The 72,089-nt window shown below is 35.8% G+C and overlaps 1 protein-coding gene across 1 annotated transcript; it reads right to left on the bottom strand.

Annotated features, from left to right (window-relative positions):
* Positions 1 to 60,486: 60,486 nt before the first annotated feature.
* PLA2-ALPHA (Phospholipase A2 family protein) lies at positions 60,487 to 69,566 on the bottom strand. The gene is made up of 4 exons (XM_079009012.1): positions 69,337 to 69,566; positions 69,192 to 69,234; positions 68,988 to 69,113; positions 60,487 to 60,864 (listed from the first exon to the last, which is right to left on the bottom strand). The coding sequence occupies exons 1-4, from the start codon at positions 69,481 to 69,483 to the stop codon at positions 60,689 to 60,691; spliced, it is 492 nt and encodes a 163-aa protein (XP_078865138.1). The 5' UTR covers positions 69,484 to 69,566; the 3' UTR covers positions 60,487 to 60,688.
* Positions 69,567 to 72,089: the final 2,523 nt, after the last annotated feature.

The raw sequence follows: 72,089 nt of genomic DNA, 5'->3' as shown, positions 1-72,089 counted from the left end.
GACTTTCAGGCTGCCTCTGAGGGCAGCAAAGACAAAAAAAACAAAGAGAAACAGAAAAATTGTTCACTGAGATTACATCACAACAAATCAAGCAAGTAGCACTACTTGGGGAAAGGGGTGTTACCATCACTAGGGGAAGAGCTTGGGCCAGGGACCAATCCATCGCTCTCAGCATCTTGGCAAAGGTCACAAAGCCAGGCTATGTCCAGATTACCAAGGAGAATGTAGTCTTCTACCAAGACTCGGTTGTTCTGTATGTTTGTTCTTTTGTAAAAGTGAATGCTTTTCCCAGGTATGACTATCATTACCAAAATATAATTTACATTACCGTTTGTGTGAGAAGATCACAATGTGAATGCAATGGGAAAATAAAGATGTACTATAGTATTGTATATAAGTAACTACCAATGTACTAACTACCTTAAACCAATTTGTTTAATTAAGGTAAAATGTGATGAGTTTGTAACCATACTTGATTGACTAGTAAAACACGACGATCAAAGACGTCAAAAATGGTATGACATTCGTCACCCGTAGACCTACAGGTCCCACTGTAGCTAGTAGCAAGGTGTAGGCTGGGCAATCCTGTATAGATCTATACACAAATTCACGCTCTCCTTCCAGGAGACTCTGGTTGCAAAACGTGACACATCAGTAAATTGCCATGCCATGAAGTAGTGGTGTCACACCCCAAAACCGGAACGGCGGAAACGTTCTGGGGTGGATGACGTCATGTCAAGTATCACAACATATGCAGTATATTAATCAAAGTACAACAACCATTGCATTAATAGTAATAATTTTACCTAGGTTACATTTCATAGCAACATTCAAGTAATACAGAACATAACATAGGTGCAGCTCGGTTCTAGGCTGACTTCGCAAAAGCTCCCGGGATGTACTTGTCTATTGATGACCTGAGAATACAAGTTATTTGAAAACAAGTATCAGCATTTTTATAATGCTGGTGGGTTCATAAGTATTTAATGACATTAGTATAAATACATGTTTTATTCAAAATAACCTCATGAAAGGTGATGGGTTAGAATCTACGGAATATTAGAATCCTTTCCTGAAAATCCTATATTTTCTAAATAAAAGCAACCTTCTACCAAGCCCCAATTGTTTTATGTTCAAGGAGTAATTTCCCAAAAGAACTATCATTATCAAAATATAGTTTTTACTTTTAAAGGTGTTATGTGAAAAGCCCCAAGTAAAATAAAAAGTGAAATCATATTTTTCCTCAGCAGAAAACATTGTTGTCTAAAAGTATATAAAATCTAGACTCCGGCCGAAATGCCTCGCAAAGCTTAAAGGTAAATAAATCATAGACTTCAGGTCGGATGCCTTGCAAAGTCTAAAAATAAGTAAAACATAGACTCCAGGAAGGTATCGAATGAACAATACGCCTGGCTTAGTCTGGAACAAGGAAACACAGACCCCAGATGGTATCATATGAACGATATGGCTAGCAAGGTCTAGAACAAAGAAAAACACAGACCCCAGACAGTATCCAATGAACGATACAGCTAGCAAGGTCTAAAACAAGAAACATAGACCCCAGACAGTAACAAATGAACGATACAGCTAGCAAGGTCTAAAATACCTGGTAATCCTAAGTGGGGTGGGTTTAAAGGTTTATAACATGACCTAGTATATAACTAGGAAATTAGGTTAATATGGTTTCAAAAATACTGTGATAATTCTTGTTACCTTAAAGCCATGAATTATAAGGTAAACATAGAGATACTCGTAACCATACTGATTGACAATCGAATACTTGACGTCGTGCTGGCGTCGGAATGAATGTGACGTTTGTCACCCCTTGGCTTGGTCGGTCGGGGACTGTAGCTAGCAGTCAGGGTGTGGGAGTGTCTGTCCCGTATAGATCTATACACACAATGCCCGCTCTCCCTCCAGGAGACTCTGGTTACCAACTTGACAACGGTGGAATCTGTGTCCCAAGGATGTATCTCGTATTTCAAATTCTATTATAAGTATTGGAATAAAGATATAGACTCATGAATGAACTGACTCCATTGGAATTTTCCGAGCTGGAAATAGTAAATAGAAATCACCTAACTATTCCTATAATAGTTATAATGTTTCAGGTATATGATTGGTGAATGGAAGGATGCCCTTGCTACCCAAGGGAAATAAACTGGCTGATGGAAACCTTTATGTCTATACATGTACACATGATATATAACTAATATTTAAACGACCTTCGGACGGATAACCGATACCCACCAGACCACATCCCAACGAGGAAAAGGAAATAGGGCGAACTAGCCGTTCTAAGTCCTTTAAACATTATTAATATAACTATACAAATATAGGCATGCATTTAACGAAATAAAAGCATAGAAGGAAACTCTGGTAAAAGCCTTTGGAAAATCTTTACAAATAACAATTTACAACTTGATGTCATTTTATTAAACAAGCTTTGAAAACGATTTGATAAAACAGTTTAACTGAAGAAAAAACTTTGTTTGAAACACTGCTATAATAGGTTTTGAAGGAAACCATTCAACATGAAAGATAGTTTGATAAAGATTTAAGCAAGTAACAATGTTTTGAAAGAAAAAACCATTTGAAGTAACATACTCGGTAAAACCGATGAAAGTGTAGTAAATCCTTTTGCATGCGGGTTATAAATCACATATGATTGATATGATAACTAGCATGTTTCAACTTGTATTCCCGCCATAAAATCATTTAAAAACATTTAAAAGGTTAATTCGGTGGTATGAACTCACCTGACGTAGGCGATTCGGATGAATGGACGGTATAGGACGCTAGGTGTCAAGTGCAGACTTGAATATACACTCGGATCCTATTTAACATGTAATGATACATTTAAGTATCTAATTAGTCATTTAATAACTAATTAAGCAAGTAAGGATGTCCAACTACATGAAAACACTTTGCTACAAGTGTTAGGAGTACTAAGGGTTGCATATAAGGAGAGCATGGACTCCCATTGGAGTTTACTCCTCAAATGGTAATACCTAGGGGTGTTTATGGTTTTCATACCACTTCCCCCATGAGTTTACAGCCGTAAACTCATGGAAGTGGTGTCATTGAGTGTTGAAGGTCTTATATCACTCAAGGAATTATGTTGGACTCGAATTAAGGGCTATGGAAGTGATTGGGGATTTAAATGGACACTTTATGGAGTTTACGGTCCTGGGACCAATCCCTTAGGAGTTTATGGCCATAAACACATGAGTTTATAGTCGTAAACTCATGTTAGTCCATTTCTCTTGTTGTTTGGGGGTTCTAACTCATGCATGCAAGGTTCTAGTCACTTATATGAGCATAGGAAGGTGTTAAAGCTACTTAAACACCTTGGAAAGGTGTTTACGGTTTTGGGAGATGTTCTAAAACCGTAAACTCATGTTTGTCCCTTCATTTCATGTTCTTTTGATTCCTAGTTAATGCAAGTGAGGTTCTACCCCATTACACAACCATTAGAAGGCATTAGGGGCATCTAAAAACCTCTAGGAGGTGTTTACGGTTTTTGGGATGATCTCCCCAAACCGTAAACCCATGTGTTAGAGTTGATATGTTGTAATGAGTCGAAGTTTGTCTTTAGTGTCTTCGAACATTTTTGTAATGTATTTTACTAGGGCATAATATTCGAAGCATCATGTTTAGTCCTTAGTATATTTTTTGTACTATTTCCTCTCAGATAAATAGGAGTTGTTACTAGTGTCTTGAAAACAAAGTCTTTTACAGAATATTATTTGTACTCTGTAAAACTGCAAAAGCGTAATAGAGCCAAACAGATCATATTTACATCGGTGTTCAAATCTTTCAATTCTACTTTGAATTTACACTCTAGTTCATTCAATACTTGATTCTTTGTCTCATCAGTTGGTATCAGAGCAGGAATCATATCTCTGATCTGATTTTCACATTGTTCAAAAGGTTTCTGAATCAACTTTTTGATTCAAAAGTTTCCACACTTTTTGAGAGTGAAAAATTGTTTAGATCTGAGTATGTGATTCGATTATGCACTTAAGTCATTGAATCGAGTGTTCTAAGAGTGATTTTGATTTGAATCATACTGTTTGTTGTCAAATTCTCTATGTTTCTTCAAAAATTCTCTAGGATTTATTTGGTACATCAATGGCGTCTTTCAATCTGAATTCCATGACTTCATTTTCTCATCTTCTAGGATCATCCACCAAAATTCTTATGCTCATCCCTGAGTATTACGATCAGTGGGCTGATCGTATGCAGGATTATCTCAACGGATTGGATGAAGAACTGTGGAATTGCATCACTGGCTATCTGAATCCACCGTCGAATGTTCAACCAATTGGTTCTTCCTCTGGTAATTCTGAAGTTGAAAATCAATCTGATCGACTGAAAAAGCTGGAGAACAGGTATGTAAGAGAGCTAAGAGGAGCTTTGCCTCCCGTTGTTTACAACTACGTGAGGAGTTGTACAACTGCAAAGGAAATTTGGAACAAGCTAAAGGAAAATTTTCAGGGAAGTGAGAAGACAAAAGTTAATTCTGTGAAGCAATGATTAGTGGAGCTGAAGGACTTCAGACAGAAAGATGGTGAAACAATTGAAGTCTATTATGATCGTCTTAATGAATTGATCTATCGATGCAATCGATATGGTATCACCAGATCAGCCATGGAATTCAATCTGATATTTGTTATGGGACTTCGAAAGGAATGGCATAGTGTGAGCATGATGGTAAATAATCAACAGAGCTTTGATACGTCAACATTGAATGACTTGTACAACCAACTTAAGACTCATGAAAGCGAGGTGAACGAAATGGCTGAAGAATCGAAGGCTATGTTGGGAGGTCCACTAGCTTTGGTTTCAAATATCTCTGAGAAAGATGCTGAGAAAGACGCTTCGGATGAAGATGAAGGGTTCATCATGAACTCAGATGATGAGGCAATTGCTTTTTATTCAAACAACCGAGTGAAAAGTTCTTCAAAAAGCCTTTCAATCCGAAGGCAAAGTTGTCTGAGACAAAAGGAAACTTTCTAAGTAAAAGTGTCGGGGAAGAGAAAAAGAAGGAAGAGATGAAAGATACGAAGCCTGTTGAGGGAAAGACTGAGAAAAAGCTAAAGGGGGATGTTGGGATTGATTGTCATTATTGCAATGGTGCCAATCACCTTGCAAATGACTGCATGCTTCGAAAGAAGGATGAAAGAAAGAATAAGGTTAAGGATGAGGCGTACTATGCTGATAAGTTGGAGGTGGTCCATGCGAAAGCCAAAAATTTGTCTCTGGTTGCTAAGGGTGCAAATGATGATGAAGATGGTACTTATCAAATCTGGTCATCTGGATCAGATGATGAGGAAATGCGAAATCCAACTCATGGAGCAATGTTTGCAAAAATGGAGGAAGAATCAGAGGAGGAGACATACAAAGTGCGTGGAAGATGCTTCGTATCAAAAGCTGCTGACAAATCACCAATGACTACAAAGGTACGAAACATTCTTGAATCTTTTAATATTCCAGTACATGCTTATAATTCTGAATTAGTATCTTTTAATGAAACTGTTACTTATTTTGATTCGATTGTGGTATCTGCTAGCAATGAAGCTAAGAAGCTGTCAATGCAATTACTAGAGACACAGAAGAAATTAGATTCGAAAATCACTAGGATAGATTGTTTAGAACTACAAATAACTAATATCATGGTTGATAGGGACAATTTATCTAGTGATAATAAACTGTTGTTAGCACAAAGAAATATTTACTGTAATGCTGCTAAAAGATTGTATGGGAAAATAACTAAACTTCATCATTCGTGCGAAATCAGTAAAGAACAACATAGAAAATTGTTGCCATTTTTAGCTTATGAAAGGGCTAAGGTAGACAACATTTCGTATGATTGTGAAAAAGAAATAGCTGATTTTGACAAAGTTCCGAATTGCAAGTATAGATATGGAATTGTCAAAGTTGATGAATTTCTTGATTCTAATGATTTAGTTAACATTGTAAATAATACTTTGACTAAATCTGAACAAATTCACATTTTGAAAAAGACTGAGAATTCAACATCTGATTCTCAATCTAATTTTGCTGATATTGAAGATAACTCTGACAATATTAGTGAAATGAGTGAGCTTGAAGATGTTGATTGTTCTCAGTTGAATATTGTTAATGTTGCTTCGAATTCTAAAGGGAAAGAAAAAGTTAAGGATTTGATAGTTGAAAATGAAACTGATATACCCTCAACTTCGAAAGTTGGTGAAATGAACTTCGTGGATCTCAAAGATTACCAAACTGATGATAGTGATGATGAAGATGTTGAGAAAGTTTCGAAAGAAAAAGTACCCTCAAAGGAAGAAGTAATTCCACGAATAGTTGTTGACCAAGTGTATGGAGATACACAAAAGTTCGAAGAAGTGATGAATGAAAAAGGTCCACATTATCTTGAAACGAACACGATGGTTTTTCCAAATTTCAAATGCACAGATGATGTCATTTTTCCAAATCAAGTCTTCGTAACTACAGGAAATGTTGAGAATATCAAACCAGAGTTAAAAAAGATGGTTGAGGAAGATAATTCAAAAACAACTGAGGAAGGTTTTTTCGTAAATCAAAACACAGTTGAAAACACCTTAACAAAGAATTCGTATATTTTTCAATGACAAAAACCACAAAAACAATGAATTGAAAAATCAAAAGTTGAAAAAGAGAAAATAATACGTGTTGAAAAAGAGAAAGAAAAAGTTGTCAAATTAAACTCTAAGGAATTCAAAGATCAAATTGACAAATTTTCGAAGGAAAAACAACATTTCAAAACGACAAGCAAGAAAGAAAATATTTTGGCAAAATGTTGAGTCTCAAAAGATGTCTGAATCACAATCAGCTACAAATGTTTTCAAAGCTAAAAATGCTTCTTTTTCAAAAACTCAACAATCATCTCAATCAGATCAAACAAGGTCTGAAGTACATAAGCAACCAAAGTTTTCGAAAGTATCTGAAATTAACAAAACAAGAGATTTTTCAAAAAGATCTAATCCAAATCAAAAAGCTTTTCAACGTCAACATTTTAAATCAAAAATTGATACATCCTATGCTTACTCTTATGTTACAAAACCCAAAGTTGATTTTGTACCTCAAAAGCCAAATTTTCCTAATAACACAAAGAAAGAAACTATGAGGACGTCTCGAGAAAAAGGAATGACTTCAAGAAAAAACATTGATTATTGGCTTGAAGGAAAAGGAAAAATGTATCAATCGAGTAAATATTCAAAAGAGCAAAATCAATAAGCATACGAAAAGTATGTCAATACTTCTTCGAATGGCAGCTCATCATCTAAGGATTCAAATATCTCGGTCAAAGCTTGGAGACCAGTCACAAAAGCGAAGACATTTTAATCACTAACTCAAGATGCGAAGGGTAATGTCAGTGAACATTCAAAACTATCAAACACTTATGTTTCAGTTCCTTTAGATGATGAAGTAAACTTAATTGATAGCCTCAAAACTAAAGTTTGTGATTGGGTTAAAAGTTCTTCATTACATTCGAAGTTGAAATCTTATTTCCAAGGACCGAAAAAGCCTTGGGTACCAAAAAATTTCCATTCATTGCAAGTATTGTGTGACGAGCAATATGATAACCAGTGGTACATTGATAGTGGTTGCTCTCGTCACATGACTGGGAAGAAGGAGAATTTAAGAGATTTTCGAAGTCTCAAAAATGCTGGAGTAGTAAAGTTTGGGAATAATCAGAAGTGTCAAGTCATGGGATATGGAAAAATCACAAATGGACAATTCACAATAAATCGTGTTGCATATGTTGAAGGTCTTCAACATAACTTGATTAGTGTTTCTCAACTTGTTGTGGGCACTGGCAATCAAGTTCTTTTCAACGAAGAAGGAAGTGTTATTTCGAATGTTAAAACAAACGAAATATTACTGAAATCTAAAAGGAAAGGTGACATGTTCACTCTGGACATCAATCCTATTGTAGGAAAACCAGCAGTATGTCTTCTTTCGAAAGCTACATCTGATTTAAGCTAGTTATGCAATCGAAGACTTTCACATCTCAACTTTCAAAACATCAATAAACTTGTGGTACAAGATCTGGTAAGAGGTTTACCTGTACTTAAATTTGACAATGATTCTTTATTTGCAGCTTGTGAAGTTGGCAAGCAACATAAACAAGGTCATCCAATCACAATTGATTCGAAAATTGTTACACATATGGAGTTGTTACATATTGATTTGTGTGGTCCATCGACTGTTTCAACTCTCAACAATAAACGATACATTTTAGTTATTGTTGATGATTTTTCCAGATTCACGTGGGTTTATTTTCTCAGGCTCAAATCTGAAGTTGCACAAATCATGATTGACTTTATCAAAAAGATGGAAATCACGTTGAAGAAGACTGTTCGAAAAATCAAGAGTGATCATGGAACTAAATTTAAGAGAAATGTGCTTGATTCATTTTTAGTGGATAAAGGAACTTCGCATAATTTTTCATCTCCATACACACCACAACAAAATGGTGTTGTAGAACGAAGGAATCGCTCACTATGCGAAGCAGCTAGAACCATGTTGGCATATGTGAATTTACCTTAATATCTTTGGGCTTTCAACTACATGTCTCACTCAAAATCGATCGTTCATTCATCATCGTTTTAATATTACACCATACGAAATTTTGAATAATCGTAAACCTAATGTGAAGTTCTTTCATGTTTTCGGACGTAGGTGCTTTATTATGAATCTCAAGGATCATCTTTCGAAATTTCAAGCAAAAGCTGATGAAGGGATTTTTCTTGGATATTCGCACAATTCTGTTGCATATCGAGTGTTAAACAAGCGAACACGAAAAGTGGAAGAAACTTTCAATCTCACATTTGATGATTACTATGTTAAATCAAATAAGCATAAATTTTCGAATCATCCAATTTTACAAGAAACACAAGTTGAAACTGAATCTATACAAATGGATGATATTGATTATGATTTGATTTTTGGAATTTCAGATCATGCGGTTGAAGCTGAAGTTCATGCTCCTGATAATCACATACCAGAATTTGCAAAGTTAACTGATGAATCAACATCAACTCCACAAGAAAGCGAAAGTATGCAAAACAGTCCAGTGGAGGGGGAGCACTTGGATTTGAATATATTAGATGATGACGAGCATTCTTTCGAGGGGGAGAAAGAAAAGTCAAACGATACTGTTGAGGGGGAGCATGTTGTTGAGGGGGAGCACAATGTTGAAGATGCTTGTTCAATAGTAGGCTCAGACAATGATGAAATGTACGAAGATGCACCTTTGGAATTTGATCCAGCTTATCCACCCATGGAAAAATGGACAAAAGATCATCTGAAGGATCAAGTTATTGGGAATCCACAAGAGGGAGTTATGACAAGAGCTCAAATTCGTGCAAAGAATGAGGTACTGATTACTCATCAAGAATTTTCCATGTTTAATGTTTTCATCTCTAAGATTGAACCAAAAAAGCAAATTAATAATGCAATGGAACACTCAGATTGGGTTGTTGCAATGTAATACGAATTGTCTGAATTTGAACGAAACAAGGTTTGGAGATTAATTCCTAAACCTGCAAATGTTTCGATTGTAGGATTAAAATGGATTTTCAAAAATAAAACTGACAAAGATGGAAACATTGTTCGAAACAAAGCCAGACTTGTTGTAAAAGGATATTCACAACAAGAAGGAATCGACTATGAAGAAACTTTTTCCCCTGTCCCAAGACTCGAGGCGGTTCGAATATTTCTGGCTTATGCAGCTCACAAAGATTTTGATGTTTATCAAATGGACGTGAAGTGTGCGTTTTTAAATGGAGATAAGCGCCCCCAATGGCTCCATCGAAGAATTGGAGAGATATTCAACATCTCAATATACGAAGGATAAAGCTGGAAAGGATAGTTTTTGCTGGAAAGGATAAAGCTGGAAAAGCGAAGCAGTTTTTGTTCCAAGCTAGCGAAGTGGAGAGATATTCAACATCTCAATATACGAACTTGATCGTTCGTATGAATCACTGCAGAAAGAACAATGAAGGAGACAAGAAGGAGTTGAAGAAAATTATTTCTTGGTATACAGAGGTTCGAAGAGTTTTGCTGTACTCCATTACACTTCTCACAAACTGAAGACTTCGACTTTGATTACAAAGGGGTAGATTGTTAGAGTTGATATGTTGTAATGAGTCGAAGTTTGTCTTTAGTGTCTTCGAACCTTTTTGTAATGTATTTTACTAGGGCATAATATTCGAAGCATCATGTTTAGTCCTTAGTATTTTTTTGTACGCTTTCCTCTCCTATAAATAGGAGTTGTTACTAGTGTCTTGAAAACAAAGTCTTTACAGAATATTCTTTGTACTCTGTAAAACTGCAAAAGCATAATAGAGCCAAACAGATCATATTTACATCGGTGTTCAAATCTTTCAATTCTACTTTGAATTTACACTCTAATTCATTCAATACTTGATTCTTTGTCTCATCAAACCCAAAAAAAGATATTTAATTTTTGTTTATAATCTGCATACAAAAAGAAAATAAAAAAATATATAGAAAAGGTTACATGAGATAATGACATTCTTTTCATTCGATAGGTCTATAAAGATGGAAAATGAAAGTCTGAAGCGACTGAATCAATAATGGTAAGTTCAGTAATAGTTCTCGTAACTAGGGATCATAAAACATCATGAACCAAGATGCTAACTATAAAAAAAATAAAAAGAATTATATACTGAAACGTTATGTGAGCGAGGATAAAACAATTTCATAGCTAATTGATTTGGAATGTTTAACAGGAACCTTGATTGACAAGTCTGGACCCAAAAAACACATGCCTATTTGTTGGTACGTGTTACCCTCACGGTAATAGAGAGTCCTACATCATTCTCATATTTGTAACACCCCAAAAATTACAATAAATTTTAACTTTTCAAAAACAACCCATTAGCCATAGAGTGTCAACAAGAAAACCCATTATTTTAAAAGTATTAATCAAAATCATAGTATCCCAAGATCCAATGTTATAAAAAAGGAAGATGTGCACGATCAACCCTTCCCTTTCCCATGATCCTCTGAAGTACCTGAATAAATAAACTAAAACCATAAGACAAAGCTTAGCGAGTTCCCCTAAAGTACCATCACACAACATAACAAACAATAGCATGCAAATATGAGCCTTCAACCTAACTTGATCGCCTCGTAAGGCCTACAGTCTATCTCGACCGCACTACAGGCCTTCGGTATGACATGACCACCTTGCAGGGCCTACGGCCTATACATACCGCCCCAAGTATGTTGGCATTCAGCTCAAAGCTGCACCACCTCAACCCAACCACAATATGTCGACATACATAACAGATAAACATAAACACATAACCAGAAAATACAGATAATCATACAGATCTACTAATCAGTCATATACTAGCATAACACCATCCTATAACAAGGATACGTAACCTAGTGGGACAACATTGGTGCCTTCGACCCACGAGTATAATGAGGGAAACTCAACTCTCAGTCTGAAGAAATAGCTAAACAGATCATTGCTCCAAATGTTGACTCTACTGGCCACATTTACAAATACAATTACTTAAGCTCAACTACTAATCAAAATACCCAAAACGCCCCTAAGTCAAACTTGGGCCAAAGTCAACGGTCAAAGTCAACCTACAGCTGACCACCACGTCGTAGCCATCCATGGTCACGCCATAGTCGCAATACGACAAAACAGGCGTGCTCAGCCCAACCACCGCATCGTGGTGAGTCTCCACCATGCTGTGGGGATCAGTCAGAATGACTTAATTCCTTAAGCTAATTTCTAGTCCATTCCAGGAGTTCCCAAGCTCCAACTAGGTCCAAACCATAATCTAGATGGATAAAGTTTCCAACTTTATCCTTTAAACCTTGCCAATAAGTCAATTTCTAACATTAAGCACTAAATCCTTAGAGTTACTTCTCCAAAGTTTCCAGAAGGGATTCCAACACCTTCTAGACCATAAAAATCATAGCTTTAGGGACATGTATGTCTAATGCATTCCCTTTCCATTTTTAGGGGAAAACAAGGGAAAAACAAGCCAGGATTCCATGCATGGTGTCAAAAATCAAGTCTACTTCATATCCAAAGAGTTAAATGCTCTAACTGGCCTATAGATTCATAAAGTTGCAAGCTTTATGGGATCTCACCTTCCAACACCCACCAAACATGAACAAAAGGAGCCAAATCTGTAATCTAACAACCTAGCAAAGAAAAGATTGAGTTTTGAACACCCACCCAGTCCAAAAGAGAAGCTAGAAGATGAATATGTTGCTTGCAAGATGATAATCCTCACCAAGGGTTTCCATCTCCTTCAAAATTGCCATTAAAGTATGAAGAATGAACTTTCAAGAGTGATGGAGGCTAGGGTTGGGGTCTTAGTGCTTAAGATGGTGATGGAGGTTGAATGACCTCGAAACCATAGCCACAATGAGCTTTAAATATGGCTCAAATCCCAAAGGATTAGGGTTAGCTGCCACGTCGTGGCACCCCATGATCACATCGTGGTGGTTCATGAAAACCCATGGTTCTTAAGTATTTAGTAATAAGGACATGAAATTCTGAAACATGTTATTTTTGTGAATAAGGTTAATTAAGGTATAAAGTTTAAATAAAAGTTATAGTTGGTTTATTGGTTCACACCGTCAAGCTTCTTCCTAAATTTGGGAGTCTGAGAAAGATGGAAGGTATTGTGATTATCGTCTAGGTAGTGATTATATTGGAGCTTCCTTGGTGTAGAGTCTAATCACATTAAAAAAAAGGTGAAATGTTTTAGTTTCCTTTATTTTATTTTAGTTCCTTTTTAGGTCATCTATATATTTCCTTTATGATTATAATGTTTAATCTTTTTATTACTTGAGGGAAAATAAGGTTTAAGCTTGGAGATATTTGATAGGTGTCATTTTATGCATGAACGGCCACGTTAAACGTAACGATGCCATGAACGGCCACGTTAAAAGTAACAGAAAGCATAAACGAGACGTTATCTCGTTAGGACCTTAGCCGAGGCTCGGTCTTGGCCCAAGCAGTCCAGCATCGGGGTGGCATTTCGTTTCCCTCCACGATGGACGAATATCCCCCGTGATCTTCTCATTCACCCACGACCAATCAGGATGTTAAAAGAGGCTTAGGTGACACCCTCAACTGACGTCACCTGGCAGTTAGTTAACGTGGGTGTGATCCTCCCAATCATAGGAGGCTACGTCTCGCACTCATCGGACAAGATCACCACGATCCTTTAGAAACAAGTATAAAAGGATATATTTCACCTCAAGGAAGGGATCCATATTCTCTTTCACAAATATTACCCTAGAGTTCTCTCTCTCATAAAACTAACTTGATCGTCGGAGTGGCGTCCCGGGAGAACACCCGGACATCCTTTAACGATTCTTTTGTGTTGTATTCTCAGGAAAGCTTCCAGGATAGATCCATCATCCGGCATCCAAACGCATGTAGAGCTTGTCACAACATTTGGCGCCATCTGGATGTATCCTTAGAGTGATAAAGTCAAAGGACGATGATGGTTCCCTGCAAAAGGGTGATCTAAACCCAACATCATTTGGGACGACAGTAGAAGATCTGTTCAGAATACCGGTGACGTTAAGCAACAACAACCACCGCGAGTGAAGAATACAGGCCCCAATCTAGGTGCTAACGGCACAGATCCCGCCGATTACAGCAGAAATAGCAAATCAAATACTCCAGAGCAATTTCTGGCAACTGTCGTCGGATGTTTCACTGCCTCAAACGGCGATATCGCATCTCGATCTGTTGCGGAAAACTCTGTATGACGACACAAAGGAACTCACTATCTGTAACTCTTGTAAAAGGAACGCACCTCACTATGCAGAAGACTAGATAGAGGCACTCTCAAGAAACCTACTCAACATTAGTTTCTCGAGCAGCGATCCCAGACCATCAAACTGGGATCCCCAAGACCAAATCCCTATATCTGGATTCATTCTTAACATGAAATTCCATCGATTATACATTGACAATTGTAGTTGCTCCGATATACTCTATGAGCATTGCTTCCGGAAACTATCAGATGCGTGGAAGGAGGGGCAATAGCCCCCAACCGGTGGACCTTTGGTAGGACTCACTGGCATAGCTTGTGGCCATTGGGCACTATTCAGCTACCCTTAACATTGGTCATTCATAATGAGAGGGACCAAACCACAAGAACAATTGATATCTCTGTAATCAGGTACCCAGCAGAACACAATATTTTTCTCGGACGATTGGAAATCTCCTTACTGCACCTCGTACCATCGATGATCCATGGCATCGTTAAATTTAGCACACGCTAGGGATCGGCGATGGTCCTCGCCACAAAGACCAGGGCACAACATTGCCACTAGATCATAGTCGCCCCAGAGCGTGTGCGGGCACCAAAGAAGTCCAAGGAGGGATGTTCCGCCGAGAAACACCAGAAAAACATGGAATATCCGGAATAGCTCATGCAAATTGGTGCTCACTTATCAGACGAGACGAGGGCATGACTGCTAGCACTCCTGAAGCAATACTCCACTATTTTTTCTTGGAAACCAATAGATCTGACAGGCGTTGATCAACAGGTTATAGAAAACAGCCTTAATATCATGCCTGGAAGCAACCCGGTTAAACAAAAAAAGAGGGGCCAGACGGCAGAACGAAACAAGGCCATAAACACAGAGGTAGTCGATCTGGTGAATGCCAACAACCTCAAGGAAGTAATGTTCTGAACATGGATCACAAATCCCGTCATGGTAAAGAAAGCCAATGGGTCGTGGCGAATGTGCATTGACTACTCGGACTTTAACAACATCTATCTAAAGGATTGTTATCCTCTCCCGGAGATTGATCAGAAGGTCCAATCGTTCGAAGGCTTTCAGCTCAGATGTTTCCTTGATACCTACAAGGTCTACCATCAAGTATAGATGAAATGAGAGGATGAAGCGAAAACTGCCTTCCACACCGAAAAGGGCACCTTCTACTACCAGAAAGTGTCATTTAGACTCAAAAATACGGGTGCTACTTAGCAAAGGCTCATGGACAAAGTACTCGCCGATCAAATTGGTAAGAATATCGAAGTCTATGTGGATGACATGGTAGTTAAGAGCCGCAATGAAGAAGCATTACTCCACCATGTGGAAGAAACTTTCCAAACGATAGCCAAAGCGACAATGAAGTTAAACCCAACTAAGTGTACTTTCGGAGTAGAGGAAAGGCAATTCCTTGGGTATTAGATATCCAAGGAAGGAGTTCTTCCCAATCCCACCAAAATCCAGGAGTTCTCGAATCGAAAACTCCTCACAACCTCAAGGTTATACAGGAGATCAACGGTAGGTTGACAGCATTGGGAATATTCATCGCCAAATCCGCAGAAAAAGCACTCCCTCTGTACCAAACACTTAGGGGCTGTTTTTTTTTTTTTTTTGAACATCTGCGCAACCACTTTTATCTGCGTCGCGCAGATATATGTCCTCACAGAGTGTTTGTTTTTTGGAAGTGTGTATATCAAAAAACGTTTGCGCGAGGTCTTCCAGGCGCATACATGGACCACTGTCTTCAAAGGTCTTCAGACCTCATTTTAGCCTAAACAAAAAAAACATGGGCCACCGTGTAGTTTTTTTTCTTTCTATTTTTTTTTTGCTAAAAATAAATTTTTAATGTTTATGATATGAAATTAAATTTGAAAAATCAATTTATTTCAACAGCTGCAGACGTTAAAAACAAACAGCCTTTTTATTGCAAATTGTAGACATTTGGTCCACCTCTTTTGCCGCAGAGGCTTGCAGATGTGGTCTGCAGACTACAGACATTTTGGCTTCAAAAAAACAAACAACACCTTAAAGGGTGCATAGACAAAAAGCAGTTCAAGTGGATAGAAAAAAGCGGATGCGGCGTTGCAACAACTGAAAGATGACCTACACCAACTACCTGCTCTCACCTACCCACTACCATGGGAAACGCTATAGATGTATCTAGCAGCTTTCGAAGAAGCTATCCCTTTATGTTAGCGGTAGAGAATGAAGGCGAGTAGGTTGCAATCCATTTTGTTAGCAGGGACCTACAAGGACCGTATGTCGATTACCCAGCCTTAGAAAAACTGGTCCTCACCCTGGTATATGTTGTCAAACGGTTACAGAGGTATTTTCAAGCCCACAAGGTGGATGTTCTGACTAGTTATCCAATAAAGAAAGTGTCGCTAAGGCCGGAAAAGTATGGGCGTCTGGCCAAGTAGGCCATATAATTAGGCAAACATGATATCCATTACCATCCCCGGACTAGCATCAAGGCATAGGCCCTCGCAGACTTCCTGGTTGAAATTCTAGATACCATTAACGATGATCCCCGTCGACCCACTCGAGCCCAAAGCCAACAAAGAACTCTGGAAGCTATACACCAATGGCGCAACAAGCAAGGAAGGTTCAGGCGCAGGCCTGATCCTACAAAGCCCCAAGGGTGAAGATATCACTTACACACTATGATTCGACTTCCAAGTATCAAACATCAAGGCAGTGTACAAAGCACTCTTAGCAGGTCTGAGGAAAAGGATCCCAGGACGCATAAATACCTAGATGTAGTCTGTTGCTTAACCAGTACATTCAAAAGCTTTTCAATAAAACAAATCTCCCGGGGAAAAAATGCAAGGGCAGACGCTCTCAGCAAACTGGCCACTACTTCATATGATCATCTAACAAAAAAAGTGTTAGTTGAAGTACTCCCGGAGAGAAGCATCAAAATCCAAAAGGTTAATACAATATCAGCTCCTCCAGAGTGGACCAAACCCTATGTCGACTACTTGCGTCATGGCGTGCTCCCGGACGACCTAATGGAGGAGAGAAAAGTCAAAATCAGGGCACCACATTTTGCAATCAGGGACAATCAACTATAACGAAGAGGATATTTAAGCCCATGGATCAAGTGCATCTCTAAAAGAGAAGTGCGGACTTTCCTCAAAGAAATCCATTTCGGGGACGCAACAACACACAAAGGCGCTCCCCCACTCACAGGCAAAATACTCCGCCTAGGGGTATATTGTCTAGACGTGTACAATGACGCCGCAACCCTAACCAAGAAATGCAAAGAATGCCAAGCATTCGCTTCTTAACAAAAGCAACCGGCAATGCCATTAACTAGCATCACTAGCCCCTGGCCCTTCCATCAATGCGATGGATATAGTGGGACCTTTCCCACCGACACCGGGAGGCATGAAGTTTTTGCTGGTAGTCATGGATTATTTTACCAAATGGATAGAGGCGGAACCATTGGCCACCGTCATTGGCAAGCAGATGATCAATTTTATGACTAAGAACAACTTGGCCCGTTTTGGCACTCCCAGAATCCTCACAAGCGATAACGGCACACAATTAGAAGGAAGTTCGTTCAAGGAATGGTGCGAAGACAAGAAAATTCACCGCCGGTTCACATCAGTGGTGCACCCTCAAGCCAATGGACAAACTAAGATATCAAACAAAACCATAGTTAATGGTTTGAAGAAAAGGTTACTCAGATCAATGTCCTCTTGGGTGGATGAGCTCCCGACAGTGTTGTGGTCATATCGTACCATAGCAAGGTCAAGTATGGGAGAAATCCCATTTAGTCTGACTTATGGAATAGAAGCAGTCCTCCCCTAGAAATAGTGGCAAGCTCCTTGGGAACAGAAAGTTTCGAGGAAGCAACCAACGAAGAGGGGCGACGCCAGGACGTGGACATGCTCGATGAAAAGCGTGAGGCGGCCCAAATGCACCAGGCACTATACAAATCACGAACTGAGAGCTATACAAAACCATTTGAAGTAACATACTCGGTAAAACCGATGAAAGTGTAGTAAATCCTTTTGCATGCGGGTTATAAATCACATATGATTGATATGATAACTAGCATGTTTCAACTTGTATTCCCGCCATAAAATCATTTAAAAACATTTAAAAGGTTAATTCGGTGGTATGAACTCACCTGACGTAGGCGATTCGGATGAATGGACGGTATAGGACGCTAGGTGTCAAGTGCAGACTTGAATACACACTCGGATCCTATTTAACATGTAATGATACATTTAAGTATCTAATTAGTCATTTAATAACTAATTAAGCAACTAAGGATGTCCAACTACATGAAAACACTTTGCTACAAGTTTTAGGAGTACTAAGGGTTGCATATAAGGAGAGCATGGACTCACATTGGAGTTTACTCCTCAAATGGTAATACCTAGGGGTGTTTACGGTTTTCATACCACTTCCCCCATGAGTTTACGGCCGTAAACTCATGGAAGTGGTGTCATTGAGTGTTTGAAGGTCTTATATCACTCAAGGAATTATGCTAGACTCGAATCAAGGGCTATGGAAGTGATTGGGGCTTGAAATGGACACTTTATGGATTTTACGGTCCTTGGACCACTCCCTTGGTAGTTTACAGCCGTAAACACATGAGTTTACAGTCGTAAACTCATGTTATTCCATTTCTCTTGTTGTTTGGTGGTTCTAACTCATGCATGCAAGGTTCTAGTCACTTATATGAGCATAGGAAGGTGGTAAAGGTACTTAAACACCTTGGAAAGGTGTTTATGGTTTTGGGAGATGTTCTAAAACCGTAAACTCATGTTTGTCCCTTCATTTCATGTTCTTGGGGTTCCTAGTTAAAGCAAGTGAGATTCTACTCCATTACACAACCATTAGAAGGCATTAGGGGCATTTAAACACCTCTAGGAGGTGTTTACGGTTTTTGGGATGATCTCCCCAAACCGTAAACCCATGTTTTCTTGGGAAATGGATCATTTTCGAGTGTTAAACTCATCAAGAAGGGATCTATGCTAGTTGTCAAGTTTTAGAATGAACCAAGGCACACTTTGGCACCCAATTTGGAGTTTACGGTCCAAGAACACCTTGGACTGTAAACATCTTTTTCTTGGTGTTCTTCAAGATTTTGACGTGTACTCAAATCAAACAACTAGCTAGGAGAAGTATACTTACGTATAGGAAGCTTGAATGATCGATTTTGGCGGATTAGACGGGATGAATTTATGATAGTTAAGAGAGAATCCTTGGGTGTTCTTGAGGTGGGAGTTGGAAAAATGAGAGAAAATGACTAAGTGACATATTTATACTCTCGGGGGTTAACGGTCAAAAACTCCGAGTTTTTGTCCGTAAATTCCAAATTTTTGGAGTTCCGCGACTTACGCTAAACACGGAAATTTCTAAATTTTACTTCCTTATTTTTGGTTCGCTTGACGAATATTATTTAAAATATTCCAATGGGCTTAAATCCGGCCAAAATTGTTTTGGGATAAATTTGGCAAATTTTTGACGTGCTTAATTATGGTGTTAAAACAAACGCAGATTTCGGGTTGTCACATCATCCCCCCGTTAGAGGGAATTTCGTCCTAAAATTAGAGTTTAGGCAAGGAAATAGGCATGAACAATTGGGTAAGAGATGAGGGTACTTCCTATTCGGCTGGTCCTCACACTCCCAAATGAACTCAGGTCTTCGCTTGGCGATCTAGCGACCCTTCACTAACTAGATGCGGGTTTGGTTTGTTCGGTTCATGATTCCTACAGGTTCCTCTACGAAGTTAGGGTTCCCAATGATCTCTATCAAGACAAGTGGAATTTCGAGAGTTACGTCGGGCAAGTACTTTTTCAAGTCTACGACGTGGATCGATTTATGGTGAAACTTATGGAATTCCAAAAGTAGTCGTGGTCTGACAAGGGTTGGAGCAATTCTTATAAAGAATCTCGGATGGTCCTAAGCTCTCGGAAAGATAGAGCTTTCAGTACTTAGAATCATAATGTACTTCTATGGTGAGATCATCACTGGCGTCATCGTCATTTTGAAGTTCCAAAAGTTCTCTCATGCCAGGGGTGTAGTTCTTCGGGTTGGTTCTTAGAGGGCTCGAGTTATCCTCGGATTCGCATCTCCTACTGATTAGCTTTTGGAGGTTTTCTGGATCATCGGATGTATTGACTAAATATTGGCCTCTATTGGTTATGAGACATCTATCTCGTTAGTGCAAAATGGACCTGCACTTTTGACTCTTGCGGTGTTTCTATCGGAAACTCTCAGAGTCAGTGAGATAGGGTTTTACCAGACGTTGTTTAGAGGGTTTTAGATTTTCATCATCATCTGACGGATGCTTTCACAGTATGATTCCTACTGGAAAGAATCATGCTCTTACTCGCTCTGGTGTTTCATGGATAACAGTCTCTGATCAGGGCTAACTTAGCCAGTTGAGATTTTTGAAAATGTTAGGCTATTTCAAGAGGTGGTTCTACTATCTCTTGAGGGATAGTATTCTTTAGAACACCGATTAGCCCAACGAATCTATAAGACATGCCATATTTTCTAAAGTGTCGGCTCCTTTCAGTTTGCGGGAAGCGCATGTTCTTGTATAACCCGTCGACTAACACCTAGATTGGTGTTGAGTCTATAATCTTTTCGGGATCTGGGTTATAAGGCTTAACGCAACCTATTTTCTTACCTTATTCAGGTATTCTTGGTTGCGGAGGTTATCCTGTGATTCTTGGCATTTTAGTATACACTTCGGAGAATGCAGTCTATTGTCTACAGGGCGACGGTGACTTCTTCCACGTGAGGAGACGGTGTCCTAGGCACTACTCGTCGGTAACGGGATGGATGAAGTGCCTGAGTACTGCGAGTATCTTTTGCAATTACTCTTCCGGTGATTCTGAGTTTCCTCTATCAAGATTAAATCTAGAGAGTATAGGGTTCCGTCACTCGAAACTTCTAATTTCCTCATCCACTCTTCTCAGGGTTTAACTTATCACAGCTTCCAGTTTACCTGGGATCTCCGCTTAGACGCTTAATTCGTGGGATCAAGCGTGGACGGATGGTTGCAGTCACGATTTTGACTCTTACGTCTTGCGTTATTTTTCTAATTGAGGGTGTTAGCTACTAGCCTGGCTTAATCGGGATGACAAAAATTTTTGAATTTGTGGTCATTTCAGTAACTCAACCTGTAGTGGTTCTCTTGACTCCAACTCCTATTCTATGGGATAGGAGGAAGGATTTCATTACAAGATTTGTGGTAGATCTCATACTCGGCTTAATCACTAATACTTGGTGTATGCAAGCCGCATATAATTGAGATCGATGGGATGTTCAGTTGTGTGGCCCCACCCCAGACCCACAACCCAACGGGGAACAGGGAGTAGGGAGGAAGCACACATCTTAAATCGTATTGATCTAAATTATATACCACTATAATGCATGTACTTAGTAGTAGCAAGTTAATCCCATGAGTTCCTTCCCTTGATTCTCGAATCTGATTGCGAGGGGCTAGGGGTCTTTCTGGGAGATCTACGGAGTGGGTTTCGGGTGGCTATCGTCTTTTGGAATATCGGCAGTGTCTTTCGCTTCAGGTTCTATCTTGCCTAAGGAGAGGTTGGTTAACAGCACGCGATACCCTTCCCCTGGGTATTTCGGAAGGTTTTAGATAAGAGAGACGACCGACGGACTGCATTAGGTTTTATTATTAAGTTCGGAAGATCTTTTATTTTCCGAAATGGCTATGGTGAAAGTTCTTTTTACACAGCACTAGGGATTTACACAAGGTTGCACTAAGTCAAACCATAAGTCGAACCATGATTGATAGAGGCGTCGAAGTTGGCATACATTGACATGATATAAAATGAGGGTCGATAGGGCCATGTGCTGAATGGGCATACAAGTTCTTGGCGTCTCGGGTTTCATCCAGGGTATCACTGTCGTGGATACTTGGACCGATAGAGTCGTCGTGGAACTATAGAGGGTCTTGAGGTTTCGGAGTAATGTACTTTTCATGAATGGATTCTCACGAGGCCTCTCTATAATCGCCTAGTATACACTAGTCATGTATAATTAGGGTGGAAAGGACTGTTGACTGAGCGACTCCGCCCTAAATCCACAACCAAACGAGGAATAGGATATAAGGCAACATCACTTACTCGAGGTCTATCCATCTTAATTATACATGGCTTTAACGTATATATCGAGCCATTATAGCTTTACCTGATGAAATTTTGAATTTTACAACAGTGCTGTGAATTTCGCCTTAAAGGGAGAGGAATTACATTTATAATTAGCCTTTTATTGTTTTCGGTTAGTTATCTAGGATTGAGAGACGTACCAAAATTTCTATCGGCATCCTTGATGCTTCTCCCTAGGTATTAGAGTTAGAATCCTCCTACACCTTTGTCGTTTCTTTCAGTTGGGCAGTCCTGCTTGAAGTGCCCAATCTCACCACATAGATGGCATACTGGACTAGTCGCCACATCGGTGGTTGATGTAATGAACTCAACCAGGGTTCTGCAGGGACAAGCGCTATGCCCCTTCTTGTTGCACCTAGCACAAAAGAATTCTCGACAAACACCATGATCATGGTAGCTACACTTGCTGCAACCGGGAAAGTTTCGTAGGTATGTTCTTCTTGGAGTTGGGACGGGAGGGTTGACAGAGGTATTGACTACCTTAGCTCATTGCCCTTTGGAAGGCCCTTGAGTCGAGGTACTTCCCTCTTCGCTCTTGAACTTTCTTTTTAGTGGATCGGGTTGAGGTTCTTGGGTGGCTGGGTATGTAGGTGTTGGTTGCTGCTGTCCATTGCTTTGATCGGAATTCTCGACGGGGCTCTTGCTAACGTTGGCGTTGTTATCGTTCAGGTGAGCCATGACAGCCGCTACGGCTCCTGAAACTGCAGCTTGAAACATAGCTTCATCAAATAAGAGAGGTGATGTTTTTCCAGCGGACTGGTTACGCTTCTTTGGAGGCATGATTTTCCTACATGGAAAAGGAACACAAGCTGATGAGAGATGATGGTTAACCCTGGACGTATCTATCCTTACTATAATAGGCAATAATTTTTCCTGTGCCTTGGATATTGGTTATCGGAGTGTCGACCTACATCCCTATGATGCAGTCCGGGTTTCAAGGTATGGGTAAGAATATCGAAATCCATAAGATGGGAATTGTTCCTACTAAGTTATCTTTATATTGGAGAGGTTCGCTTTCCGGCTTTGGAAAGATTTGAGGACAATTCGGAACGAAGACTGCGGAAGGAAAGGTTCATGAAGACTTATGGCTAAACACTCTTAATCAAGGTTTTGGGATCCGATTTAATCGTGTTACTTGCGACGGGAAAAGGCGATTTACCTAACACATAGTGTGAGTAGTGTAATCACTAACTCACTAAATTGTATTATTTTATGGGTGTATTAGAGGGGCGAAAACAAGGAAAAGACACTTCTCGGGTTCCATGTATTGGCTCCCTCTGTCTACCTCTTATCCTTCACTGGGACCGGCGTTGGTTTTCTTCGGGTAATTACCTAGGGTTCTCTTCTCGGGTGGACATATTGAATTTCTACCCCGTCTTACTTCCGATTCTGACTCTAAGTGTCATCACTCCATGATGGATGACTGGAAATCTCAGAAGTTCAGGCAAATTTCCCACCGATGTCCCTAAAAGGTATAGGTACTTGGTGGTTTCAATAGTCTCATCCTAGTTCATATATTTCCGAACTGGAAATATTCTCAATGAACTTCTTATGGGTCTGAATCAACTCTTCTGTCGAACACTGAAGGGGATAAGGTTTTCTACAGGGTTTGTGAGAGAACAGAAATGTCTAAAGAATCCTAAGAGATTATTAAAACATTTCACTGGGTTATCCATATTGATCCCTGCTACAATTACATAGCGTACACAAATCATATATAACTTAGGTCCGATAGGCCTTCGAATATGTGATACTACTCTATATCCACATCCCAACAAGGAAAAGGAAGTAGAGCGAAACCACACATTCTTAGTCTATGGGATCCTTTTTATATATAACCTTGGAAGTATACCCTCTGTAATCATAGGTATATCAATAAGGGTCTTTTTAGTTTTTCACATAAGGTTATCTATGGATCCTAAAATACCCCTATGGTATTTTAATTACTTGCTTGATTCTTAACTTTTGAATATGATTTTGGGATTAATGTGGGTCATTTAGTATTCCAAAATACTCCCATTGTACTTTAAACTTTATGTTTGGCTCTAGCATTCCTATTTGGTAAGTTTCAGACCTGTTGCAACACCACCATTAGTCACAAGCACACATTCATCGCATCTCGAATAAATGTAGTTGATGAGGTTACATTTATTCCAGCTTACGATTACAAAACTGCCCAGGTTTGACGGTAATGGTCAACATCCAAAGACTTTTATTTTGTTCTTCTTGTGATACTTTTGTTCGAATGTTTAGATTCTGGATGTTCTTATACATTGGTAAAATATGGTTATATTTTAAAGTATAATTCTTGGTCAGAGTGTTTTATCCCGATGTATTTATAGGTTGTATATCTTTTATGTATTGATATATTGAGCTCACTATAAACAATGCTATGATACCAATCTGTCAAACCCCAAAACCGAAACGGTGGAAACGTTCTGGGGTGGATGACGTCATGTCAAGTATCACAACATATGCAGTATAGTAATCAAAGTACAACAACCATTGCATTAATAGTAATAATTTTACATAGGTTACATTTCATAGCAACATTCAAGTAATACAGAACATAACATAGGTGCAGCTCGGTTCTAGGCTGACTTCGCAAAAGCTCCTGGGATGTACATGTCTATCGATGACCAGAGAATACAAGTTATTTGAAAGCGAGTATCAGCATTTTTATAATGCTGGTGAGTTCATAAGTATTTAATGGCGTTAGTATAAATACATGTTTTATTCAAAATAACCTCATGAAAGGTGGTGGTTTAGAATCTACGGAGTATTAGAATCCTTTCCAGAAAATCCAATATTTTCTAAATAAAAGCAGCCTTCTACCAAGGCCCAATTGTTTTATGCTCAAGGAGTAATTTCCCAAAAGAACTATCATTATCAAAATATAGTTTTTACTTTTAAAGGTGTTATGAGAAAAGCCCCAAGTAAAATAAAAAGTGAAATCGTATTTTTCCTCAGCAGAAAACATTGTTGTCTAAAAGTATATAAAATCTAGACTCCGGGCGAAATGCCTCGCAAAGCTTAAAGGTAAATAAATCATAGACTTCAGGTCGGATGCCTTGCAAAGTCTAAAAATAAGTAAAACATAGACTCCAGGAAGGTATCGAATGAACAATACGCCTGGCTTAGTCTGGAACAAGGAAACACAGACCCCAGATGGTATCATATGAACGATATGGATAGCAAGGTCTAGAACAAAGAAAAACACAGACCCCAGACAGTATCCAATGAACGATACAGCTAGCAAGGTCTAAAACAAGAAACATAGACCCCAGACAGTAACAAATGAACGATACAGCTAGCAAGGTCTAAAATACCTGGTAATCCTAAGTGGGGTGGGTTTAAAGGTTTATAACATGACCTAGTATATAACTAGGAAATTAGGTTAATATGGTTTCAAAAATACTGTGATAATTCTTGTTACCTTAAAGCCATGAATTATAAGGTAAACATAGAGATACTCGTAACCATACTGACTGACAATCGAATACTTGACGTCGTGCTGGCGTCGGAATGAATGTGACGTTTGTCACCCCTTGGCTTGGTCGGTCGGGGACTGTAGCTAGCAGTCAGGGTGTGGGATTGTCTGTCCCGTATAGATCTATACACACAATGCCCGCTCTCCCTCCAGGAGACTCTGGTTACCAACTTGACAACGGTGGAATCTGTGTCCCAAGGATGTATCTCGTATTTCAAATTCTATTATAAGTATTGGAATAAAGATATAGACTCATGAATGAACTGACTCCATTGGAATTTTCCGTGCTGGAAATAGTAAATAGAAATCACCTAACTATTCCTATAATAGTTATAATGTTTCAGGTATATGATTGGTGAATGGAAGGATGCCCTTGCTACCCAAGGGAAATAAATTGGCTGATGGAAACCTCTATGTCTATACATGTACACATGATATATAACTAATATTTAAACGACCTTCGGACGGATAACCGATACCCACCAAACCACATCCCAACGAGGAAAAGGAAATAGGGCGAACTAGCCGTTCTAAGTCCTTTAAACAATATTTATATAACTATACAAATATAGGCATGCATTTAACAAAATAAAAGCATAGAAGGAAACTCTGGTAAAAGCCTTTGGAAAATCTTTACAAATAACAATTTACAACTTGATGTCATTTTATTAAACAAGCTTTGAAAATGATTTGATAAAACAGTTTAACAAAAGAAAAAACTTTGTTTGAAACACTGCTATAATAGGTTTTGAAGGAAACCATTCAGCATGAAAGATAGTTTGATAAAGACTTAAGCAAGTAACAATGTTTTGAAAGAAAAAACCATTTGAAGTAACATACTCGGTAAAACCGATGAAAGTGTAGTAAATCCTTTTGCATGCGGGTTATAAATCACATATGATTGATATGATAACTAGCATGTTTCAACTTGTATTCCCGCCATAAAATCATTTAAAAACATTTAAAAAGTTAATTCGGTGGTATGAACTCACCTGACGTAGGCGATTCGGATGAATGGACGGTATAGGACGCTAGGTGTCAAGTGCAGACTTGAATATACACTCGGATCCTATTTAACATGTAATGATACATTTAAGTATCTAATTAGTCATTTAATAACTAATTAAGCAAGTAAGGATGTCCAACTACATGAAAACACTTTGCTACAAGTGTTAGGAGTACTAAGGGTTGCATATAAGGAGAGCATGGACTCCCATTGGAGTTTACTCCTCAAATGGTAATACCTAGGGGTGTTTATGGTTTTCATACCACTTCCCCCATGAGTTTACAGCCGTAAACTCATGGAAGTGGTGTCATTGAGTGTTTGAAGGTCTTATATCACTCAAGGAATTATGTTGGACTCGAATTAAGGGCTATGGAAGTGATTGGGGATTTAAATGGACACTTTATGGAGTTTACGGTCCTGGGACCAATCCCTTGGGAGTTTACGGCCATAAACACATGAGTTTATAGTCGTAAACTCATGTTAGTCCATTTCTCTTGTTGTTTGGGGGTTCTAACTCATGCATACAAGGTTCTAGTCACTTATATGAGCATAGGAAGGTGTTAAAGCTACTTAAACACCTTGGAAAGGTGTTTACGGTTTTGGGAGATGTTCTAAAACCGTAAACTCATGTTTGTCCCTTCATTTCATGTTCTTTTGATTCCTAGTTAATGCAAGTGAGGTTCTACCCCATTACACAACCATTAGAAGGCATTAGGGGCATCTAAAAACCTCTAGGAGGTGTTTACGGTTTTTGGGATGATCTCCCCAAACCGTAAACCCATGTGTTAGAGTTGATATGTTGTAATGAGTCGAAGTTTGTCTTTAGTGTCTTCGAACATTTTTGTAATGTATTTACTAGGGCATAATATTCGAAGCATCATGTTTAGTCCTTAGTATATTTTTTGTACTATTTCCTCTCCTATAAATAGGAGTTGTTACTAGTGTCTTGAAAACGAAGTCTTTTACAGAATATTATTTGTACTCTGTAAAACTGCAAAAGCGTAATAGAGCCAAACAGATCATATTTACATCGGTGTTCAAATCTTTCAATTCTACTTTGAATTTACACTCTAGTTCATTCAATACTTGATTCTTTGTCTCATCAGTTGGTATCAGAGCAGGAATCATATCTCTGATCTGATTTTCACATTGTTCAAAAGGTTTCTGAATCAACTTTTTGATTCAAAAGTTTCCACACTTTTTGAGAGTGAAAAATTATTTAGATATAAGTATGTGATTCGATTCTGCACTTAAGTCATTGAATCGAGTGTTCTAAGAGTGATTTTGATTTGAATCATACTGTTTGTTGTCAAATTCTCTAAGTTTCTTCAAAAATTCTCTAGGATTTATTCGGTACATCAATGGCGTCTTTCAATCTGAATTCCATGACTTCATTTTCTCATCTTCTAGGATCATCCACCAAAATTCTTATGCTCATCCCTGAGTATTACGATCAGTGGGCTGATCGTATGCAGGATTATCTCAACGGATTGGATGAAGAACTGTGGAATTGCATCACTGGCAATCTGAATCCACCGTCGAATGTTCAACCAATTGGTTCTTCCTCTGGTAATTCTGAAGTTGAAAATCAATCTGATCGACTGAAAAAGCTGGAGAACAGGTATGTAAGAGAGCTAAGAGGAGCTTTGCCTCCCGTTGTTTACAACTACGTGAGGAGTTGTACAACTGCAAAGGAAATTTGGAACAAGCTAAAGGAAAATTTTCAGGGAAGTGAGAAGACAAAAGTTAATTCTGTGAAGCAATGCTTAGTGGAGCTGAAGGACTTCAGACAGAAAGATGGTGAAACAATTGAAGTCTATTATGATCGTCTTAATGAATTGATCTATCGATGCAATCGATATGGTATCACCAGATCAGCCATGGAATTCAATCTGATATTTGTTATGGGACTTCGAAAGGAATGGCATAGTGTGAGCATGATGGTAAATAATCAACAGAGCTTTGATACGTCAACATTGAATGACTTGTACAACCAACTTAAGACTCATGAAAGCGAGGTGAACGAAATGGCTGAAGAATCGAAGGCTATGTTGGGAGGTCCACTAGCTTTGGTTTCAAATATCTCTGAGAAAGATGCTGAGAAAGACGCTTCGGATGAAGATGAAGGGTTCATCATGAACTCAGATGATGAGGCAATTGCTTTTTATTCAAACAACCGAGTGAAAAGTTCTTCAAAAAGCCTTTCAATCCGAAGGCAAATTTGTCTGAGACAAAAGGAAACTTTCTAAGTAAAAGTGTCGGGGAAGAGAAAAAGAAGGAAGAGATGAAAGATACGAAGCCTGTTGAGGGAAAGACTGAGAAAAAGCTAAAGGGGGATGTTGGGATTGATTGTTATTATTGCAATGGTGCCAATCACCTTGCAAATGACTGCATGCTTCGAAAGAAGGATGAAAGAAAGAATAAGGTTAAGGATGAGGCGTACTATGCTGATAAGTTGGAGGTGGTCCATGCGAAAGCCAAAAATTTGTCTCTGGTTGCTAAGGGTGCAAATGATGATGAAGATGGTACTTATCAAATCTGGTCATCTGGATCAGATGATGAGGAAATGCGAAATCCAACTCATGGAGCAATGTTTGCAAAAATGGAGGAAGAATCAGAGGAGGAGACATACAAAGTGCGTGGAAGATGCTTCGTATCAAAAGCTGCTGACAAATCACCAATGACTACAAAGGTACGAAACATTCTTGAATCTTTTAATATTCCAGTACATGCTTATAATTCTGAATTAGTATCTTTTAATGAAACTGTTACTTATTTTGATTCGATTGTGGTATCTGCTAGCAATGAAGCTAAGAAGCTGTCAATGCAATTACTAGAGACACAGAAGAAATTAGATTCGAAAATCACTAGGATAGATTGTTTAGAACTACAAATAACTAATATCATGGTTGATAGGGACAATTTATCTAGTGATAATAAACTGTTGTTAGCACAAAGAAATATTTACTGTAATGCTGCTAAAAGATTGTATGGGAAAATAACTAAACTTCATCATTCGTGCGAAATCAGTAAAGAACAACATAGAAAATTGTTGCCATTTTTAGCTTATGAAAGGGCTAAGGTAGACAACATTTCGTATGATTGTGAAAAAGAAATAGCTGATTTTGACAAAGTTCCGAATTGCAAGTATAGATATGGAATTGTCAAAGTTGATGAATTTCTTGATTCTAATGATTTAGTTAACATTGTAAATAATACTTTGACTAAATTTGAACAAATTCACATTTTGAAAAAGACTGAGAATTCAACATCTGATTCTCAATCTAATTTTGCTGATATTGAAGATAACTCTGACAATATTAGTGAAATGAGTGAGCTTGAAGATGTTGATTGTTCTCAGTTGACTATTGTTAATGTTGCTCAGAATTCTAAAGGGAAAGAAAAAGTTAAGGATTTGATAGTTGAAAATGAAACTGATATACCCTCAACTTCGAAAGTTGGTGAAATGAACTTCGTGGATCTCAAAGATTACCAAACTGATGATAGTGATGATGAAGATGTTGAGAAAGTTTCGAAAGAAAAAGTACCCTCAAAGGAAGAAGTAATTCCACGAATAGTTGTTGACCAAGTGTATGGAGATACACAAAAGTTCGAAGAAGTGATGAATGAAAAAGGTCCACATTATCTTGAAACGAACACGATGGTTTTTCCAAATTTCAAATGCACAGATGATGTCATTTTTCCAAATCAAGTCTTCGTAACTACAGGAAATGTTGAGAATATCAAACCAGAGTTAAAAAAGATGGTTGAGGAAGATAATTCAAAAACAACTGAGGAAGGTTTTTTCGTAAATCAAAACACAGTTGAAAACACCTTAACAAAGAATTCGTATATTTTTCAATGACAAAAACCACAAAAACAATGAATTGAAAAATCAAAAGTTGAAAAAGAGAAAATAATACGTGTTGAAAAAGAGAAAGAAAAAGTTGTCAAATTAAACTCTAAGGAATTCAAAGATCAAATTGACAAATTTTCGAAGGAAAAACAACATTTCAAAACGACAAGCAAGAAAGAAAATATTTTGGCAAAATGTTGAGTCTCAAAAGATGTCTGAATCACAATCAGCTACAAATGTTTTCAAAGCTAAAAATGCTTCTTTTTCAAAAACTCAACAATCATCTCAATCAAATCAAACAAGGTCTGAAGTACATAAGCAACCAAAGTTTTCGAAAGTATCTGAAATTAACAAAACAAGAGATTTTTCAAAAAGATCTAATCCAAATCAAAAAGCTTTTCAACGTCAACATTTTAAATCAAAAATTGATACATCCTATGCTTACTCTTATGTTACAAAACCCAAAGTTGATTTTGTACCTCAAAAGCCAAATTTTCCTAATAACATAAAGAAAGAAACTATGAGGACGTCTCGAGAAAAAGGAATGACTTCAAGAAAAAACATTGATTATTGGCTTGAAGGAAAAGGAAAAATGTATCAATCGAGTAAATATTCAAAAGAGCAAAATCAATAAGCATACGAAAAGTATGTCAATACTTCTTCGAATGGCAGCTCATCATCTAAGGATTCGAATATCTCGGTCAAAGCTTGGAGACCAGTCACAAAAGCGAAGACATTTTAATCACTAACTCAAGATGCGAAGGGTAATGTCAGTGAACATTCAAAACTATCAAACACTTATGTTTCAGTTCCTTTAGATGATGAAGTAAACTTAATTGATAGCCTCAAAACTAAAGTTTGTGATTGGGTTAAAAGTTCTTCATTACATTCGAAGTTGAAATCTTATTTCCAAGGACCGAAAAAGCCTTGGGTACCAAAAAATTTCCATTCATTGCAAGTATTGTGTGACGAGCAATATGATAACCAGTGGTACATTGATAGTGGTTGCTCTCGTCACATGACTGGGAAGAAGGAGAATTTAAGAGATTTTCGAAGTCTCAAAAATGCTGGAGTAGTAAAGTTTGGGAATAATCAAAAGTGTCAAGTCATGGGATATGGAAAAATCACAAATGGACAATTCACAATAAATCGTGTTGCATATGTTGAAGGTCTTCAACATAACTTGATTAGTGTTTCTCAACTTGTTGTGGGCACTGGCAATCAAGTTCTTTTCAACGAAGAAGGAAGTGTTATTTCGAATGTTAAAACAAACGAAATATTACTGAAATCTAAAAGGAAAGGTGACATGTTCACTCTGGACATCAATCCTATTGTAGGAAAACCAGCAGTATGTCTTCTTTCGAAAGCTACATCTGATTTAAGCTAGTTATGCAATCGAAGACTTTCACATCTCAACTTTCAAAACATCAATAAACTTGTGGTACAAGATCTGGTAAGAGGTTTACCTGTACTTAAATTTGACAATGATTCTTTATTTGCAGCTTGTGAAGTTGGCAAGCAACATAAACAAGGTCATCCAATCACAATTGATTCGAAAATTGTTACACATATGGAGTTGTTACATATTGATTTGTGTGGTCCATCGACTGTTTCAACTCTCAACAATAAACGATACATTTTAGTTATTGTTGATGATTTTTCCAGATTCACGTGGGTTTATTTTCTCAGGCTCAAATCTGAAGTTGCACAAATCATGATTGACTTTATCAAAAAGATGGAAATCACGTTGAAGAAGACTGTTCGAAAAATCAAGAGTGATCATGGAACTAAATTTAAGAGAAATGTGCTTGATTCATTTTTAGTGGATAAAGGAATTTCGCATAATTTTTCATCTCCATACACACCACAACAAAATGGTGTTGTAGAACGAAGGAATCGCTCACTATGCGAAGCAGCTAGAACCATGTTGGCATATGTGAATTTACCTTAATATCTTTGGGCTTTCAACTACATGTCTCACTCAAAATCGATCGTTCATTCATCATCGTTTTAATATTACACCATACGAAATTTTGAATAATCGTGAACCTAATGTGAAGTTCTTTCATGTTTTCGGACGTAGGTGCTTTATTATGAATCTCAAGGATCATCTTTCGAAATTTCAAGCAAAAGCTGATGAAGGGATTTTTCTTGGATATTCGCACAATTCTGTTGCATATCGAGTGTTAAACAAGTGAACACGAAAAGTGGAAGAAACTTTCAATCTCACATTTGATGATTACTATGTTAAATCAAATAAGCATAAATTTTCGAATCATCCAATTTTACAAGAAACACAAGTTGAAACTGAATCTATACAAATGGATGATATTGATTATGATTTGATTTTTGGAATTTCAGATCATGCGGTTGAAGCTGAAGTTCATGCTCCTGATAATCACATACCAGAATTTGCAAAGTTAACTGATGAATCAACATCAACTCCACAAGAAAGCGAAAGTATGCAAAACAGTCCAGTGGAGGGGGAGCACTTGGATTTGAATATATTAGATGATGACGAGCATTCTTTCGAGGGGGAGAAAGAAAAGTCAAACGATACTGTTGAGGGGGAGCATGTTGTTGAGGGGGAGCACAATGTTGAAGATGCTTGTTCAATAGTAGGCTCAGACAATGATGAAATGTACGAAGATGCACCTTTGGAATTTGATCCAGCTTATCCACCCATGGAAAAATGGACAAAAGATCATCTGAAGGATCAAGTTATTGGGAATCCACAAGAGGGAGTTATGACAAGAGCTCAAATTCGTGCAAAGAATGAGGTACTGATTACTCATCAAGAATTTTCCATGTTTAATGTTTTCATCTCTAAGATTGAACCAAAAAAGCAAATTAATAATGCAATGGAACACTCAGATTGGGTTGTTGCAATGTAATCCGAATTGTCTGAATTTGAACGAAACAAGGTTTGGAGATTAATTCCTAAACCTGCAAATGTTTCGATTGTAGGATTAAAATGGATTTTCAAAAATAAAACTGACAAAGATGGAAACATTGTTCGAAACAAAGCCAGACTTGTTGTAAAAGGATATTCACAACAAGAAGGAATCGACTATGAAGAAACTTTTGCCCCTGTCGCAAGACTCGAGGCGGTTCGAATATTTCTGGCTTATGCAGCTCACAAAGATTTTGATGTTTATCAAATGGACGTGAAGTGTGCGTTTTTAAATGGAGATAAGTGCCCCCAATGGCTCCATCGAAGAATCAGATTGAGTTAAAGAAATATGCTGATGGAGAAATTTTTCTTAAGCCATTTGGGATAGTTTTTGCTGGAAAGGATAAAGCTGGAAAAGCGAAGCGGTTTTTGTTCCAAGCTAGCGAAGTGGAGAGATATTCAACATCTCAATATACGAACTTGATCGTTCGTATGAATCACTGCAGAAAGAACAATGAAGGAGACAAGAAGGAGTTGAAGAAAATTATTTCTTGGTATACAGAGGTTCGAAGAGTTTTGCTGTACTCCATTACACTTCTCACAAACTGAAGACTTCGACTTTGATTACAAAGGGGTAGATTGTTAAAGTTGATATGTTGTAATGAGTCGAAGTTTGTCTTTAGTGTCTTCGAACCTTTTTGTAATGTATTTTACTAGGGCATAATATTCGAAGCATCATGTTTAGTCCTTAGTATATTTTTTGTACGCTTTCCTCTCCTATAAATAGGAGTTGTTACTAGTGTCTTGAAAACAAAGTCGTTACAGAATATTCTTTGTACTCTGTAAAACTGCAAAAGCATAACAGAGCCAAACAGATCATATTTACATCGGTGTTCAAATCTTTCAATTCTACTTTGAATTTACACTCTAATTCATTCAATACTTGATTCTTTGTCTCATCAAACCCAAAAAAAGATATTTAATTTTTGTTTATAATCTGCATACAAAAAGAAAATAAAAAAATATATAGAAAAGGTTACATGAGATAATGACATTCTTTGCATTCGATAGGTCTATAAAGATGGAAAATGAAAGTCTGAAGCGACTGAATCAATAATGGTAAGTTCAGTAATAGTTCTCGTAACTAGGGATCATAAAACATCGTGAACCAAGATGCTAACTATAAAAAAAAATAAAAAGAATTATATACTGAAACGTTATGTGAGCGAGGATAAAACAATTTCATAGCTAATTGATTTGGAATGTTTAACAGGAACCTTGATTGACAAGTCTGGACCCAAAAAACACATGCCTATTTGTTGGCACGTGTTACCCTCACGGTAATAGAGAGTCCTATATCATTCTCATATTTGTAACACCCTAAAAATTACAATAAATTTTAACTTTTCAAAAACAACCCATTAGCCATAGAGTGTCAACAAGAAAACCCATTATTTTAAAAGTATTAATCAAAATCATAGTATCCCAAGATCCAATGTTATAAAAAAGGAAGATGTGCACGATCAACCCTTCCCTTTCCCACGATCCTCTGAAGTACCTGAATAAATAAACTAAAACCATAAGACAAAGCTTAGCGAGTTCCCCTAAAGTACCATCACACAACATAACAAACAATAGCATGCAAATATGAGCCTTCAACCTAACTTGATCGCCTCGTAAGGCCTACAGTCTATCTCAACCGCACTACAGGCCTTCGGTATGACATGACCACCTTGCAGGGCCTACGGCGTATACATACCGCCCCAAGTATGTTGGCATTCAGCTCAAAGCTGCACCACCTCAACCCAACCACAATATGTCGACATACATAACAGATAAACATAAACACATAACCAGCAAATACAGATAATCATACAGATCTACTAATCAGTCATATACTAGCATAACACCATCCTATAACAAGGATACGTAACCTAGTGGGACAACATTGGTGCCTTCGACCCACGAGTACAATGAGGGAAACTCAACTCTCAGTCTGAAGAAATAGCTAAACAGATCATTGCTCCAAATGTTGACTCTACTGGCCACATTTACAAATACAATTACTTAAGCTCAACTACTAATCAAAATACCCAAAACGCCCCTAAGTCAAACTTGGGCCAAAGTCAACGGTCAAAGTCAACCTACAGCTGACCACCACGTCGTAGCCATCCATGGTCACGCCATAGTCGCAATACGACAAAACAGGCGTGCTCAGCCCAACCACCGCATCGTGGTGAGTCTCCACCATGCTGTGGGGATCAGTCAGAATGACTTAATTCCTTAAGCTAATTTCTAGTCCATTCCAGGAGTTCCCAAGCTCCAACTAGGTCCAAACCATAATCTAGATGGATAAAGTTTCCAACTTTATCCTTTAAACCTTGCCAATAAGTCAATTTCTAACATTAAGCACTAAATCCTTAGAGTTACGTCTCCAAAGTTTCCAGAAGGGATTCCAACACCTTCTAGACCATAAAAATCATAGCTTTAGGGACATGTATGTCTAATGCATTCCCTTTCCATTTTTAGGGGAAAACAAGGGAAAAACAAGCCAGGATTCCATGCATGGCGTCAAAAATCAAGTCTACTTCATATCCAAAGAGTTAAATGCTCTAACTGGCCTATAGATTCATAAAGTTGCAAGCTTTGTGGGATCTCACCTTCCAACACCCACCAAACATGAACAAAAGGAGCCAAATCTCTAATCTAACAACCTAGCAAAGAAAAGATTGAGTTTTGAACACCCACCCAGTCCAAAAGAGAAGCTAGAAGATGAATATGTTGCTTGCAAGATGATAATCCTCACCAAGGGTTTCCATCTACTTCAAAATTGCCGTTAAAGTATGAAGAATGAACTTTCAAGAGTGATGGAGGCTAGGGTTGGGGTCTTAGTGCTTAAGATGGTGATGGAGGTTGAATGACCTCGAAACCATATCCACAATGAGCTTTAAATATGGCTCAAATCCCAAAGGATTAGGGTTAGCTGCCACGTCGTGGCACCCCATGATCACATCGTGGTGGTTCATGAAAACCCATGGTTCTTAAGTATTTAGTAATAAGGACATGAAATTCTGAAACATGCTATTTTTGTGAATAAGGTTAATTAAGGTATAAAGTTTAAATAAAAGTTATAGTTGGTTTATTGGTTCACACCGTCAAGCTTCTTCCTAAATTTGGGAGTCTGAGAAAGATGGAAGGTATTGTGATTATCGTCTAGGTAGTGATTATATTGGAGCTTCCTTGGTGTAGAGTCTAATCACATTAAAAAAAAGGTGAAATGTTTTAGTTTCCTTTATTTTATTTTAGTTCCTTTTTAGGTCATCTATATATTTCCTTTATGATTATAATGTTTAATCTTTTTATTACTTGAGGGAAAATAAGGTTTAAGCTTGGAGATATTTGATAGATGTCATTTTATGCATGAACGGCCACGTTAAACGTAACGATGCCATGAACGGCCACGTTAAAAGTAACAGAAAGCATAAACGAGACGTTATCTCGTTAGGACCTTGGCCGAGGCTCGGTCTTGGCCCAAGCAGTCCAGCATCGGGGTGGCAATTCGTTTCCCTCCACGATGGACGAATATCCCCCGTGATCTTCTCATTCACCCACGACCAATCAGGATGTTAAAAGAGGCTTAGGTGACTCCCACAACTGACGTCACCTGGCAGTTAGTTAACGTGGGTGTGATCCTCCCAATCATAGGAGGCTACGTCTCGCACTCATCGGACAAGATCACCACGATCCTTTAGAAACAAGTATAAAAGGATATATTTCACCTCAAGGAAGGGATCCATATTCTCTTTCACAAATATTACCCTAGAGTTCTCTCTCTCATAAAACTAACTTGATCGTCGTAGTGGCGTCCCGGGAGAACACCCGGACATCCTTTAACGATTCTTCTGTGTTGTATTCTCAGGAAAGCTTCCAGGATAGATCCATCATCCGGCATCCAAACGCCTGTAGAGCTTGTCACAACATTTGGCGCCATCTGGATGTATCCTTAGAGTGATAAAGTCAAAGGACGATGATGGTTCCCTGCAAAAGGGTGATCTAAACCCAACATCATTTGGGACGACAGTAGAAGATCTGTTCAGAATACCGATGACGTTAAGCAACGACAACCACCGCGAGTGAAGAATACAGGCCCCAATCTAGGTGCTAACGGCACAGATCCTGCCGACTACAGCAGAAAGAGCAAATCAAATACTCCAGAGCAATTTCTAGCAACTGTCGTCGGATGTTTCACTGCCTCAAACGGCGATATCGCATCTCGATCTGTTGCGGAAAACTCTGTATGACGACACAAAGGAACTCACTATCTGTAACTCCTGTAAAAGGAACACACCTCACTATGCAGAAGACGAGATAGAGGCACTCTCAAGAAACCTACTCAACATTAGTTTCTCGAGCAGCGATCCCAGACCATCAAACTGGGATCCCCAAGACCAAATCCCTATATCTGGATTCATTCTTAACATGAAATTCCATCGAGTATACATTGACAATTGTAGTTGCTCCAATATACTCTATGAGCATTGCTTCCGGAAACTATCAGATGCGTGGAAGGAGGGGCAACAGCCCCCAACCGGTGGACCTTTGGTAGGACTCACTAGCATAGCTTGTGGCCATTGGGCACTATTCAGCTACCCTTAACGTTGGTCATTCACACTGAGAGGGACCAAACCACAAAAACAATTGATATCTCTGTAATCAGGTACCCAGCAGAACACAATATTTTTCTCGGACGATTGGAAATCTCCTTACTGCACCTCGTACCATCGATGATCCATGGCATCGTTAAATTTAGCACACGCTAGGGATCGGCGATGGTCCTCGCCACAAAGACCAGGGCACAACATTGCCACTAGATCATAGTCGCCCCAGAGCGTGTGCGGGCACCAAAGAAGTCCAAGGAGGGATGTTCCGCCGAGAAACACCAGGAAAACATGGAATATCCGGAATAGCTCATGCAAATTGGTGCTCACTTATCAGACGAGACGAGGGCATGACTGCTAGCACTCCTGAAGCAATACTCCACTATTTTTTCTTGGAAACCAATAGATCTGACAGGCGTTGATCAACAGGTTATAGAAAACAGCCTTAATATCATGCCTGGAAGCAACCCGGTTAAACAAAAAAAGAGGGGCCAGACGGAAAAACGAAACAAGGCCATAAACACAGAGGTAGTCGATCTGGTGAATGCCAACAACCTCAAGGAAGTAATGTTCTGAACATGGATCACAAATCCCGTCATGGTAAAGAAAGCCAATGGGTCGTGGCGAATGTGCATTGACTACTCGGACTTTAACAACATCTGTCTAAAGGATTGTTATCCTCTCCCGGAGATTGATCAGAAGGTCCAATCGTTCGAAGACTTTCAGCTCAGATGTTTCCTTGATACCTACAAGGTCTACCATCAAGTATAGATGAAATGAGAGGATGAAGCGAAAACTGCCTTCCACACCGAAAAGGGCACCTTCTACTACCAGAAAGTGTCATTTAGACTCAAAAATACGGGTGCTACTTAGCAAAGGCTCATGGACAAAGTACTCGCCGATCAAATTGGTAAGAATATCGAAGTCTATGTGGATGACATGGTAGTTAAGAGCCGCAATGAAGAAGCATTACTCCACCATGTGGAAGAAACTTTCCAAACGATAGCCAAAGCGACGATGAAGTTAAACCCAACTAAGTGTACTTTCGGAGTAGAGGAAAGGCAATTCCTTGGGTATTAGATATCCAAGGAAGGAGTTCTTCCCAATCCCACCAAAATCCAGGAGTTCTCGAATCGAAAACTCCTCACAACCTCAAGGTTATACATGAGATCAACGGTAGGTTGACAGCATTGGGAATATTCATCGCCAAATCCGCAGAAAAAGCACTCCCTCTGTACCAAACACTTAGGGGCTGTTTGTTTTTTTTTTTTTGAACATCTGCGCAACCACTTTTATCTGCGTCGCGCAGATATATGTCCTCACAGAGTGTTTGTTTTTTGGAAGTGTGTATATCAAAAAACGTTTGCGTGAGGTCTTCCAGGCGCATACATGGACCACTGTCTTCAAAGGTCTTCAGACCTCATTTTAGCCTAAACAAAAAAAACATGGGCCGCAGTGTAGTTTTTTTTCTTTCTTTTTTTTTGTTGCTAAAAATAAATTTTTAATGTTTATGATATGAAATTAAGTTTGAAAAATCAATTTATTTCAACAGCTACAGACGTTAAAAACAAACAGCCTCTTTATTGCAAATTGTAGACATTTGGTCCACCTCTTTTGCCGCAGAGGCTTGCAGATGTGGTCTGCAGACTACAGACATTTTGGCTTCAAAAGAACAAACAGCACCTTAAAGGGTGCATGGACAAAAAGCAGTTCAAGTGGATAGAAAAAAGCGGATGCGGCGTTGCAACAACTGAAAGATGACCTACACCAACTACCTGCTCTCACCTACCCACTACCATGGGAAACGCTATAGATGTATCTAGCAGCTTTCGAAGAAGCTATCCCTTTATGTTAGCGGTAGAGAATGAAGGCGAGTAGGTTGCAATCCATTTTGTTAGCAGGGACCTACAAGGACCATATGTCGATTACCCAGCCTTAGAAAAACTGGTCCTCACCCTGGTATATGTTGTCAAACGGTTACAGAGGTATTTTCAAGCCCACAAGGTGGATGTTCTGACTAGTTATCCAATAAAGAAAGTGTCGCTAAGGCCGGAAAAGTATGGGCGTCTGGCCAAGTAGGCCATATAATTAGGCAAACATGATATCCATTACCATCCCCGGACTAGCATCAAGGCATAGGCCCTCGCAGACTTCCTGGTTGAAATTCTAGATACCATTAACGATGATCCCCGTCGACCCACTCGAGCCCGAAGCCAACAAAGAACTCTGGAAGCTATACACCAATGGCGCAACAAGCAAGGAAGGTTCAGGCGCAGGCCTGATCCTACAAAGCCCCAAGGGTGAAGATATCACTTACACACTACGATTCGACTTCCAAGTATCAAACATCAAGGCAGTGTACAAAGCACTCTTAGCAGGTCTGAGGAAAAGGATCCCAGGATGCATAAATACCTAGATGTAGTCTGTTGCTTAACCAGTACATTCAAAAGCTTTTCAATAAAACAAATCTCCCGAGGAAAAAATGCAAGGGCAGACGCTCTCAGCAAACTAGCCACTACTTCATATGATCATCTAACAAAAAAAGTGTTAGTTGAAGTACTCCCGGAGAGAAGCATCAAAATCCAAAAGGTTAATACAATATCGGCTCCTCCAGAGTGGACCAAACCCTATGTCGACTACTTGCGTCATGGCGTGCTCCCGGACGACCTAATGGAGGAGAGAAAAGTCAAAATCAGGGCACCACATTTTGCAATCAGGGACAATCAACTATAACGAAGAGGATATTTAAGCCCATGGCTCAAGTGCATCTCTAAAAGAGAAGTGCGGACTTTCCTCAAAGAAATCCATTTCGGGGACGCAACAACACACAAAGGCGCTCCCCCACTCACAGGAAAAATACTCCGCCTAGGGGTATATTGTCTAGACGTGTACAATGACGCCGCAACCCTAACCAAGAAATGCAAAGAATGCCAAGCATTCGCTTCTTAACAAAAGCAACCGGCAATGCCATTAACTAGCATCACTAGCCCCTGGCCCTTCCATCAATGCGATGGATATAGTGGGACCTTTCCCACCGGCACCGGGAGGCATGAAGTTTTTGCTGGTAGTCATGGATTATTTTACCAAATGGATAGAGGTGGAACCATTGGCCACCGTCATTGGCAAGCAGATGATCAATTTTATGACTAAGAACAACTTGGCCCGTTTTGGCACTCCCAGAATCCTCACAAGCGATAACGGCACACAATTAGAAGGAAGTTCGTTCAAGGAGTGGTGCGAAGACAAGAAAATTCACCGCCGGTTCACATCAGTGGCGCACCCTCAAGCCAATGGACAAACTAAGATATCAAACAAAACCATAGTTAATGGTTTGAAGAAAAGGTTACTCAGATCAATGTCCTCTTGGGTGGATGAGCTCCCGACAGTGTTGTGGTCATATCGTACCATAGCAAGGTCAAGTATGGGAGAAATCCCATTTAGTCTGACTTATGGAATAGAAGCAGTCCTCCCCTAGAAATAGTGGCAAGCTCCTTGGGAACAGAAAGTTTCGAGGAAGCAACCAACGAAGAGGGGCGACGCCAGGACGTGGACATGCTCGATGAAAAGCGTGGGGCGGCCCAAATGCACCAGGCACTATACAAATCACGAACTGAGAACTATTACAACCGCCAAGTCCAGGTCAAGAACTTCAAAGTTGGAGAACGGGTGTTAAGAAAGAACGAGTCTACCCATGTTGAACCATTGGGGAAAATCAGTGTCACGTGGGAAAGACCGTACAAAATCGTGGAAGCCCATAAGAATGGTGCTTATGTCCTAGAAGCTCAGGACGGGCATGCCATTCCAAGAATGTGGAATGCGCAGAGCCTGCGTCCCTTTTACTCTTAAAACGAGTAGAATCAATGCTAGCAAAGGCATTGTGTAGTAGTTTTAACATGTAAATGTAATCAACAATAATTACTTTACTAATTTCAGTCTTATTACACTCTAAACAAAACTAGAGTAAATAGAAAGGGCAATTCAGATGCTCATTATTTGAAAGCTTGAAAAATAAAACAAAGAGGCTGTGTACATTTACCGTGTGACAACAAGGACTGATCATCCAACGTCACATGAGCGAAATCGTTACAAGGAGGCGGCCAGGGAGTTTTTATTAAACAAGGCTCATAACCTTTCTCCCAAAACATGTTCATCAATCACAACCTAGCAATCATAAAAAAGAACATGTGACATGAGTGTAAAAGGGTCATAACGTCCCACTAATGAGAAAAGCATAATCTGGTGAGCCTTAAGATGACAATCTTAGCTACACCTAAGGTCTTTAAGCAGCAAATTAGAACAAATTTCTCAAAGACCAGCTTTACTAAAGCATAAAGAGTTCACCAATAATATAACTCATACCAGGGGTATAAGCAAACCCTGCATAAATACTATGTGATGGCCAACATAAACCATACACAAAGCAACCAAGCAACAAGAATATAAGCGGTAGTGAAAAAAATTCATGCCCAATAACCAAAAGTAGAAATTGTCAGATTGTCGGTCTCTCGGACTTTCAGGCTGCCTCTGAGGGCAGCAAAGACAAAAAAAAAAAACAAAGAGAAACAGAAAAATTGTTCACTGAGATTACATCACAACAAATCAAGCAAGTAGCACTACTTGGGGAAAGGGGTGTTACCATCACTAGGGGAAGAGCTTGGGCCAGGGACCAATCCATCACTCTCAGCATCTTGGCAAAGGTCACAAAGCCAGGCTATGTCCAGATTACCAAGGAGAATATAGCCAGCAAAATCTGTCTCGGTAAAAGCAGCCAGCACATCTTCCATCTCTTAGGTCTTGGTGGCCACGTCTACCTCAACCTCTAGATTAAAATCCCTGGCGATCACGAGCTCTTTAGTAACTCTATTTCCCTGCTCCACCCTTGCCGCCACACAAGCTACCCGTACCTGAACCAAACCCTGAAGAAACTGAGGGCTCTTGATCACCCTGTCCACCACCCGGTTGAGCCCGTCACTAAGGATCCACAAAATATAATTCTACAGTGCTCCTTTTGCAGCATTATCAGCAACCAGAACGACCTCTATTTCTGTTGTCCGCTCGCTCAGACCGGCGTTATCCAAACTCAGGGCTCCCATGCGATCATTCAGGCGCCTCACCTCTTCCTCCAGCTTTTCCACTTGATTTGCCAAGCTTGCCTTCTCAAGCAGTACCTCCTCTTGCTTGGCCTCCCAGCTACACTTTCCGGCTTCTATCTTTTCCACCTAGGCGTTCAACTCTTTGATTCAATACTCTTCCTATCATAGTCAGATTGAAGGGTCTCCATATCGGAGATACATTCGGCGGCTGCAACCAAGTAAGATGACACATAAGCGGAGGCGTAGCCTTACACCATGTGCTCATCTGACTGGATGGTTAAGGCCTCAGTGGTAGCAGGAGGAAAACCGTGCCGACACCACTCAAGAGCCGTGTCATGATCGGAGACAAGGTCTTGGGTAGTTAGCCTCCAAGCTGGCTTATAGGCATCCGGATGAGAACCCACAAGAAGGGGATGGTTACAATTTTACCAGAAGAGGTTGATCCAAGACCTTGGGAAGGCAAAGATCCAGTCTTCGCCTTGGCTCCCCCATTCGTGCGAACCGGGCTGGTCTTGTCGGTGCTTCCTTCTCCCGTATCACAGGGCAGTTCAATCGCCTTGATTTGTGCCCCCTCCAGTAGTTTCGGAGGACTTTCATTGGGGGCACGTTCGGAATCCTTGGTACCCTCCAGTAAGAAACTTAGATTACGTTTCCTACAAAGAGGGGCTCCGGTGATAGCCGTCTCAGTTCGACCACCGGAAGATGCTTCCAAGAAAGCAAAACGCCTCTTGACACGACGAAGACTCCTCGGGGACCCAGAAAGTGTAGGATCCTTCTGAGAAACATCAGTGACAACAATGTCTTGCAGATCTAGATCCTCGCTGGCGCCAGTAACACCGTCAAAACTGACAGTTGCCTCGATTCCTCAGCCAGAAATAGGGGGTGGAAGAGCCTTCACAAGATTGACATCATGACAATGAAGCTCACTGTCGAATAGACCTTGAAGAGCTTTCTCTAAAGAAAAAACCTCCTCCACATCTGGAAACAAAAAAAACAACGACGGTTAACCAAAATGTCGATTTAAATGTGCTTTGCCGATTTTTTAAAAAAAAAGGGGGGGGGGGGAGAGGAGCAAGAGAAATACCCTCTTTCTCAACAAAAAAAACTCGGGTATTTTCTCATGATCCATCAAAGCGGTGCTCATTTCACTGGCAGCCAATAAGCAGTCAAGCTAATCCTCACTGTTGATACTGATCTTCTCTAAGACATCATCCAGTTCCTTGTCAGCACCAAAAAGTGTTGGAGTGCAGTCGACATACACTTTAGCCCTCGGGTAATTGAGCACCACCAGATCGTTGTTCACCCATAAGAACTTCTCCTTCCAGTTCTTCTTGGACTTCTTATTATGGATAAGAGTAGGGACTCCCTGCTGACGAGAATGGTTCGAGTCCCCGACTGAGTAGAGGTACTGAAGAAGTGCTTGAAAGCCGGAACAGTCGACAGGTGGCCTTAGGCATGACAGAGGAGCTCAAAACCCACTATCTTGTTTATAGCGATAGGGGTCAGCTCTCTCACAGAAAACCTGTATTCCCGGATAATCAGGTTGAAGAAATATGTGGTAGGTAAGCGCAGACCCGCCTCGAGCAAGGCAATTGGGATGCCGACTTTGCCCTCGGGAGGACAGTAAAGTGATGCATCGGGTAGGGGGATTTGCACTCCATGTTCGGGAATGAACCCTAATAGGTGTTGGATTAGTGTCTAAGTCCATAACTATTTTGGTATGTACTTGACCCGATGGTGCATGGTCCTTTTGGGTTGCCTTCACCAAAGCAACTTGATTGGAGAAATAAATAGAGAGAGAGGATAATATGATTTATTAATATGTTATAAGAATAATATATTAAAGGAGAAATCATATTTGTTTAATTAATATTGGTCAATAATTAATTAAGAATTAATTTTATGATCAAGTGTAATTAATTAAACTAGAGGGGCTGAATTGTAAATATGTGATAGTTACAAAATAAGGTAAGAGTTATCTTATTATTAGGTTGGACGAATTTAAGGATATAGAGCCTTAGAATTCGAGTATGATAAGGATTCAAGGATTATCTTATTGGTTGCTTGGTGGATAAGCAACTAGATAAGGATAATGACTGAAACCCTATCTCTACACCTATATAAACACCCCTAGGGTCATGAATTCGTGCATCCCTTCCCAAGAAGTCTTAGAGACGAATTCTAACCTCCCTCCTCTCTCTTTATACTTTCTCCACTTGCTTATGGTATTTGTAAGCCATTAGAGGAGTGACACTTGTGACTCTCAGCTTTCCAAGGTCAATTCAAGGAGGAATTGGATTGTTATTGCTATATAACAATCAAGGTATGTTCTTAAACCTAATTACATGTGTATTCTGATTTCCATATGCTAGAATTAGGGTTTATAGTCTTGGATTCAAAGTATGTACAATAGAGAAACCTAGATCCGAGCTTTAGGGTTTGTATGAGCACATAGGATGTCTTATGACCAAAACCCATCAGTGGTATCAGAGCCTAGCTTGGTTTCAATTGTATTGATGCATTAGATATCTGGAAAAAACGTTTTTAGGGTTTCTGGAGGCTGGACTTGCCGAGTCCATAGCTGAACTCACCGAGTCCAAGGTGACTCGACGAGTCCAAGCCTGACTCGACGAGTCAACTCGTCAGATGGGGATAATCACGAGATTTCTTGCTGTTTTTGCATTGGGATAGTTACCTTATCATGTTAAATCAATATTAATCCGATTATATGATATATTTGACTATAATTTTGATCTAATTGAAGATATTTATCAATTAAAAAGATAATTGTTTCCTTATAAGATAATTGATTAATTATTTTTGACTAAATTGGTAAATTGTTTTGCAAGAAATCATTAAACAAATCAAATATGGATAATTATGTGATTAAATGTTAATTCAAATTATTTGTTATTTGATCCTTGTTGTTATGAAAAGTTTCATATTTTCCCCTTAGGTTTTATAGTTTAAATTTGAACCCAAAAGTTTTGTTGTTTTGAAATTTAAATAGTTGAAACCCAAATGTTTTGAAAAAGGTTTCAAAACTTGCCCTCAAGTTTTGGAATTTAAAAGTTGATTAAAAGTTTAATTAGGAATGTTAAATTCTAAAACCCTAGTATAGTTTTAAAAAAATTCAAATCACATCCTTATGGTTTTATTAATTGATTAAGGTGTATAATTAAAAGAGGTTTAATAAATCCTTAAAAGTTTTGGTTTACAATTTAATTGAATTAAAAGTATAATTGTTAAATTAGACCACCTAATATTTTAAAAGTATAAAATACACCCTATACTATATATATAACATTAAAAGTCTAACATTATATATATGTATGAGTAAAAGTCAGTCTTACCGTTAGTAGGCCTCATTCACGAAGCTAGTCTATAAGGGGTGTTTAAGGAAATTGCCTATAAAATGGCGATTGAATGGGTATCCACTCTTACCCACCGCACTCTTGACTAGTGGAGGGTCGTTAGCCGAACGGGTAGGATAGGACGAAACCTTCCATTATAAGTATAATGAATCATAAAAGTAACTAAATGTTTTTCGAAATTCCCAATCTTAGTTACTTAGGCAAAAGTGAATTGATGCAATTCCATGAAATTACACTTTGTGCCCTTGCGAAGACGTTAGTGGAGCGTGTGTGGTTAACCGGCACACTAAATGGGTCTAAGCAAAGGTAGCAAAGGGTGACTCAATGTTTGTCATAGTTCGGTGGAGCGTGTGTGGTTTACCGGCACATCGAATAGGTGACTGTAACATGTGAGGGCACCATGTAGTTTGCATGGTTATTCACACCCGCTTTGTGATCCTCGGCATCCCAGTCACAAACAAGAGGGGCATATCGAGATATAAACATGCCATTGAAAGCTCAATGTATCTCAAAGGATCTAGGAGTTTTCATAGATTTAAAACTTAAATTTCTTTTTTGTTTTTCATGGTGGAAATTAGTGAATCGTCATTCACTTACCTTCAAATATTCTGCAACTAGATTACGGCATCCCTTTTCTAGGTTGTAGCGTATTGTGTTGGGTCCTAGCCTTGGAATTTCATTTGGGTGATCTACCAAGGACTCAATCTATCAACTAACTTGAATTCGTTTTTCTCCCGTTTTGTAGATGTCGAAGTTCGACAACTATGGTCTTTTCAAATCCTGTGGAACAAGCATTCCACATGAAGATGATATTCCACGATCCGATCGAGGAACAAGAAATCATGCTTCACTTCCTCTACCTCCTCCAATTATTCTCCCTAACCCACAAGTTCAAAGGCTTGAAAAGTTCAAGATCACTCAAGCCCTTTTGGCAATTAAACATAAACAAGGAAAGTCCGTGTGTGCACACGTCCTAGGGATGAAGTCACACATTGATAGGTTAAGAATGTTGGGATCCGTTGTCTGTGAGGAAATGGCTGTTGATTGGGTTCTTCAGTCACTTCCCAACTCATATAGTGAGTTCGTAAGAGAGTACTATATGATGAACTACGACGTGACCCTTATAGATCTCACCTATATGCTTATTGCTGCTGAATCAGCAATGATTTGGCGCAATAGGAAAGCAAAGTTGATTGGTGAATCTGCCTTCGAGACCTCTATGGATATAGACAATGGCAACGAAAGACATGCTATGATCGAAAAGTTTGATCATAAGAGAAAGGCGATGTCTGAAGTAGTTCCATATGTTGTTCCAAAAGAGTCAATTTGCTTTTATTGCCAAGAGAAGGGGCATTGGAGACGAAGCTGCCCCATTTACCTAAGAGATCTAAGAGATGGGAGAGTCGAAACGCATGGCTCTAATCTTGGTAAAATCCATTAACTAACTCTTTTAAGCTTCTATTCTAGATTCTTAATACATAATGTGATAAGATTACAATTGATGTTTTATAGGATCGAAGAAAAGAAAGGAAGCTTAAAGGAAGAATTGAGCAGAATCTAACCGTGAAGGAATGGATTTCGATCGCGTTTCTCGAAGATTAGATTCTTGAGCTACTACTTAGAGTTAGAATTAGATTGCTAAGAAAGATGTATTAGCATAGTTTTTCAATGAATTGCATTGTAAGGACAAATTTTTCCGCAATAAAATAAATTTTGATTTTAAAATTTTATTTATCCTTGCAATGGCGTGTATGAAAATTTGATGTTAAAATGTTTCTATTATTAGCAATAATGGATTTGGTTCTTATTTATGGAAAGTCGAGAATTTACCAAATAGAGAGAGTTTCTCATCGCCAAAGTTCCAATTGGACAGAAATTTGGAATCATGCAACTTGATTGCACGATGAATGAGAAATTTCGTATTTGGAAATTAGACAAATTCATTGACAAAGTGTCAAGTGAAGGACTAAGAGATCGAGCGCACAATGTTGCGTGTTGATCAAGTCCACCATAAGAGTAATAATGATATTCGTCATGATTTACTAAAGGTTTAGTAAATATGATTATACTTACAAGATTAAGTGTAATTCTGAATTGATTAAAGGGTTTAGATCAATAGCAGAACGAATAAGAAGAATCAAGTAGGCAGAGAGATAAAAGTTTCTCCATTCTAAGAAGAAGGGAGAGTACCTTTTATGCTTTATGATAGGTCTTAATGATTAAGAACCATATCTCAATTGATCCTCTAAGTCAGTCTTAGTACAATTGTATGTCTAAGAAGAGGAATCAAGAATTGAAGAAATGGTTAAATCAACAAGTCAATCATACTTCGTTCCAATAACAAGTCTTAAAGTTAAGATTGTGACATTGAGTGAAAGGTATTAAGAAGGTTTGTAACTTTCATTAAATGTGGAAAGTTGTGATGTCTTGGATAAGACAAAGACCAACTAGGACCAATTTATGAAGTGTTTTGATAAAAACTACACTAACTCTTGAATATTTGTTTGTCAAGAAATGTTTATTGACAAGAGAATCTTATATGTCAAGGAGTCAATGGGAGTCTTAATGGTCTTGAAAGGTTTAAGGAACAAATCAAATAAACCTTATCGATCATCACTAGCACACGAGTTGAGGTTTACAACCTATCGTGTTGACATTACTTTGATTCTGTGCCAATCCAATCGAGTTAATTATGCATGTGAGTTCTATGAGTTCTCATTTTATACGCATAAAAGGCAAAGCACCTTAATCAATGAAAGGTACATTGATAGGAAAGGGTGAGCTACTTAACTACTTGGAAGACATGGTGGGCAGCTGTGCTACCATAAAGGCAAGAAATCAAGATTAAGAAAGGTTCGGTCCATATGAGTTTGAATTTGTCGTAAACTTTGGTTTTAACAAATTCACATGGATAGGAACACATACACCGCTCAAATCTAAGTGTCATAAGATTTCCTCCTTCATGAAAATGATTGTGAAGAAATGCTTTCACTAAGAGAGATTTTAAGAAGATAGTAATTGTAAAATTGCATTCTCAAATTCAATCATGGTTACGGCATCCCTTTCCATAATTTGAATTGTGAGGTTTGGCAATTAGTCTTAATTGTTTAGACACACATATGAACTATCGAAGGAAAATGTGTATAAGTTCAAGAAGCATTGATAAAGGATTATCAAAGCACTAAGTATTAGAAACATGAACTTAAGAAATTCAATAAGTATTGTTTTCTGAAAGTTAAGATGTTTATGAATACATGTCGAAGCTAGTGGGAGCATAAGTGTTATGTTTTATAATAATCATCATGATAGTGGGAGCATAAATGTTATGATTGTATGATTATTAAGGAAAGTATTGCAAGGTTAGCAGTATTAATTATAGAAAACAAGAGTCATACTTTGCAAAGTTGTAAGAGTTGAAAGGTTGTTTTGCTATAATTAAGGGAAAGAATATTATGCTTCATTTCAAATCTAAAGGATTAGGTTGAGAAATGTTAATAAAATTTAGTCAAAGGTACAAAGTGTGTTCTTAAAATCTCGATTATGATTACGGTATCCCTCTTCACTATTCGAATTTTGAGAACATAGAAAATAAAACATTATGCGTCGTGTCCCATACGCTTCGGGTATAGGATCGATTGCAAATGCTTTAATGGTTGACCATTCTAAAATTTTCCAAATGTCTAGCGCATTTAGAGAAAAAAAAGGACAAGAATTGGTTTTGACTAAAACAATTAAACAACTATCAAAGGACAATCCAAAGTTCGACGATGATTGGTCGCTTGTGAGTAGTTGGAAGTATAGTATTGGAAAATATGGAAATGTTTCCATATTGGATGGACCATATCAACATCATTACGAATAGATAAGATTCTATTAAGAATGAGTTGTCATATGGAACATATGGAAGTGTGTCCATATTAGGAATTGAATATTAAAAATCTATGACTAGATTAGAAACTTTTATGCAAAAGGATGTTCAAAGGAATGTACTTTGAGTGAGAGACATCATATCTATGGAATTGTCTTGTAACAATCTCCGATAGAAGACTTTGTAATATCATTGGCAATAGTCTTTGTGACTTTGGTGCAGTGACATTACGAAAGGATAGTTGCATAGAATGTTAGAATCTAGCATATTCTATAAGTAGCAAGAATTTGATATTCTTTGACTTATGAAAAATGGATTTGGAGTTGTGAAATGAGAAGGATTGGAAATGTGTTCAATGTGATCTATTTCACAAAGTAAGAACCATAGGTAAACATTGTGTGCATGCTAGGAGCATGGGACAAGTGCTGGAATTCAAGTAAGAAGTTGATTACCCGGAACTACAAATAATGAGTAATCAATATGGTGATAAATAAAAGGTGTTTTATTTATGCTCAAAGGGTTGAGGCCATATGGGATTAGTATTATTCTTGTGTTTCACATTTGCATGTTTTGACTTCCAGAATAATTGAGTTTATTAAGAATAATCGAATTATTCAAACGGGCCACAGTCGTTCATATGTTGGAAGTAGATATGAGTGAAGATTGTCGTGAATTGGTGTGTGGATTGTCTAGAAAAGTATTAGACATAAGCAAATGTTTGCTGCAACGTTCATGAGTGCTTACGAATATGATTTGAGCATTGGATTAAACCCACACTCACTTGGATCACTCCATGAATTGTATCACGAGTGATTGGTGAGACGATAACATCTTATATTCTTGAAACCGAGATGTGTGAGTTGTATCTTGCGAATCGGTTGCACATTGATAATACGTAAACGCACTAGTAACTTGGTGTTATAAAACATATTGTTGTGTGTGATTCGGTGCGTGAGTGCAAGCAAGCATTGTATCAAAGTTTATCCATTCCTTTTATTCAAAGTAGGATAAAAGCAATATCTTTTGGGCCCCTCGATGGTTTAGTGATGACAAACGTAAATGCTCGGCCGGGCTAGGGCTAATTTGATTTGTTCAATTAGTCAGTCGTCATAAATCGGAAATCGAGATATAGTACAAAGAGAATGATCTGAAATCATATCTCATATGATATCTAGAATGGAGGAATATATGATCCCTTATCTAAGGACACGCGTATTTGATATGATCAGAGTTGACAGCGGCTTTGGAAAGCTACGATTGCAGATCGGGATCCGAAGTCATACGCAGAATAGTTATTAGACTTATCCAAGTGGGAGACTGTTGGATTAGTGTCTAAGTCCATAACTATTTTGGTATGTACTTGACCCGATGGTGCATGGTCCTTTTGGGTTGCCTTCACCAAAGCAACTTGATTGGAGAAATAAATAGAGAGAGAGGATAATATGATTTATTAATATGTTATAAGAATAATATATTAAAGGAGAAATCATATTTGTTTAATTAATATTGGTCAATAATTAATTAAGAATTAATTTTGTGATCAAGTGTAATTAATTAAACTAGAGGGGCTGAATTGTAAATATGTGATAGTTACAAAATAAAGTAAGAGTTATCTTATTATTAGGTTGGACGAATTTAAGGATATAGAGCGTTAGAATTCGAGTATGATAAGGATTCAAGGATTATCTTATTGGTTGCTTGGTGGATAAGCAACTAGATAAGGATAATGACTGAAACCCTATCTCTACACCTATATAAACACCCCTAGGGTCATGAATTCGTGCATCCCTTCCCAAGAAGTCTTAGAGACGAATTCTAACCTCCCTCCTCTCTCTTTATACTTTCTCCACTTGCTTATGGTGTTTGTAAGCCATTAGAGGAGTGACACTTGTGACTCTCAGCTTTCCAAGGTCAATTCAAGGAGGAATTGGATTGTTATTGCTATATAACAATCAAGGTATGTTCTTAAACCTAATTACATGTGTATTCTGATTTCCATATGCTAGAATTAGGGTTTATAGTCTTGGATTCAAAGTATGTACAATAGAGAAACCTAGATCCGAGCTTTAGGGTTTGTATGAGCACATAGGATGTCTTATGACCAAAACCCATCAATAGGAACTTGAAATATTCCCATTCTTCAGTGGTAAAATCCCTTCCCAAAGAACAAGTGGCGGCCATGGAAAAATATGAAGAAAGGGTTGAAAGGGTTTTCATAGAAACAATAAGTCAAAGAGAGAAACGTAGAAGGTAAGCAGGAAACGCTAGGAGGAACAGAGGTTTAAATGCCACAAAAGGGACAACAAACCGTTTTCATGATGAAACCGTCGAACAATGACGATTTCATCCTGCCAACTGCATAATCTATCAATAGCAACCCGCCATGTGTTTGTGAGTAGACCAGAACAACTCTGCTACGTCACGAACGCAGAGGCCTACTGGTCTAAGGGACTTGTTAACGTTACCATGAACGGCCACGTTAAACGTAACGGAAAGCATAAACGAGACATTATCTCGGCAGGACCTTGGCCAAGGCCCAGTCTTGGCCCAAGCAATCCAGCACCAGGGTGGCAGTTCGTTTCCTTCCACGAGGGATGAATATCCCCCGTGATCTTCTTATTCACTCACGACCAATCAGGACGTGACAAGAAGATTAGGTGATGCCCATAACTAACATCACAAGGCATTTAGTTAAAGTGGGAGTGATCCTCCCATTCAGAGGAGGCCACGTCTTGCTCTCATCGGACGAGGTCCCCACGATCCATTCGAAACAGGTATAAAAGGATCTCTTCTGCCTTAAGGAAGGGATCCATCTTCTCTCTCACGAATATTACCCTAGAGTTCTCTCTCAAAAAAATAACTAGATCGTCGGAGTGGCGTCCCGGGAGTACACCCGAATGTCCTTTAACGATTCTTCTGTGTTGTGTTCTTAGGAAAGCTTCCAGGACAGATCCATCATCCGACATCCAAACCCCTGTAGAGCTTGTCACAACAGGAAGGTATTGTGATTATCGTCTAGGTAGTGATTATATTGGAGCTTCCTCGGTGTAGAGTCTGATCACATTAAAAAAAGTGAAATGTTTTAGTTTCCTTTATTTTATTTTAGTTCCTTTTTAGGTCATCTACATATTTCCTTTATGATTATAATGTTTAATATTTTTACTACTTGAGGGAAAGTAAGGTTTAAGCTTGGATAGATTTGATAGATGTCATTTTATGCATCTTTTATAGTAGTTTTTATTAGCATTTTTCATCATATTTTATGCTTTTTCATGTGCATTAGTATAAATAATATTCAGCTCATGTATTTCGTAAAAATTCCTATACTGCTCAAGTTTTTATGTCATTTTTAGATATTTCAAGTGGAGCCATACTTTGGGAGTAGCTTTGGATGCATTATAGGAGCTTAGCGGAGCTAAAACACCTATGGAAGCTGGAACATAGGTTGGATTTGCTAAAACTGAAGAGTTCGTGTCAAAAACGTGTGTTTTAGGAAAATTATGATCATGTTTTTCCTATATGATTGTGCTTTACCTTTGCATTTTTTTTAAGCTAAAAATCAAAGTTTCAGGACCTTGAAGCAAAAGTTCAATTGTTATGTTTCAAGAAACACGATTGTGTTTTCCATATTTTGTTAGATATATAGCAACATACTTCACTGATCGAGACTTTTTGAGACTTCAAATGAAAAATGTGATGGTGATTTCCAAAAACATGATCGTGTTTTTCTTTCTCTTGCTCTGGAAGTTTCTAGCTTGAAAACAAATACGACATCTCTTATCAGATTAAATCCTAGACATTCCTAGACAAAGAAAAACCCTTTTGAGTGGATTTTTTAGGGTGATTTCTGCACTTTTACATCGATTCTGAAGAACTGAAGGTTGTGGATCATCTCATTCATCTAGTTTAGTAACGTTTAATTATTTAATGTCTCTTTTCATTATTCTATACTTGTTTTTAGCCATGTCTAGCTAAACCTTTTATTTCAGTTTTGTATAGAACACTACTTTTCATGTAATAAATCATTAGATTTGGTTTTTGATTTTTGTTTCTATCTAGATATTTTAGTTTGATCTTAATCAATGTTTGATTTTAGTTCTTAATAAACTTAGTCACCTAATTTAGTATTAAATCACTCTAATTAATCAATTATTAGAGTCTGTAATTGTTCTAATAAACCGGTAATAAGTAACAAGTATCAGATTGGTTCCATGTTAGGATTTAATTTTAATATAAACTGAAATTTCATATTTTTACACTGAGCTTGTGAGAAATATTGGATATTGTTGAGAATTTACATAGATCATAATGTTGTTTTTCTAATTTGATTAAGAGCTTATTTAACTAAGTTAGTAAAAATTTAAGATTGACCGAAGAGCTTATTTTAGTTACCTGATTAGGTAAAAAAAACCTACTAGAGCTTATTAGTAGATGTTCAGTATCGACTTAGAGCACATTTTGAATAACTAGGTTTGTGTTGATTGCATGATTAGAAAAGTCGCAACATAACTAAATTCGTTTTCTATTACTGAATTTTATTTACTTTATTTCACTGCTATTTTAGTTTTTAATTAATAAACAAAATCATCCTTCTATATTTTTCTGTTTTTGACTAGTATGTGCTTATGCAAAGATACATTGGCTCTCAGGATGTGTTCCCGTGGATTCAACTATCCTTCACTGTGCTATCCTTTTGTACATTCGAGCAACGATTTTGCTTAAGACGTACATCACAACATTTTAACAAACAGTTTAGGTAATATGGTTGTATCAAAATAGTGTCATATTTTATCCAAATACCTTTCATAAGGATATGCTTATAGAGCGCATTGATACTTGGGTTTATGATTGGATAAAAAATAGGAATCCTAATTTTAGTAGACTAGTATGTACTTATGCAAAGATACAAGATGAAATTCAATGTACAAATTAAATTTAAAATCAAACTACTAAATTAAATAATGATAGTAGACTAGAAAATCAAGTGTCAGAGTAGACATCTATTTCGAAGTGTCAATGTATACATCGATTTCAAAGTATTAAGACCAAATTACAAAAATCAGATGTGAAAGCCTAATAAGTTGGGTAGGTTACAACGTTGGGCGAGTTTTAGAATATCCTTCTAAATTTCTTGTTTTTTGGCCTCAATTTCTTCAAGTTCTAACCTAAGCTCATCCTTTATATCCTCATAAATAAGTTCATCGATAACCTACAAAGAAAAAGACGTTACTATTCAAAAAGGGTGTCAACATTTTCAAAACCCCAATATAGAATTTCTGGATATATAAAGGCTATGAGTCCAAACAGTAAAATGGTAAATGTTTTTGGAATCCTATTAGCACTCACCAGAATCCATGATGTGCATGAAGTAGAGCTCAAAGAAACAAGCCCTAAAAAAGATATATAACAAAAGGTATAATGGAATTTCTGAAACAAAAACAAGGCATATGTAATTAGTGGATTTTGTAACACTCCAAATTCATAAAAAATAGAATGTACAAAATTTCTAATAATTATTAGCGTAATACATCAAATACAAATCCTAGTTATATCATTTCCTAATTATGTGAAATCTATTTATAACCAAAACGAGTAATAGTTAACAAGTTCCAAATTACTAAATATGTTTTTATAGTTCTTTCTAAGGCTTAATTGATGATGATTAAGTGGATGACAACAATTTAACTTATTATCGGAGGATGCAATAATAACTAACAAATAATAAGAAAAATAAATAACATTGAAAACAAAGAATAGAACAATATATGTGCTAATTTTGGAACAAATGGCAGCAATTTAACAGATAATTGGAGAGGAAAAGGACTCACCAGTGGCACGACATGCAAGGTACTGTGTATATCCAACTACCAAGAAATACAATCCAAGACCAAGTTAGTCAAAACCACCATATGTTAGTCCCTTAAATTAGCTAAATTTCACTCAGGGAAAATGCACTACAAGAAAAATACCATTTTACGACGCGTAAACCACGACACTCGTTGATATATGTTACGCAAAAGAGAGTGACATTAAAAAAGTGTCTATCTCTTCAAAAAATTTATGGACAGGGGACATGCATTATTGTGTGCCCTTAAATTAGTGTCTCATGTAAAAAAATTAAAAACACGGAGGGGACTTTATCTAAAATGTGTGTCCTATGTGAATGTCGTTTTATATTTTTTTTTAAGAAATGTGCGTCTCTCTTCTTAGAGGGTAAATGAAATCCCCAAAAATTGTAAACCTCGTTTTCTTCTCCTACATTCGTTTTGATCTATTCTCTAACATCTCCTCTCCTTCGTCTCCGCCCCTCACCCACCTCCACTACCTCCAACCCACACCGACTCTTCATCCTCACACGACGATGATGTTCAGGCCCTCTCGACCAACACTTCATCCACCATCGTCGTTCCATTATGTGATCCCTAAGAATTAACGGAGATGGAGAAGACTATGGAACAATCATTGCACATCAAGTTTAAGGTTACAACCTCAAAATTTCGTCTGATAATTGTACTCTCTCTCTCTCTCTCTCTCTGTCTCTCTCACTCTCTCCTCTGTTTTTCTTGCAATTCGTTTTTGAAAAAAAAATTATTGATAATCATCGTCTTCATCTAAGTCAAGAAATTTATGGATGTTTGATTCACTAATCACTATCCTCAAGCCAATCCCAGAAAGAGTTCAATTTGATCGCTTTTCTCATGTTCGTGATGTTTTTCTTCTAAGAAATAAGTCAAAATATGGTTGATGTTTCATCCTCTACATGTCTCTATTACGCTTGAACCCTAATTTCAGACACCAGTGTCTCATTTTTTTCTTGCGACTTCGTTCTCACTCCTTCTTGCCTAATCGATAAATTTCCACCATGAATATAAGCAACAAAGAAGTTGATTATCAACCTCCAACCTGATCACTAGCAAATAAAAACTTTTTCCACTAATGGTTCCTGGTTGTGGTTTGTCTGCATTAGCATCAACATCAACAAAACGACCCAAGTACTAGTCAAAGAAGTCAAAGCTGCATGTAAATGGAAAATCTCCTTCCACCAATGCTTCTCAAATCACAGAAACAAAGAAATCTTATGATGATTAACTTGAATTCAAACATAGGATCACTTAGGTAATTAATTGTAACCCCATATAAACCTCTGACTTCGTTCCTTACTAAGTTTCTCATGATATTTGCCCACAAGTTCACGTTGTTGGAGCTTAAAGTGATAGAAGGTCTTGGAGCAACCATGGATGTGGTATTGTTTAATGGTGTCCTTCATGAAGGAGATGAGATTGTTGTTTGTGGCTTTCAGGTTATTAAATATTTATATTTTTATGATCCAATGAGCTTGTTATAACTCACTGTTATTTATTTAAGGTCAATTGTATTCTAGGATGCCAGGTGGCATTGATATTGTTCAGCTCCTTAATAGAGACAAAGCTCCTTAACAGAGACAATTGGTGATTCTTTTCGACCATATTTTGCTGATTTACAAGCACTTCTACTCAAGTTCCTACAAGATGAGATTAGTAATAATGTTAGAGTGGCTTCCCTCAAGTAATGCTCTATGTCATTATTTCTCTTTTTAAATTTATTTTTTTAGACACAATTATAATATTGGCATCATCTTGAACAGGGTTGTTGGATCTTTTATTGAATTCACTCCTGATGCATTTGAAGTGGTAGGTCTATTTGTTCCCTGGAGGGTAATATTGTAATTGTTCTACTTGTTCTAAAGCTACATCCCTATCATATACACACATATTAAATTTTGCGAATTTATCCCAAACATATTAAATGGCACTTCTGCCACTGATAGCATTAGTTCTAGTGATGTTACCCATATATAGGGTTTGAGGGCAAAAGTGGTAAATCAAGTAAGAAATCTTTCTGCTGAAGCCGTTGGGAAGGGTTCTGCCAAAAAAGATCTTAACAGCCAACACAACACCTTTAGGGATATTCTTGAATTTCTTGAGTTATTTGTCTATTAATTTGTTTGAAATGATCGATAATTCAATATACATGTGTTTATTATTTATTATTTATTTTGATGAGTTTAGGATGGTTATGCCTCGGAAACCTCTGTGAAAATTGGTGGAGAGTCGCTTACAACTACAACATGGTCCCAACTAATCCAGGTTTGGTTTAGTGCTCTTTGGCTCATATTGTGTTTGGTGTTGATGGAACTCTTTAATGTGCAAAAGACACGAATACACTTTTTATATTTCATGTGTTTTCACAGTTGAACTTTTTGAAGCGATTTCTTGGTGGAGGATTTGTGAAGCACAAGCAGGTTCGGCTGCTAGTATCTCAAAAAGCTTATTATTTATGTCTTACATTACAAAATGTAAAACTATGATCACAATAGAAAAAATATTGTTTATGTTTAGCACATTTCTATGTAAATGATTGATTCAATTTGCATTGGAAAATGAATTTCTTCATGAGTTATTCAACTTCTCACCAAAGAAAAAGATTCTATCAAGCACATATCGTGTATCAAAGATTGATAAGGTTTGGTTTGTTCATATTCTTTTTTGGGTCATGTTTTTTTTTTTAAAACTTGTTACTATTTGGGTGTCAAGTTTGTTAACTGATATAAGAATTTACCAATCACAGAGGATGTACAGGTCTCCCAACTCGATAGTCAACAAGGCAGGGAATCAGTTTCTGAACAAACAACGGATGATGTCCCAGGTACACCAGGCGTTGATTGCATAGGGCTGGTACAACCGAATGGAATTAGTTATTACATCCCATGATGTTGTTTTGGTGATATATATGAATGAATGAATTTTCATATAAACTAAAACAAAAAAGTTTAACACAATAAAATCTCATTACAACTCAGTAAGTTTAATAACAAAATTTTACTAATATCTTGAAGTTTCATATAATCTTTTATTCTTTATTAGTTTGAAGCGAATGAATACTTGTTGCATCACATATATATACATTTTTAATAGCCTTTTTTTTGTTTACACTATAGTCTTGCTGCGAATGAATATCTTGAGGTTTCACTCATTAAGTTTAATGCCCGTGTCCAAGAGTGAATGCATGTCATAAATGCGCTTCCTAAATGCGCGTGTAAATAAACGACGTGCAAAAGCGTGTCGTCTCTCGTTATGACAGGGTCTTCCTTGACACGCATTTGCGCGTCGTCTGAGCGTTTTACGACACGCATTGCGCGTCGTAAAAGGCTGTTTTTCTAGTAGTGAGAGTAAACCGGTATACCTGGAGACATGTCCTTGGTGTTCATTTTTCTCAAATAATCAAACTGCAAGTGACACACACTTCTTATCCGGAACAATCAGTTTTAGAAGAATAACTCTTGAAATTAAGATAAAACATATAACCACGATTAGGAATCTAGACTTGTGAACGGTCTTGTGATGTTGCCTTATGCTACAAGAACAAAAAAATCGAGGTTCATGACGAGAATAAAAGAGATTAAATTGTCAATAACTCGATAGTACCCATGTAAGCTGCACTAGAAAGGTACAAGCTAATCTATGGAGTGTTACCTTCGTTTGATGTTAAGCAATTTCCAGTTTAGGAGATGAAATTGACGGCAAAATTCGAAGGTTGTGTGGCTTCTTGCTTGTTCTGTTTGGGATTTTTGAAACTCCTCCATTTTACGGTTTAGAGAAAATACAGAAGTTGGTGACACAAATGGGTATGTGCAGACGACATGTGTCTCCTCCACAACATCCTTTTCTTTGTTGTAGGGGTGGTGGCGGCGATGTTGAGGGTGGGGTGGAAAAAGTCAGCAATGTTGGGAGAAAATAGGGTAAAGAGAATGGCATATTGAAATTAGGGTAAGATGTTTTCAGGAGGATAATATGGGAGGGAGGCGGGGGAACCAAAATATTGAGAGGGAAATGAAACTCAGCCAAAATATGGTAGGGAATAGGAAATTAGTGATGGGTTTTCCAATATTTCTTGAGTAGCATTTAGGTTTTAGGGAGACTTCTCATTTCCGTCGTTGATCCCTAGCTAATCTGTCGCTGATACCTCATTTTCTAGTAGCGGATGAAAACCAGCATATTTGGATTCCTATGTAATACTTCTTGGTATTTCTCTAAATCATTGCTAGATGTTTTCTATTTCAATCATCCAGTTTGTTCAAAAATAAGATGCAATCATTTTATAAAAGGCATATACATATATAGTTATATACACGTAAAGTGGATTTTAAAAAATACTTTCTATTAATATATACTGATCGCTACAACATAAATCAAAATGTGCAACTTTAATATTGTGATTTCAAGTCATGAAAAGAAGCTTTATCATCAGTTCTTTCAAATTATGTTTGGCTACAAATACAATATCAAAATGTATTTGATTAAAATTATAAAAGAATAATGTTCTTTTTGTTGGAATTCATTGATTCTAAAATGTCGTCCAATTTTTATGCCATGTCAAACTATCTCCATACTTGAAGGGAGTATGATTTGCATATTATATTAGGGTTTATGAATATATCTGCCCGCCAGAACTGCAGCTTCCATAACAAGCTTAATGGTGTTGGTAACATCATTTGCATCACATGTGTTGCCTTTGAATGTCTTGCTCCCTGCTTTCTTAAACCTTTCTACACACCTCAACAACCCCTTGTTGCATTCCTCGCTCAAATAGTTGTCTGTAGAAAACATGTAAAAATTTGAAATTAAATGATAAGAGCACTACTTAATTAAATTGAATTCAATGATGAAGTTAATAAGCCGTTATAATAAGTTCTAAATCTTTAGATATATAGAAAAATTGAAATATCAATTTTTTATTTATTAATGTTAAAAGAAAGGATTTCATAGAGATTTTCTTATATTTTATAATTTTTTTATGGATATATACCACGATATAAAAAGAGATGATTTTTTTATATAGTTTTTAGTTTTTTTTTTCTTTTTTTTTTTTTGGAAAACATACCGTAAAAAAATAAAAAATCAAAATGAATATTGCATGCATCTAATACTTTATGTACTTTTTATAACAATCATATCTATTGAATAAGATTATTTAAGTTTCAAATAAAACATCATCTTATTAACTGTTAATAGCGATCAATTATAAATTAAAATCTCATAGTTACGGTTTAGTTGTAGAACACTTTAAAAACCGGTTATAATCTTAAAAAAAAAATTATTTTATAGTTAAGTCTTAAAGTTTTAGATAAATTTTAAAATCAAAATTTTAAATCTCGTTTTAATAATCAAAATTTTAAGACGTTATGGATTTATAGAATAAAATTTATTTTATTTATAAAGTCTATTTATACATCTCACCTTAAAAAATCATATTTTTTAACATAGATGTACCAAATTCACGACCTCTACGCAAGTTGATTGTGTCAAATTCTCGACCCAAGTAATCTACTAGCTTAACCAAAAGGGATATATATAAAATTAAAATGGTTATGAACACTACTTAATTAAATTGAAGTCGATAACGATGAAGTCAATAAGAAGTTATAATAAGTTATTAATCATTATATATATATATATATATATATATATATATATATATATATATATATATATATATATATATATATATATATATATATTTAACAATTTGAAATACCATTTTTTAATTTACTAATGTTAAAGAAAAATTTTCATAGAGATTTTCTTATGTTTTATAGTTTTATATCCTTATGATCTAAAAGTGACGGTTTTTATCATTTTTAGTTTTCGAAAACATAATGTTAGCAAAATATAAAAATCAACATGAATGCATGTATACTAAGTGTTTGCTAATATATATATATATATATATATATATATATATATATATATATATATATATATATATATATATATATATATATATATATATATATATATATATATATATGTTCAGGTTCATTTGAGACCATTCTAATTTTGAGAAATCGTGAGACCAAATTTAAAAATAATTTTAAAATGCAAAATAAATGAAAAAATCCAAAAATTCTTTTTTTAAATATTATTTTCGGAACTTGAATTAACTAGAAAAACATAAAAAATAAAATGAAAAAAATTCAGTTTTTTTTTAAAATACGTGAAATATTCTAATAGAATATTACACTGACATATTCTAAAAAATAATTTTAAAATGCAGAATAAATGGAAAAATCTAAAAGTTCTTTTTTTAAATATTATTTTCGGAACTTGAATTAACTAAAAAAAAAATAAAAATAAATTTCATTTTTTTTGAAAAATACGTGAAATATTCTAATAGAATATTACACTGACATATTCTAAAAAATAATTTTAAAATGCAGAATAAATGGAAAAATCTAAAAATTCCTTTTTTAAATATTATTTTCGGAACTTGATTTAACTAAAAAAAATAAAAAATAAATAAAAATAAATTCCATTTTCTTTTAAAATACGTAAAATATTCTAATAGAATATTACACTGTACATATTCTAAAAAATAATTTTAAAATGCAAAATAAATGGAAAAATCCAAAAATTCTTTTTTTAAATATTATTTTCGGAACTTGAATTAATTAAAAAAAATTAAAATAAAATAAAAAATAAATAAATAAAATAAATAAAAAATGCGTCTCACAGTCTCACAAAATATAGGTGGTCTCAAATGAACCTAACCATATATATATATATATATATATATATATATATATATATATATATATATATATATATATATATATATATATATATATATATATATATATATATATATATATATATATATATATATATATATAGAGAGAGAGAGAGAGAGAGAGTTAGGTTCAAATGTTTTTACTATCTATTGTGTGCTTGTAGGATTGATTCTGGACCAATCATTTTAGTTATTTTAAGAAAGTAAGTAATGCATATTAAATGCTGAAGTTCTAATTAATGCTCATTATATCTTTTACATCTAATATGCATTAATTACTTTCTTAAAATAACTAAAATGATTGGTCCAGAATCAATCCTACATGCACACAATAGATATAACCTCACCCTATATATATATATATATATATATATATATATATATATATATATATATATATATATATAGGATGAGGTTCAATACATAACCATAGTTAACCAAGAAACCAAGGAACCAATCTTTTTTTCAACTTTTATAACTTATTTTTTATCAAAAAAAAAAAAAAAAAAAAAACTAAAAATACGGAAATTCATAACTTTTTATCCTTTTTCCAATGATATCAAATTTGAAATTTTTTTTACGTCAAATTCACAATGTGAATTTTTTAAAATACACAATGTGAATCCAGATTCACATGTTGAATCCGAAAAATATTTTTCGCATTTAGATATTTTTAGATTTTTTTTTTTTCGATAAAGAATAAGCTCTAGAAATTGAAAAAAAAAATTGGTTCCTTGAAAAAAAGTCCTAAAATTTTAGTTTAATTTATGAAAAAATAACGGAGTAATTTTTGTTTACAGAAAAACACAGAATACTGACTAAAACTTCGAAATAACCCTTTTTGGCCAGTTTCGTAGATTTAGCCGGTATTCTGTCCTTTTTCGTTAGTTTGTTCAAAATATTATGACTTTTCTGAAAAGTACCGGATAACCAAAATATTGGGATATTTTTGAAAATTACTATGGAATTAATGAATATTATTATTAACAAATCATTTTTAAACATACATTTTTTATTATAAACAAAAGAAATACATTTGTTGCTAATTTTTTAGGAATAGAATGGTCGACTATGTACTTCTCTATTATTTTTTGACCACTTCAAAGTCTCTATGTTCTTCCTATGTAGCGTTGTGGGTGTCATAGTGAGAAGTACTCTGTTAGGCGTGACCAATACAAGATTTGATCATATTTATTAATACACAATTAATAAGTGTCTACTTTTTATTAGGCATGATGCTATATGATCAAGTGTTATTAGAAAATATCATTACACGAACATTAAGATCTTTCATTATGTTCTTTAACCTAACTACCACCTAACCTCCAAACATTACCCGGTAACAACCATAAAATTACACACATTTATCGAGATTGAAAAGTAAACTTTGAATAACAATTTAAATAGATAATAACCCTTCACTTGTTTCCATATAAATTATCATTCACCGTTCACCTTTCACATTTTATAGATTTGTGTTAGCCGATGGTTGTTAACATGTAAGGTACGAATGTTGGTTGGTAGTTAGGTTAAACAACATAAGAGGAACACCAACATTAGAGGAATGCTAACTAAGTTCATCTCACCATCATACCCACAACAATGCATAAGAAGAACATAGAGAGTTTAAGTGGTCAGGAAGCAATAGAGTACTTTGACCCCAAATTTATTCCTAGAAATGAGCAACAAATGTATTTCCTTTTTTATAATAAAAGTATTTTTTATGTTTATAAATGATTTGTTAATAATAATATCTATTAATTTCATGGTAATTTTCAAAAAAGTCTCAATATTTTGGTTATTATGTAATTTTTGGAAAAGTCCTAAAATTTTGAGCAAACTAACGAAAAAGGACATAATACCGGTAAAATCTGTAAAACCGGCTGAAAAGGGTTTTTTCGAAGTTTTAACCGGTATTTTGTGCTTTTCTGTAAATAAAATTTAGTTTGAGACTTTTTCATAAATTGGACTAAAGTTTTAGGACTTTTTTGGAGATTTTCCTGTGTATATATATATATATATATGTGTGTGTGTGTATATATATATATATATATATATATACACACACACACACACACACACACATATATATATATATATATATATATATATATATATATATATATATATATATATATATATATATCAGGTCGGCTCATGGGAAGTTCAGAAAGTGCCCATAAACAGGGTCCAAGAAATCATAGGGCCCAATTTTTCTTTAACGTTCACAATAGCCTATATTCATTTAATGACCCAAAACAAATTAGGTTAATCTTTTTATACATGTATCAGTCGATAAGTGAGCGGGATAAAATGAAATTTCTGGAAAGGAAAGAAAACGCTTCGATTTCTGTAGCATGGGTTAAATCTTTCTCGACATGCAACAACGAACAATATTATTGTTTGTTTCTTTTCAACACATTAGTTGATTTCAATTTCAAAGGCATTCAACAATCATAATTCTTTTTCTTTCTTCATGAAACTTTGAAGCAACGATTTATTTTACAATCGGAGGCAACGATTTAGAAGCTTCAAGTTTCTTACATGTTTAAGATTTTGAAATCAGAAGGTAAGATTAAGGTATTTCAATTTTTTATGAGTCGTTACTTCTTTTTCTTCTTCTATTTAGATTTTTATATCTAATTTCTGATTTTTTTTGATTTTAGAAGGTTGACTGCACTCTAATCAATAACCAGTTTCCAAAATTGGAGAAACAAGGATATCGGTTTCAAAAATCAAAACTCAAAAGGAACAAGGAATTGAGGAAATCAATTTCAGGATTTTATAGGTACAAGCAAATCAATTTCTATTTTTTTTTAATTTCTGATACGTTTCTGATTTGTAAAAAGTAATTAATTTTTTTTGTGATTTTGTTTCATTCATTGTTTCTGATTTCATATTTATGTTCTTTTTTTCTTGTTGATTATTAGGTTCAAAAATCAAAGAATTTGGGATGAGTCTAGGGAAAAAATCAAAAGGTATTGTTTATTTTTTATCTATCTGATACATTTATGATGTTCTTTAGAAGTAAACTAGATTTTTTTAATTATTTTTTATTCATGTTTTCTCGAATTTTGAAGATTGAAGCAATAATTTGTCCATTTTTATTCCCTTTTTGAGGTTTACATGTTTCTGATTTCAAATCAAGCTATTATACATTTTTTTTTTATCTATCTCTACATTTTTGAAATTATTTATAAAAATATCAGCTTTTTTCATTCTTTATGATTCTTAGTTCTAGAATTTATAAGCATTGAAGCAATAATCTATTGAGTTTCAATCCGTGTTTGAAGTTTACAGGTTTTCTATTTCAGATTTTTATGAGGTAGGTCGAAATTTATAAGGTAAGTTCTTATCTTCTCTTTTTTATTTGAAGCAGGTCAAAGTTTTTATTTTCTAATAATGTAACTCAACTTTCTGATTTGATTTATGTTTTTTTTATAGTTATTTGTAGAGGACAAATGTGTTACTCTTTGCTACCTGAGTTTAAAGAAAATGATGATTATAGAAGCAATTTTATTTTTTCTGTATTATTTTGAATGAAATTTTAAAATATGTATTTATACACTAGAATATGAAAAATTGTCATTCTTTTGCTTAAAATTTCAGGCCTTTTAAGTTGTAGGGCCTAATTTTTGTTAAATTACACAGGGATTCCGAAATCTCGGGGCCGGCCTATATATATATATATATATATATATATATATATATATATATATATATATATATATATATATATATATATATATGTTCAGGTTCATTTGGGGCCATTTTAATTTTGTGAAACCAAATCTAAAAATAATTTTAAAAAGCAAAATAAGTGGAAAAATCCAAAAATTCTTTTTTTAAATATTATTTTCGGAACTTGAATTAACTAAAAAATAAAAAAATAACAAAAAAATCCCGTTTTTTTTTTTTTTTTTAAATATGTGAAATATTCTAATAGAATATTACATTGTACATGTTCTAAAAAATAGTTTTAAAATGCAAAATAAATGGAAAATTCTAAATATTATTTTTTTACATATTATTTTCGGAACTTGAATTAACTAAAAAAAATCCCGTTTTTTTAAAATGCGTGAAATATTCTAATAGAATACTACACTGTACATATTCTAAAAAATAATTTTAAAATGCAAAATAAATGGAAAAATCCAAAAAATCTTTTTTTTAATATTATTTTCGGAACTTGAATTAACTAAAAAAAAATAAAAAAATTCGTCTCACGTTCTCACAAAATTAGGCCATCTCACATGAACCTAACCCTATATATATATATATATATATATATATATATATATATATATATATATATATATATATATATATATATATATATATATATATATATATATATATATATAATGTATTCGGTGTACCCTTAATAAGTATGCAGTGAGCGCACAGGGGATTTAATATTCCAACTACCAAACATCTATAGAAACGAGTTTAGTAGGTTTTATTTATTGAAGTTGGTAAATCTAACTGTTAAAATTAAGTGATTGAAGCAACAAACCAAAAGCAAAATCTCGTAGCTGAGAAATAATATATAACGAAAATTTCTTATGTTAGGTTGTATTGTATTTGGTACTAATTATGAATATTAATTTAGATATGTTTGTTGAGAACATATATAATAAAGTTGAAGTTTTGAAGAAATTAAATATTTTTATATTTTTTTTCCTATATATCATTTTATCCCATTAAAACGTGACATGTGTAACATTTAATAATTATTTAATAATATTTTAGGATATTAATATAATACATGTCATTATTTAAATGAATATGAAGATTTGTAAAAACAAAAAATAAAAAGATATTTAATTTCTCGAAGTTTTGCATTACTTCAAATGCCCTTATATGGAGTTTAATTAATTTTCCATCAAGGTTTATCGTTTATCTTTTCTAACAATAATATTAACTACACGGAACAAATTGTCTGGAATAGCGTATGTAATTTTAGAGGTAGCGTGTAGTAAAATTTGCATTTTTTTGGAAAAAATTTCAAAAATTTTCAACTGTGTTTAAGAAATTGAAAGGTAGGCTCCAACTAAAGTCCGCCGATTAATAATATCACTATCATATTCTTATATTAGTTAAATTGTTATCATCTAGTTATAAATTGTTTTAATTGGTATTGATATGTTGGTTATTTCTTTGTTCAACTATACGCAGCTGAACATTTGTTTTGTTGGTCTCAAGAATTTAGAATTTTTTGACCTGATATATTATTAATTTGAAACTTTTATGAATATTCGAATTACTGATTATCCTTTTAAGTAGATAAAATTTCAAAAACTTTTTTAAATATAATCAATTATAAATATTTTGAAATAACTGTGATGAACAGATGGATAAATTGTGAAAATAACATTTATTAAAATTGTTGCTATTTTTATGATCCAAATTAAACAATATTACATTTTTATCAATGGAATACAAAAATGCAATGATTGGAGCATAGATATTTTAGTATAAACAACGAGCAATTATTTCATTGAATGTCCATCAGGAGTCACATGTTACAAAAATTATGGCATGTAATGTGGCCTCCTTTAAATATTCTTGAGTCATTCCAACAGGAGATTATTAAATTGTATCTTTTGGGTTATAAAGAAAAATTGAAAAAATAGGTAAAGTATTTATGAGTTTTCAATTATTTTTTCTCTCTCCATTACTTGTTACTGCACAAAGCTAATTATAATTAGCTTTTTCAATTTTTGTTGTTTTTCCTTTTTTGTCTTTATTTGTTTTAATTTATTAATTACTTAAATAAATTTTAATCACATATTATAGGATATAAATTCTTAGTATAGAAGATGCACAGATTTGCTTAAAGTAACCTTATACTTAATTTAATTTTCTTATTTATATGTAAAAAACAAAAATTACTTAAAGTATACTTAATTTATAATTATTTTAGTTTTCAGTTCTTTGAAAAAATATTTTATATTAATTGAGTTTTATTTAATTATCTGTTTCCCTAATTAAAAATTTATATATACTACTTATATATAGATTAATATGAAGATAAAAAGATATAAACTAAAGTTGATATAATTAATGTTTCATAATTAACGATTATTTATATATAAATGTTTCATTGGGAACAAAATCGTGAAATTTTGATTGGAAATTAATACTCACTGTTGTTGGCTGAAATGCAGGAATCATGTTTCATACAACATGCATCAAGATCATCACAAGGCTTCTCTCCTGGGCATCCACTGTATAATATTCCACAATACTTCCCATATCTCAGCAATGGTGGGACTGAAAAAATATGTATACACATATAAATAAAATATAAAATAAAAGTCGATCCCTAGAGAAATATGTATTTATATATACCTTTGCAGAAGGAGGATTCACATATATTGCTGCAGGCTTTAGACTAAATGCTCAAAAATTAAAGGGAAAAAATACATTATATTGATTAAAAATCAAATAATTAACAAGAAAAAAAATTAAAGCAGTTAATAAAAATCAAGCTTACCAAACTGAGGCCAGTGTTAGCACCAACATGAACTTTAAGGGCAAAAAGGGAAATAGCAGAAAAATTGAGGGTTAGAAAGGAAATGAAGATTAAAAAGTGGAGAGCTGATGCCATTGAAGAAGCAAAGGGAACTAGAAGATGATGCATGGTTTTGCTTAAAAGCTCTTACTTATAGGAAGAGATGGTTGGATAATAAGGGTGGGTGGGATAGAGTAGGGGTAGAAGGGGTGGCATGGACACTCATTAAAAGTGTTCGATTTCCTTTTTTGTGTTGGAACAAGTCTCGTGACTTGTTTTTGGATATCTAGTGTCAAGTGTATAGATCACATTTCTCACTCCATTGTCATCTTATATATATATATATATATATATATATATATATATATATATATATATATATATATATATATATATATAACCCGTGGGAATCACGATTATAAAATTAATTAAATTTTAATAGTAAAAACTCAAAATTATTAATCACTTATTTTAAATAAATTATTAATTAAGAGGATTTTTTTAGTTATATAAAATTATAACCACTGATTTAAATAAATATGTAAAATTATATCACTTTATAATTTGTATTAATTTTATTTTAATTTTAATTATAATATTATTAACTTAATATAATTAGAGTGAGAAATTTAAAATTTGAAATTTGAAATTTAAAATGGAGAATAAATAGATTGATAAGTGACATGCATTAATTAGAAGAAAAAATTAGGTGACACATGACAAAAGAAAAATAAAATATGCATTAATTATGAGGCATAATATAATGACACATATTAAAAGGAGAATAAAACTATTCTTTTATTAGAATAGGAATATATATATATATATATATATATATATATCGCTTACGTTATTTTGTTTTTGCTAACTATTGTGTCAGAATGAACAGATGTGGACAATCGGATGAAATATAATCAATGGTTATGATATAAGAGTCTATGATATTACAGTAAGATAGCATGTACCATATAATCATATAATTTTCAGCATATGAGTATTTTGGACAATTAACTATATTTAAAAAAAGAAATTTTCGGAAATTTAGGGATAATTAATTCTCCTAATTTTAAAAATCTGAATTTTTTAAAGTAATTCAATATTAATTGATTTAATTCTAATGTATTTTTTATAATAACCGAATTTATTCTGTCAGAATGACATTTTATTAAAATGATATATTCTTTGAGAATGCTAGAATACATATTAAATGCTTGAATACATATTTCTATAGAATGAATACCAGTTCATTTATTGAAACATTCTTTTAATTAAGTTCATTCTAACAGAATACGTTTATGAGTATCTTGAAACATTCTTGAACCATAAAAGAATAAATATTCTGACAGAATACATATTTTGACGGAACGAACTTCTTAAAAAATAACAAATTCTTGAACCATCAGTTGAAGAATAAAAACAAAAATTACACTAATTTTTAAAGAATATGGGTAACAATTACTAAAAATTACATTTATTGTTAAAAAATAAAACTAAGAACGGTTAAAAATTAAAAAAAAAAACATCAAAATCTAACAAAATACACAAATACATTCAAAAAGAATATTGTTGGTGAGAATCACTTTCAATTTTGCAACCCGTTCTTCAAGCGTCTGTGAAACGAAATCCAATTATAGTTTAGAACCCAATAACACATTAGCAAATGAAAAATAAAAAACGAAAGTCTTTTATACAAATTTGAAGACGTGTCAATTGCTCCAAAATCCATAACCAATAATTATAGAAAATACACAAATTAGTGATGAAATATCATGATTTCATTCCAACAGAATTGAAATTCTTGATTCCATTCTGACAGAACTATATTCAATTCTGGCATAATGACCCTTCACCAATATTATATATCAATGCAAAATAAAAGTTTAGAATGTTAAACAAACCAAAAAAAACTAGATTTAATCCTCGAGATGTGAGTGCAACAGAAAACTACTATATTAAAATAAAAGAAGTGACCAAAATTTTATTGTGAATGAATAGGTAAAAAATGAATTCTTAATTGATCAAAATCATTTTGATCATCAAAATAAAATTCATAATTTGAAGGGTGTGGATTTAACTGTATTGGGTTAAGGAACGAAGACTTTAAAGCTTTCGTGGATGATGTTCAACAGTACCTCAGGGGCATGGGTGTTCAACATCTCGTAATGGAACTAACATATTAACGATTTAGTGATATTACGCAATTTAACACTTTTGACAATCAAAACAAACATTATGAGACAAACAAACTTGTATAAATAAATTTTATAAATAAATTGTTGCAGAACAACTAACGATTAAAGCACTAGCACTTAAATCAAGACAACAGGAAGAATACTGAGTAGAAGGTTTAGGCCTCATATAGAGAAACTATAAGAAAGGAAAAAATCAATATACCTAGTTGCCATTGCGACTGAAGAACAGTAGATTTTGGAGTCGTCGGTGGTAGAGTGGTCGATTAAGAAAGTAAAGGCAGCCGGTGTACTGTCCGAACCTACAACTATTCGGTACCCGCATAGTTTCTTGAAGCCCTTTGATTCCTTGAAAAATGAAGAATTTGGTGGTGTCTGTATGTACGAGTGGTGATCGGCGATGGAGATGATGGTGAAACTGTGAAGCTGACTCCTTTGATTTTATTTTCTTTTGTAGGTGAAGAAAACGTGAGATAAAAGAGAGAGATTAGGTCAAACCTAATTATTTTCTTTCCCTAATTGATGGAATTTAATTAAATGATCACA

The sequence above is a fragment of the Lactuca serriola genome, chromosome 7 (genome assembly GCF_051521515.1).
Source record: "Lactuca serriola cultivar US96UC23 chromosome 7, Lser_US96UC23_V15, whole genome shotgun sequence".
Classification (NCBI taxonomy): Eukaryota; Viridiplantae; Streptophyta; class Magnoliopsida; order Asterales; family Asteraceae; genus Lactuca; species Lactuca serriola.
Note: the sequence above shows the minus strand (reverse complement) of the source record. Positions and strands in the feature narration are given on the sequence as shown.

Coding starts and splice junctions, on each gene's coding strand:
- PLA2-ALPHA (XM_079009012.1), bottom strand. CDS start 69,483: ATGCATCATCTTCTAGTTCCCTTTGCTTCTTCAATGGCATCAGCTCTC. Junction 69,114..69,191: donor TGAATCCTCCTTCTGCAAAG/GTATATATAAAT, acceptor ATATTTTTTCAG/TCCCACCATTGCTGAGATAT. Junction 60,865..68,987: donor CTGCATTTCAGCCAACAACA/GTGAGTATTAAT, acceptor TGTTTTCTACAG/ACAACTATTTGAGCGAGGAA.